Below are 72,089 nucleotides of genomic sequence, written 5' to 3'. Positions count from 1 at the left end.
TAAAAAAGAGTGAAATAATGCCATTTGCAGCAACATGGATGTGCCTAGAGATTATCATACTAAGGGAAGTAAGTGAGAAAGACAAATACCATATGATATCACTTATATGTAGAATCTAAATTATGGCACAAATAAACCTATCTACAAAACAGACTCACAGACATAGAGAACAGACTTGTGGTTGCCAAGGGGGAGAGGGGTGGGGGAGGGAAATACTGGGAGTTTGGGATTAGCACATGAAAATTTATATAGGATAGATAAACAACAAGGTCCTACTGTATAGCACAGGGAACTATATTCAATATCCTGTGATAAACCATAATGGAAAAGAATATTAAAAGAAGAATGCCTATAGGTGTATAACTGAGTCACTTTGCTGTAAAGCAGAGATTGACACAACACTGTAAATCAACTATATTTCAATTAAATTTTTTAAAAATCCATTGCTGAGCTAGTAGGAAAGTAGCAACTCTGCAGAGAACTCCAAATGAAGTGAACTCAGATATCCTGTGAACTAATAATGTGCTAAAGCCAGTTTTTGCCCTGAAGGTTTCTGCTAACTCTTAAAGAATGTGAGCCTCTGCTTTGAAGACTTCTTTGTGCTACTTCTTTAAGTGTAAAAGTTAAAGTTCAGGGCATGCTTAAGGTGAGGGTCTCTGAAAGGAAAATCAAAATGGAGTCAGTATTGCTAAGAGTGTCTCTAAAATGGAACCAGGAAGCCATTAAGGAAGTGGACTTATGCACTGCTCATCTCAGTTTGGATGGAATCTGACATTTTGACCTGATGAAGTCATCCAGAGCACCTGCCAGAAACTCAAGATACTTATTGGACCCTTACACTAATATAACTTGTAATAGTTTACCTATTTATCAGACCCCTACTCTAAAACAGCTCCTGAGTTCTTAAGGACAAATATTTTCTAGCTTGCATCAGAGTCAATCACAGTTCTTGTCAGGCAACTTTTAACAACGCTGTTGCTTTTTATCTTTTTTTTTTTTTTTTTTTTTGACTATGCGGGTTTGTGGGATTTCCGTTTCCCGACCAGGGTTCTATCACATGCCCCCTGCAGTGGAAGCTCAGAGCCCTAACCACTGGACCACCAGGGAATTCCCATGGCTTTTTATCTTTTTAAGCTTCTCTTTCTCTTCCTTGGAGCAGTAATTCAGGGTTACCTGAATTTGTGTCTCTCAAATTGCAATTCTTCTTTATTTTAAAATATTTATTTATTTATTTGGTTGCTCTGGGTCTTAGTTGTGGCACATGGGCTCCTTAGCTGTGACATGTGAACTCTTAGTTGTGGCATGCATCTGGGCAGATCTAGTTCCCCGCGCAGAGATTGAACCTGGGACCCCTGCATTGGGAGCACAATGTCTTAACTACTGCACCACCTGGGAAGTCCTTCAAATTGCAATTCTTTTTTTTGTTTGTTTGGTTTTATTCTGGGGATTTTTTTTTTATTCAACAGAAAGTCACAAAAATTATAATCATCCTCATCAGTTCACTCAGTCCCATGTAATTCATTTTTTTTCATCTTGATCTTTTGTTAGCACTTTTATGAATTCATCAGTTTTCCATTAGAGTTCTGAAAATGGTTACTCATTCAGTTCAGCAGTATAGTCAGTTACCAGAAATCTGTACTTGTCAGAGTCTTTTCCATGCAAATTGCAATTCTTAAGACCCCAAATAACTCTTTTTTTTAAAGATTTTTTTGATGTGGACCATTTTTAAAGTCTTTATTGAATTTGTTACAATATTGTTTATGTTTTAGTTTTTTTGGCCACAAGGCATGTGGGATCTTAGCTCTCTGACCAGGGATCAAACCCACACCCCTTGCATTGGTAGGCAAAGTCTTCACCACTGGACTGCCAGGGAAGTCACTAAACTCTTCTTATTTTTGTTGACAGGACCCAGTCATAAACCTTCTGAGTAAAGCTGGAGGCTCAGAGATCTATATTTGAAGTGTAAATGTGAATAAAAAAATAAATCTCATTATGCAGAAGAGATCAGCAAAGAGAGTTGCCTGTTTGAAACTTGGTGGAGATGAAAAATAGCATTCAAAGATTCATAACACAAGCTAGCCAATATGAGTTTTGCAATTTGAATTCATGCTACCTGTGTGTGACTCAAAAAACCTCCAGTGTGGAATTTAATTTAAAATGGTCCTAGTCTGGTAGCTCCCCCAGGTAGAAGTAACTCATCTTCGAGGGAATTCAGCTCTAATCTAGATATCAAAATATTCACAGATAGGGACTTCCCTGGTGGTGCAGTGGATAAGACTCCGTGCTCCCAATGCAGGGAGGCTGGGTTTGATATCTGGTCAGGGAACTAGATCTCACATGCATGCCGCAACTAAGAGTTCACATGTCACAACTAAGGAGCCGGCTAGTCACAACTAAGGAGCCCACCTGCTGCAACTAAGAGCCAGTGCAACCAAATAAATAAATATTTTTAAAAATTCACAGATAATATTCTGAAGACTAGAACAGTTTAAAAGAAATCAGGCACCATTAATGAGAAATAATAGAAGCAATGAACAGCAGGCATTCACCTATAAAATTCCAGCTTTGGGGATTTTAAGGCAGAATGTAAAATAACTTTATTTAATGTGTTTTTAAAAAATGAGGGAAGCTTGAATATATGAGGAGGAAACAAATCGATTTGCATAATAACCTCTAGAAATAATTGATATGAAAATCTCAAAATTGGTTTAAACCACAATCACATGCAATTAAAAAGAGAATTAACATTCTTGAGGATAGATTTGAAGTAATTATCCAGAATAACTTCAGAGACAAGGATATGGAAAATATGAAAGAAATGAAGAGATTTGGAGGAGAGAATAAGAAAGTCTGATCTACATTTAGAAGGAGTTTCTGAAGAAGATAATAAATAGGGAAAGGGCAATATCCAAAGAGATAATGCAGAAAAAAATTAATTATTAAAAAGTATTTTCAGGTCCAGGAAGCCCAACAAAGCCAAACAAATCCCAAGCAAAATAATCTACATCTAGATACATCATAATGAAATGCACAACCCCAGGGAAAAAGAAAAGGTAGTAAAAAGTAACAAGAAAAAAATCAGATCACCTACAAAGAAAAGGTAAATTAGATGGTTGGCTGGCTCTCAATTGCAACAGTGAAGACAGGAAAATATATTCAAAGTGGTGAGAGAAAATATTAGTCAATTAAACTTCCATACCCATCAAAACTATCTTCAAAACAAAGAGGGTAAAATAAAGTTATTTTCAGACAAGCAATAATAGAGAGATTTTACCATCAAAGCCACCCTCTAAAGGAAGTTCTAAAGATATAACTCAAGTAGAAAGAAAATAAATTCTTTTTTTTTTTTTTTTTTTCTGCGGTACGCGGGCCTCTCACTGTTGTGGCCTCTCCCGCTGCGGAGCACAGGCTCCGGACGCGCAGGCTCAGCGGCCATGGCCCATGGGCCCAGCCGCTCCGCGGCATGTGGAATCCTCCCAGACCAGGGCACGAGCCTGCATCCCCCGCATCGGCAGGCGGACTCTCAACCACTGTGCCACCAGGGAAGCCCAAGAAAATAAATTCTTGATGGAAGATCTGGCCACATAATTTTGGTGTCTCAGTGAAGGATTCTGAAAATGCAGAGCTCCTTGTTAAAAAATTAAGGATTTCAAGATGGTAACAGCAGAACATGAAATCAAGCATGGGGCCCTTCTGAGCAGTGGGCCCTATGTGACTGCACATGTCACAGACCCATAAATATGATGCTAATCAATAAGTCTGTGAAACAATAATAAATTTATCTACTTGTGAGGGAGAAAAAGCAAGCTAGAATTAAATTACTAGACAATATCATAAAAATTGGAGGAGTTATTAGAGTACTCTAATTTTCTTGTATTGTTTGGGAAGAGGATAAAAACTGATTAATTTTAAACTTTGTTAACTTTGCATGTTAGAATAGCTAGGACAACCATAAAAGAATAAGTGTAGAGTATATAACTTCCAAATAAGTAAAGGAGAAAAAACATAGCCAATCCAAAAGAAGGCAAGAAAGAGGAAAAAAAAGTGTCTCATGACACTTTGAGACAAGTTGAAACCACATAATAATTTGGTCTGAATAAATCCAAATATTCTGGTAATCACTCTATATGTAAATAGACTAAATTCCAATGAAATGACAAAGATTGTCAGATTGAAAGACAAAACAAAATCCAGCTATATGTTATTTCAAGAGATGTATAAACGTCATTATTATGCAGACATATTGAAAAGCAAAAAATGGAAAAAAAATGCCAGGCCAATACTAACCAAAAGGAAGCTGGAGAGACTATATTAGTATCAGCAAAAACTGACTTTAATATAAAAAGTTATTACTATAGATAAAGAGTACCATGTCATAATGATAAAATATTTAACTCACTAGAGATATATAACAATTTAAAATTACTACGTACCTGGTAACAAAAATTAAAAACATCCAAAGTAAAGATTGGCAAATCTACAAGGAGAAACTGATAAAGCTCCCATTATAGAGGGATTGTTTAACGCACTGGTTCAAATTTTAGTATACATACATCAGAAACCATGGAAGCCTTGTTAGAACACAGATTGCTGGGCCCACCTCTAGAGCTCCTGATTCAGTAGGCTGAGGGTAAAGTTTGAGAATTTCCACTTCTAAAAAGTTATCAAGTGCTACTGATGTTTCTGGTTTAGGAACCACATTTTGAAAGTCACTGGTTTAACAAATGTTTCAATAATTGATAGATCAAACAGACAAAAAATCAGTAGGAGATGCAATATTTGAAGAGCACCATTAATGTTTGGTCTAATAGACATTAGAATATTAGAGAATACACATTATTTTAAACACACGTGAAATATTTATGAAAACTGACTATGTAGTAGGTCTTAAAGCTAGTCTTGGCAAATTTCAAAGTTTTGGTAACCTATAGGCTACATAATCATTAATTAAGCAATTAAATTAAGACTCAATTACAGAAAAATAACTTAAAAATAGCTTATTATGCTTGGAAATCAAGGAATGTTTTAACTCATAGAAGAAATAGAAGAAATCATAATGGAAGCTGGAAAACACTTAGAATTGAACGATAGCAAAAATATCATCAACTTGTGAGATTCAGCTCAAAATTAATGGGCTTAGCATACAACTTAAGAAGTCAGGGATATAGAAGAATAAACCCAAAAAATGTAGAAGGAAAAAACAATATAGATTGGAACAAAAGTTAATGAAATAGAAAATAAATATAAAACAGGGAGGCTTTAAAAACATTTCCCTGAGGAAGGAACCCCTGAGCTGAGTTTTGAAGTATAAGAAGGCACTAGCTAGCCTAAGCAGATATCGAGGGTTATTCTAGACAAAGGGAAAGCATGTGCAAAGGCATAGCCATGCAAAACGGCATGGCATGTTTCATGAACTTCAAGTAACCTGGTATGGCTAAAGGAATGGGTGCTGAGAATCAGTGCAGGAGAGTGAAGAAAGAAAAAGGTTGTGAGAGGGGAATTGAGATTAATACATTAAAATTTGTAGAAGATATGTATGAAGAGATTTAAAAAACTTTCTGGAGGGGGGTACCTGAATGCTCTATGGTTTAACCTCTTTGTTGAGCTCTAACATGATTATCAAGGCACTTATGGGGCTGTTCCTACTAGAAGGGCAAGACTCGCTTTGTGGGCAGGGGAACACTAAGTTAAATAAACAAGACAATTTTAGCTAATTTCTGAATTAGTTTGCTTGGTTTGCCATAACAAGGTACCACACTAGGTGGCTTAAATAACAGAAATTTATTTTTTCACAGTTCTGGAGGCTGGAAGTACAAATTCAAGGTGTCAGCAGGGTTGGTTTCTTCTGAAGCCTTCTCCTTGGCTTGCAGATGGTCATCTTCTCCCTGTATCCTCACCTTTTCTTCCTTCTTAAAAGGTCACCAGTCATATTGGATTAGGGCCTACCCTAATTACTTTGTTTTATTATCTTTGAAAGATCTTATCTCCAAATATAGTCACATTCTGAGGTACTAAGCATTAGGACTTCCACCATATGAATTTTGGTGGGACACAATTCAGCCCCAAACACTCTCCACTCTGCCCACCCCCAAATTCATGTCCTCACATGCAAAATATATTTGCCCTATCCCACCAGCTTCAAAAGTCTTAACCCATTCCAGCATCAACTCTAAGTCCAAAAATCTCATCTAGATATTATCTTAATAATGTATGGGTGAGATTTGGGGTATGACTCATCCTGAGGCAAAATTCCTCTCTAGTTGTGAACCTGTAAAACTGAACAAGTGTAGAGAGGGTGGGAGGGAGACGCAAGAGGGAGGAGATATGGGGATGTATGTATATGTATAGCTGATTCACTTTGTTTTACAGCAGAAGCTAACACACCATTGCAAAGCAATTATACTCCAATAAAGATGTTAAAAAAAAAAACCAAACTGAACAAGTGGTGGGCAGGCATAGGACAGACATTCTCCATTCCAAAAGGAATAAACTGGAGAGAAAAAAGGCATCACAAGTAAGTCCCAGCAAATCAAAAACTAGCAGGGGAAAATTTCATTATACTTTAAGGCTTGAGAATAATCCTCTTTGGCTTGATGCTTTGTTCTTTAGGCCAGCCAGGGTGGCCCTGCCTTCCTGGTTTACCAGGGTGATGGCCCTGCCTTCTTGGTCCTGTTTGACTTTAACATATAAATTTGGAGGGAACACAATTCAGCCCATAAAAAATTTCTATGGTAAAAATATAATCAATCAATTTGATAGAGAGAGACTGGGAGACAATGGATTAATTTATGTCAGGGAAGTCTTGTCTGAATATGTGACATTGGACCTGAGACTATGCTGAGATTATGCTCCAATAATCTGGAGGCAGATTTTTCCAGGCAGAGGAAATAAGACAGGCTTGGAATTTGAGAAATAGAAAGAAGAGTACCATGTGCAAGTTGAAGAGACAGGCAGGAGTATTGTAAACCAGAGTGAGGAGGCTAAACTTTATTCTAAATATAACAGGCAGCATTGGAGGCTTGTAAGCAGGAGAGTGGCCTTATTTCATAGGCATTTTGGCATTAACTGTACAGAAGCAAGAATAGAATATGTAAGAAGATATGGGAGTCTACTGCAGTGGTCTAGACTAGAGATTTTAGTGGTTTGGCCTTCAGTGGTGGACATAGAGAAAATTTAGTGAATTTAAGATATATTTTGGAAATGGAAAAAGACTGGCTATTGGATTGAATGGGGAGGATAAGAGAAAAGGAGGATTCTTAGCTTGAGAACTGATTGAGGTTCTCTATACTGGGATGGGAGTGAATGGGAAAAGAGTAGGAAATGGGGAAACAAAGAGTTTTGTTTGGGCCACTTTTGAGATGCCTTTAAGATTTCCTCATGGAAATGTCAAGTAAGCAGTTAGATATATGAATCTGGAGCTCTGGGGACACCAGTATTGGAGTTAAAAATTTGGGAGTTGTCAGCCTATGGATGGTATTTAAAACCATGTAACTAAACAATAAGGTATAGTTATGGTTAATTACATACTTTAAATTTCTTCAGATGATTTTTTGGTTCCCTTATTTAAAAAAATTTTTTTTTGGTTCAACCCCACGTCTGTTTCCTTTTCACCGATGCTTAACTAATTATTTCAGAGGTTGGACTATCTCAGGAAAAAAGATTCAGACAATAGTAGTGGCAATAGTATATATTTAGTAGACCCTACAAACAAGATCTTTTACTTAAAAATTTTTTTTTTAATATTTTGGCCTTGCTGTGCGGCCTGTGGGATCTTAGTTCCCTGACCAGGGATCGAACCTGGGCCCCCTGCATTGGAAGCATGGAATTTTAACCACTGGACCACCAGTGAAGTCCCAAGATCTTTTAAAATAAGGGTTTTCTCCCAGCTTTACAGAGATATAATTAACAAAGAAGTTTGTATGAGTAAAGCATACAATGCGATGATTTGATATATGTATATATTGTGAAACGACTGCCACATTAAGGTTAGTTAACACATCCATCACCTCACATAGTTACCATTTTTTGTGGGTGGTGAGAACATTTAAGATCTACTCTCTTAGCAGATTTTAAGTTTACAATAAAGTATTGGTAACTTGTCACCTTGCTGTACATTATATCCCCAGAACTTATTCATCTTATAACTGAAAGTTTGTACTCTTTGACCAACATCTCCCCATTTCCCCCAGCACCTGGTAACAACCATTCTACTCTGTTTCTATGAGTTAGTTCAACTTTTTTAGATTCCACATAGTGGAATTATTTTAAGACCATGCAAAGTTTGTCTTTCTCTGTCTGACTTACTTCAGTTATCATAATGCCCTTGAATTTCATTCATGTTGTTGCAAATGGCAGTATTTCTTTTTATGGCTGAATAATATTCCATTGTATTAAAATAAGGCTTTTAAAATATGGGCTTTGAGATGAACTTAAATACAGATTACACTTGGAAAGTTCCCATTTACTTTTCATAAAAATGACTTCAGGAATTAGGGGGATCAAGATGGCATAGTAGGAGGTCATGGAGCTCACCTCCCCCCTACAAACACAGCAAAAATACATCTACATGTGTAACAATTCTCATGGAAAACTAACTGGAAAAACTGACAGAACTCCTATACAACAAAAGCTGCAGGAAAGATTGCCACATAATTGGATAGGATGAAAAAAAGGCATCAGGTTGGACCTAAGCCCCTGGGAGGGATCTGTAAGGAAGAGAAGGTCCACACAGGGGGACCCTCATTCTGGGAAGTGAGCAGGTCAACCCACAATCTGAGCATCCCAGTCCTAGGGTCTTGCCTGCAAGGCCTCTTGCCTGCTGGGAAATCTGCTGAGACAGACAGAAGGGCTGGAGAAGCCTGGTTTTTATTTGTGAGGAGTGCACACATGCTGGCTTGTTAACAATCAGGGCAGAAAGAGCATTGCATTGGCAGCTGCTGCTTCGCTGCACTTATCAATTCCAAGGCACAACACTCTGGCCCTGCTCACTCCACACCACAGCCTGGCAAAAGATCTGGGCAAAGATTTTGTCTAGCTATGTGGAGACATATTAGGGCACCTGAGGTGTGATCCAGGTGAACCTTGGAGCCCATTGTCAGCATGTGCACAAGGTGGGGAGGGGCTGCCCTGAACATCTTCAGTGTATGCACAGGGCAGTACCACAAGAGGGCACAGTGGCTAAGCTCTGCATCTTGGGCAGACAAGCCATGGGCAGGAGTACTCAATGGTTTGTTTTCCAGTGAGGGCACTTAGGCCCTGCCCACTCCATACCACAGCTTACAATAGATCTGGAGCAGACAAGTCCTGGGAGAAGTCTGCCGCAGAGGCAGCCCAGATCTCGGGGCAGCAGAGCCACCTTAATTCCTGCAGTCTCAATGCCCTGAACCCCTGTGCCCTGTGTAGTCACAATGCTACTCCAAACCACAGCCTTGCACTAGATCTGGGATGAACACAAGAGAAAAAGAGATGCAACATTGGGCTGCTTCTGAGTGGAACCACAGATGCTACACAGGTGGCACATAGGTCCTCTGTGATCATATGGGCTTCACTTCCTTCAGCAATCACATCCTTTGTGGCAGGCCTTGCACTCAAGGGCAATGGAGCCTGATAGAACCTGAGCCTCAGGGCTTCTATTCCAAAAACTGGGGAGCAGAACTTGCCCCTGACAGGGCTGTGATAGCAACAGAGCACAGAGGAAGCCCTGCCTCATTCCTGCACAAGGTTTAAATCCCCTAACACCAACCACACCCATTCTGCACGGCATCCATAACAAAACCAGCCCTCACACAAAAAATACTGGACACACACAGTCTACATAGGGATGGCCCCACATAAAAACACCCCTTCAAGACCAGAGTAGATAACTGGTTCTCTTAAATTCAGAGACAGAAAAAGTTAAGTAAAATGAAAAGGCAGAGGAACTACTCCCAATTAAAAGAATAAGAGAAATCTCCTGAAAAAACAATGAATGAAACAGACCTCACCAGTCTACTAGACCCTGAGTTCAAAAATGAGGTAATAAAAATTCTAAATGAATTTAAAAGATTTTCAATGGAAATGCAGATCACTTTAACAAGGAATTAGAAACCAAAAAAATGAACCAATCAAAAACAGACAATTCAATTGTCATGATAAAAACCAATAGAGAAGCAATAAGTAGCAGACTAAATGACACTGGAGAACTAACAAGTGATCTGGAAGACAGAATAATGGAAATCACCCAATCCAAACAGTACACAGAAAGACAAATTAAAAAAAAAAAAAAGAAGAAAGTAACATACAAGATCTATGGGATAATATAAAGCACTCCAACCTACGCATAATAGGGGTTTCAGAAGGAAAAGAGAGAGAGAAGGGGATTGAAAATGTATTTGAAGAAATTATAGCTGAAAACTTCCCAAACTTAAAGAAGAAGGAAACAGATATCTAGGTATAGGAAGCACAGAGGGCCCCAAAACAGATGTACCTAAACAGACTCACACTAAGACATATCATGATTAAAATGTCAAAAGTTAAAGATAGAGAGGATTATAAAGGCAGCAAGAGAAAAACAAAGAGTCAGTTAAAAGGGAATCCCCATAAGGCTATCAGCTGATTCCTCTGCAGGAACTTTATAGGCCAGGAGGGAGTGGCATTATATATTTAAAGTCCTGAAAGAGAAAAACCTGCAACCTACGGTACTCTACCCAGCAAGATTATCATTTAGAATAGAAGGAGAAAGAAATAATTTCTCAGAGAAGCAAAAACTAAAAGAATTCAGCAATACTTAACCTACCCCAAAAGAAATATTGAAGGGTCTTCTCTAAATAGAAAAGAAGCAAGAGTCTACGGGAAAGGGGAAATCACAATAGGAAAGGCAAACATATAAAAGGTTGAAAATCACTTAAATAAGCCAGAACATAGATTAAAAAACAACTTTAAAAATTGTAAAATGACTTTTAACTACATTTAATAGTAAAAACATAAGCATGAAGGTTTAAAATAGGACATCAAAGTCACAAAATGTGGGAGAAAGGAGGATAAAAATGTAGATCATTTAGACTGTGTTTTAACTTGAATGACTATCAGTTTAAAGAAAATAGATATAGTTATGGGTCAACATACTTGAACTCCATGGTAAGCACAAATAGAAAACATACAATACATTCACAAAAAACAAAAAGGAAAGAACTCAAGCATACTACAAAAGAAAATCATCAAACCACAAAAGGAAAAACAAGGAGAACAACAAAAGAGAACTACAAAGACAACTGGAAAACAAGGATTAAAATGGCAATAAGTACATACCTATCAATAATTACTTTAAATGTCAATGGACTAAATGCTCCAATCAAAAGACACAGAGTGGCAGATTAGATAATAAAACAAGAAACTATGATATGCTGACTACAAGAGACTCACTTCAGGGTGAAAGACACAAACTAAAAGTAAGGGGATGGAAAAAGATATTTCATGCAAATGGAAATGGCAAGAGAGTGAGGGTAGCAATAAACATATCAGACAAAATAGACTTTAAAACCAAGGCCATAAAAAAGACAAAGAAGAGCATTATCTAACGATAAAGAGATCAATACAAGAAGAGGATATTACACTCATTAACATATATGCACCCAATATAGGAGCACCTAACTATACAAAGCAAATACTAACAGACATACAGGAAGAAATTGACCATAATACAATAATAGTAAGAGACATTAACACCTTACTGACATCAATGGAGAGATCATAAGGCAACAGAGATCCTAAATGGCACAATTGACCAGTTGGACTTAATTTATATCTACAAGATCCTACATCCAAAAAAAAACAAAAACAAAAATGAAAACAAAACCAAAATACAGATTCTTTTCAAGTATGCATGGAACCTTCTCTAGGATAGAGCACATACTAGGTCACAAAACAAATCTCAACAAATTTAAAAGGATAGAAATTATTTCAAGAATTTTCTCTGAACATAACTGTATGAAACTAGAAATTAACACAGAAAGAAAACTGGGAATAGAATAAACACATGGATAGTGAACAACATGCTACTACAAATGGGTCAATGACGAAATCAAAGAAGAAATCAGAAAATACCTTGAGACAAATGAAAATGAAAACACAACCTTATAAAATTTATGGGAGGCAACAAAAGCAATTCTAAGAGAGAAGTTCATAGTGATACAGGCCTTCCTGAAGAAACAAGGAAAATCTCAAATAAACAACCTAACTTACCACCTAAAAGAATTAGAAAAAGAAAAAACAAAAACCCAAAAGCCCATAGTCATCAGAAAGAAGGAAATAATAAAGATCAGAGAGAAAATAAATAAAATAGAAATTAAAAAGCAATAGAAAATATCAGTAAAAACAAGAACTGGTTATTTGAAAAGGTAAATGAAATCAACAAACCTCTAGCTAAGCTCACCAAGAAGAAAAGAGAGATGACCCCCCAAAAAAATAAAAACAAAATAAGAAATGAAAGAGGAGAAATAATAACTGATGCCACAGAAATACAAAAAATAATGAGGGAATACTATGAACAGTTATATGCCAACAAATAGGACTACCTACAAGAAATAGACAAATTTCTAGAAACATACGGCCTGCCAAAATTGAGTCAAGAAGAAACAGATAGTTTGAACAGACTGATCACTAGCAGTGAAATAGAGTCTGTAATAAAAAACTCCCTGCAAACAAAAGCCCAGGACGGGACAGCTTCACTGGGGAATTGTACCAAACGTAAAAAGAAAAACTTATACCTATCCTTCTTCAACAATTCCAAAAAATGGAAGAGGAGGGAACGCTCCCAAATTCATTCTGTGAAACCACTATCACCTTGATACCAAAACCACACAAAGACACTACAAAAAAATATAAATTACAGGTCAATATCCTTGATGAATACAGAATCCTTAACAAAATAGTAGCAAATCAAATCCAAAAATACTTAAAAAGATCATACACCATGATCAATTTGGATTCACTCCAGGGATGCAAGAATGGTTTGGCATAAGCAAATCAATCAATGTGATACACCACATTAGCAAAAGGAAAGACATAAACCACAAGATTATCTCAATAGATGCAAAAAAAAAAAAAAAGCATTGGGCAAAATTCAACATCCATTCATGATAAAAACTCTCACCAAAATGGGCATAGAGGGAACGTATCTCAACATAATAAAAGCCATTTATGGCAAACGCACAGCCAACATAATCCTCAATGGTGAAAAGCTGAAAGCCTTCCTGCTAAATTCAGGAACAAGACAAGGATGCCCAACTAACTACCTCTATTCAACATAGTATTAGAAGTCCTAGCCACAGCAGCCAGACAAGAAAAACAAATAAATAGTATACAGATTGGAAGGGAAGAGGTATAAATGTCACTATTTGAAGATGACATGATACTTCATATAGAGAACCCTAAAGTCTCCACACAAAAACTGTTAGAACTAATAAATAAATTCAGCAAGATAGTGGGATACTAGATTAATATACAGAACTCTGCTGCAATTCTTTACAACTAATAACAAAATATCAGAAAGAGAAAGTAAAAGAAAATAATCCTTTTTAGAATTGTGTCCAAAAACAAAAACAAAACAAAACAAAACCAAGGAATAAACTTAACCAAGGAGATGAAAGACCTATACACTGAAAACTATAAAACATTGATCATGGAAATTGAAGATGATTCAGAGGAATGGAAAGATATCCCATGCTCTTGGATTGGAAGAATTTACATTGTTAAAATGGCTATACTACTCAAAGCAATCTGCATATTTAATGCAATCCCTATCAAAATACCCAGGACAATTTTCACAGAACTGGAACAAATAATCCTAAAATTTATATGGAATCACAAAAGGGCCAGAATTGCCAAAGCAATCCTGAGGAAAAACAACAAAGTTGGAGGCATAACAGGTTCAGACTTCAGACTATATTACAAAGCTCCAGTAATCAAAACAGCATGATGTTGGGACTTCTCTGGTGGCACAGTGGTTAAAAATCCACCTGCTAATGCAGGGGACATGGGTTCAAGCCCTGGTCCAGGAAGGTTCCACATGCCATAGAGCAACTGAGCCCGCATGCCACAACTACTGGAGCCAGTGTGCCTAGAACTGTGCTCTGCAACAAGAGAAGCCACTACAATGAGAAGTCTGCACACCTTAATGAAGAGTAGCCCCCGCTCACATCAACTAGAGAAAGCCCACGCACAGCAATGAAGACCCAACACAGCCAAAAAAATAAATATATAAATAAATTAATTAATTTTTTTAAAAAACAGCATGGTATTGGCACAAAAATAGACATATAGATCAATAGAACAGAATATAGAGCCCAGAAATAAACCCATGCATCTGTGGTCAATTAATCTATGACAAAGGAGGCAAGAATATACAATAGAGAAAAGATAGCCTCTCCAACAAGTGGTGTTGGGAAGCTGGACAGCTACATGTAAATCAATGAAATTAGAACTCTCCCTCACACCATATACAAAAATAAACTCAAAATGGTTTAAAGACTTAAATATAAGACATGACACCATAAAACTTCTGGAAGAGAACATAGGCAAAACTTTCTCTGACATAATTGTAGCAATATTTTCTTAGATCAGTCTCCTAAGGCAAAACAAATAAAAGCAAAAATAAATGGGACCTAATCAAACTTAAAAGCTTTTCATAGCAAAGGAAATCAACAAGACAAAACAACCTACAGAATGGGAGAAAATATTTGCAAATGATGCGAATGATAAGGGGTTAATATCCAAAAATATGCAAACAGCTCATACATAACTCAATATCAAAAAACCCCAAACAACCCAATTAAAAAATGAGCAGGAGACCTAAATAGAAAAATTTCCAAAGACATACAGATGGCCAACAGGGACATGAAAAGATGCTCATTGTCACTAATTATTAGAGAAATGCAAATCAAAACCACAATGAGGTATCACCTCACACTGGTTAGAATGTCTATCATCACTAAGTCTACAAATAATAAATGCTGGAGAAGATTTGGAGAAAAGGGAATACTCCTACACTGTTGGTGGGAGTGTAAATTGGTGCAGCCACTATGGAAAACAATATGGAGTGTCCTTAAAAAACTAAAAATAGAGCTACCATATGATCCAGCAATTCCACTCCTGGGTATATATCTGGAAAAAATGAAAAGTCTAACTCAAAAAGATACATGCACCCCAATGTTCATAGCAGCACTATTTACAATAGCCAAGACATGGAAACAACCCAAGTGCCCATCAACAGTTGATTACTTTAAGAAGATGTGGTACACACACACACACACACACACACACACACACACACACACACTGGAATATTACTCAGCTGTAAAAAAGAATGAAATATTGCCATGTGCAGCAACATGGATGGATGGACTGATATACTCAGTGAAGTAAGCCAAACAGAGAAATACAAATACTACAAGATAACAGTTATATGTGGAATCTAAAAAATAATACAAATGAATCTAGGGAATTCCCTGGCGGTCCAGTGGTTAGGACTCCATGCTCCCACTGCAGGGGGCACAGGTTTGATCCCTAGTTGGGGAACTAAGATCCTGCAAGCCTCGTGGTGCAGCCAAAAAAGAAAAAAAAAAAAAAAAAAGAATCTGTATACAAAACAGAAACAGACTCATAGACATAGAAAACAAACTTATGGTTACCAAAGGGGAGATGGAGGGAGAGAAAGACAAATGAGGAGTACAGGATTAACAGATACAAACTACTATACATAAAATAGATAAGCATCAAGGATTTATTGTAGAGCACAGGGAACGATATTTGATATCTTGTTATAACCTGTATTGGAATATAATCTGAAAAAATATATAACCGAGTTGCTTTGCTGTACACCTGAAACTAACACAATATTGTAAATCCACTATATTTCAAATTTTTATAAATGACTTCAGTTTATCTTAAACATTGGTTCCAGTTTAAGGGAGTCTTAAATATTGATATCTGCTTTAGAATTTTTCTTCTTTTTGATCCTTTTCAATAAAAATGTTGAAGTTCATTACTATTATGGTATTTTTAGTATTCAAATATGCCTCTCAGGGACTTCCCTGGTGGTCCAGTGGCTAAGGATCTGCCTTCCAACGCAGGGATGCCGGTTCGATCCCTGGTTGGGGAACTAAGATCCCACATGCCACAGGGCAACCAATCCCGCGCACTGTAGAGCCCCCGCACCACAAGTAGAGAGAAGCCCGCACACTGCAACAAAAAGCCCATGTGCCACAACAAAAGATCCCGCATGGAATCTCTCCTGGTGGCGCAGTGGTTAAGAGTTCGCCTGCCAATGCTTTTTGAGAAGCATTTTCTGTTTAGAAAATACATATAACTTTGCGCATAACTTTAGAATCCACATTAGTGGTCGACTACGTTTCCTGGCCCCATTTTCCTGTGGGGGTAATATGTTGAGCCAAACATGACTTACTGAAAAATATCTAAATTGAATACTTTTCAAATTGCAAAAGTAGTATATGCCCATAGTAAAAACACAAAACAAAGATGTATAAAACAATTCTCCCTTATTCCCCTCCTCAACTCCCCCCCATTCCCACCACCCTCACAACTTAAACCTGTATCAATATCCTGGTGTGGGGCTTCCCTGGTGGCGCAGCGGTTGAGAGTCCGCCTGCCGAGGCAGGGGACACGGGTTTGTGCCCCGCTCCGGGAAGATCCTACATGCCGCGGAGCGGCTGGGCCCGTGAGCCATGGCCACTGAGCCTGCGCGTCCGGAGCCTGTGCTCCGCAACGGGAGAGGCCACAACAGTGAGAGGTCCGTGTACCGCAAAAAAAAAAAAAAAAAAAAAAAAAAAAAGCCTGGTGTGTATTCTTTCACACCCTTCTTTTGCTCATATAAACACAATTGAGCATAAAGATATGCATATAGATGTATATGTTTATATAAAGATATTAAGTTACTTGGTGTTTTTTACTAAAAAGGAATCATATTATACAATTATTCTGCAACTCTGCAACTTACTTTTTTCACTTGACAGTACCTCATGACCACTTACAAGTTAGTGTATATACTACATCTGCAATTGTTTCTTATGGTTGTTGCAACAAGTCACCACCAATTTAGTAGCTTAAAACAACACAAGTCTATTCTCCTACAGTTCTGGAAGCCAGAAGTCCGAAATCAGTTTTACTGGGCTACAGTTAAGGCTTAAGTCGGCAGGGCTACTTCCTTCTCAAGGCTCTAAACTTCTACTGGCTGACTTTATTCCTTGGCTTGTGGAGACCGCTCCATCTTCAAAGCTATCCCTCCAAGCTCTGCTTCCATTATCGTATCACCTTCTCTCTTCTTAAACAATTAAAAAAAAAATCATTTCATTTAAATTTTGGAGTTTCTGTAGTTGCTAAACTTGGGGTTCCTAAAGCTACATTTCATTTTTCAAAATCTATTTTCTTTCTTAGAATCTTCTCACAGCCTGCTCCCCACTCCTGCCGCCCGGACCTTGCCCGGGAAGGAGGTGGTCAGGAAAAAAACGGTCTCAACACCTTTCCTTTTGTCTTCCTGATCTCCTTTCCGGAAGTAGCAGTCTACCAGACCCACCAACGTCCTTTTTGTCAGTGAGTCAGGAACTTTTGGACCCCAGTTCCTAGTCCCTCCTTGGCCCGCAGAAGCATCGGAAGGCGTGACCCAGGCCCAGGACACCCTAGCTGAGCGCCAGGGGTTGACACTCTTCTCTAGCACCTCAGAGACAATTCTGAATATTGAAAGACAAACCAAACACACCCGTAAGGAAGGAGACACACCACAAGGACCAAGAAGACATGTTTCCGGCATCCCTTTACGGATAGGAAACATAGGATTTTACCTATGTTTTGCGAAAACAAGAAACACAGAACTAAGGCGTCTTCAGTTCTATTAGATGGGAAATATCTTTTATAAGTTAGTCAGAGGGAGGGAGACTAGGTCAAGAGAGGGGTCAGCCAGACCTTCCCAGTTAGCAAAGGTCAGGCAGTAGCTAAATCACTGCTTCTTAAGTTAGTACACGCTGGCATAACCTCGATTCACCTCATTTGCTGATTTTAAATAAGGGACCATAAGAACTTGAAATGCATATTGGGTGTCAACCAACAGTGAAGCTCGACTGCCAAGGTGGAAAAAAAAAAGCGCCCTTTCTCCTCCTGCTCCTGGCCCCCCGAGGTGCCAGGTTGCAATCTGCAAATGTATTGTCTGGCCCTAGGGGCTTGACAGTTAATGATTTGCCGCAGAAGGAGCCCGCCGGCCGCGGTGCGAGAAGGACGCGAGCGAACCCGGCAGCGCGGACTCACTGGCCGAGCCGAGCCGCCACCGGCAGCACAGGCACCGCCTCCCGTCTTCCGGGACCCGGCACGTCTAGGGGTTCCGGGCGCCGGAGACCGCGGGGCTCCCATGGAGGCCACCTCGCCGGCGGGATCCGCCCGCCCGCAGCCGCACGCGCAGGGAGCAGCGGGCGAGTCCGCCAGCCTGCTGCTCTGGATCAAGGGCAAACTCTTCACCTGGTGAGTGGAGGCCGCGCACGGCGACCGGCTGGGCGGCCGGCGCTGCTGGGAGCTCCCGGGTTCGCAAGTGGCGGCGGCAAGCACTGGGGTGCTGGTTCAGGCGGCTGAACATGTGCTGCAGGGATGTAGCTGTTTACTGGCTTTATGAAGCTCTTGGCGTCCCTCCCTTGACTCCCTCTTAGAAATCGTGGGGATGTATTTCAGAGGATTTGAGGGGAAATTCACTGTCTTGGCATTGTTAGGTCAATCCCCAGTGGCCTCCCAGCGGGGAGGGGACGAAGTCCCCAGGGATGCTGTGAAGGAGGGGTGCCCAGTCTCGGGCTTGGTAGGTGGGTGAGCTCCTCTTCCTGCCGCCGGTGCCCACATTCCCTGCTGCGGAGCCCGGCAGAGTGGGCGGGTGATCCCTCACTAACAGTTGAGTTCACCCAAGTGAGAAGTCTGTGTTGAGTTTTGTGGTGCCGCCCCGAGGAAATCCAGAGCCTGCCTCTTTCCCGGGCTGAGCGAGGCGACGTAGCCACCTTCGGGTCTGAGGTCCAGGGAAGCCTGCTTCTCTTGTCACTGTGTTACGTGGAAAATAGAGAGAAATGTGCTCAAGGGATCGGCAGAGACTCTGGGACAGGGAAAGCATTTCTGTGGTTACTGGACGACTCGCATCCTGGAAATACAGATAACTCAGGATCTGAATAATGAAAGCGAACGTTCACTGAGCATTCACTATGTCACGTACTGTGCTTAGCGATTTATATGGATACTATCATTTAATCCATACCATTTTATGAGATGGCACTGTTGTTATCCCTGCTTTGCTGATGGAGAAACAAAGAAGGCTAAGCAATTTCCCCAAGGCCATGCGATGACCTGTAAGGGGTGGCGCCTGCCAGCCCCAGTCTAAACTGGGCTTAACTACTCCTGGACGCTGGCACCCTTTTTTTTTTTTTTTTTAAGGTTAACAAAGTGAATTTTCCTTTAAAGGTTGTGAAAACTGTCTTAAAAAGTCATACTATATTCAAAACTAGATCAATAATGGTGTATGTATTTTTTCATGTAAATAAGTTTTAAATAGCTGTGTGTGTTTAAAGGGCCAAAAATCACCTTGTATTATCCAGCTATATACAGTATGTCTGATAAATTTAGCCATAAGTTCTCAGCTGGGAGGCAGTGTAGTGTAATGTCTAAGGGTACAGATTCTGGACTCAAATCCTGTTTTTGTGCCACTTACCAGCTAGGTGACCTTGGGCAAGTCACTTAACTTCTCTGTGCCCCACTTTTCTTACTTGTAGAATGGGGATAATAACAGTACCTACCTTGTTGGGTTATTGTGGAGATTAAGTGGCTGATTACGCAGGAGTGGCAGACAGCCTTGTTCATGGTACTATGCATGGGTTAGTTTACACCCACCATCAGTCCTCCATTCCTGGGTGATAGGAAGATGTGGTGTTGCTTCAGGAGATGAGAAGCAACCCTGATGAGGAGACAGACAATATGGTGGAATAGTTGAGCAAGACATAACAAGGATTAGCAATAATTGTTTTTTTCCTAATGCTCTAATATTTTCAAAATCTGGTATGTTTTACCAGGAACATCTGATAGCTTCCTAGATAGAAGATTTCTTCTGTCTCTGAACAGACTTTCTTTGTGCCTCCCTTATGGATTTTTACTTTCTTCCCTGTGTGATAGCTATTTATGTGTATCTTGCATTCCTGATGGACGAAGTCCTTAACAGCAGAAATCAAGTCTTTTAAATTTTTGTATTTCCCACAACCCCATAAATGAATGAATGAGGGATGACTAAGGTTCTTGAGGCTTCCTTTCCATTCTGCCATACTCTCTACAGTCTTCCCTTTATTGATCTTTATTCTGAGGGTCTTGGGCTGGAGCTTTTTTTTTTTTTTTTGGTTGGCTGAGCTCTTTTGTTCATTAAGATTTTCAGTCCTACCTCTGGCAACCATCCAAACATGAATTCTTGTTTGCAGTTTCTCCTTGTCTAACCCAGCAATCAGAAAAATGCAGTTTACCTGATATCCAGGACTTCTTATATTCAGTATTTTAAACTCTCAGTATTAAAACTCATCCCCTAAATTTGAGTTTAGCTCCATGAATCCCTAACCGTTATGGGATGGAGAGAGGTTGGTAAGTAGATGTGTTATCACTATATGGATAGGATATAAAGGAATAGTTTGTGACCACACAACTGGTTTCTACTTGTTTTACCAAAAGGGGGCAATAATACCTCTTTTGGCAACTGGGTACTAAATAACAGAGGAAAAGTTTAGGACCTTGAGCTGGTTCTGTTTTCATTATGAGAGGGATATATTCTAGGTAACACCAACTCCTGATATGCCTGCCTCAGTAGTAGACAGATAACTTTTTCTCTATGATTAAGAATATCAGGTCACTCGTTCAATAAAAATTTATTGAGGACCCACTACATGCCAGGCATTCATGATAATGAGCACTCTATGTTTCCAAGTAGATTCTGCTTGTAATTTCAGCTTTTGTCACTTATTGCTATCAACTCAAATGACAAATACTACGATAGGAGGATATGGATTTCCAGGAATACCTGAGGATATTTATTTAATCGTATGGATACTATCTAGCAGATTATATCCTAATGTATACTCTAATTCAAATATGAAAAAATGCATGTTTATTATAATGACTATCAAATTTATATCTCTAGCAAAAATTGTTAATTATTATTTCACATATTTGTCCTTTTCCCATCAAATAGATGGTAAGCTTTTTGAGGGCATAGGTTTTATCCCATTCTTTTCGTAGTACAGTGCAGGACATGTATTCATTCATTCAGTCTTTCATTCGATAAACCTTGAGCATCTATGATGTTCTAGGTTCTAGACTAGTCTCTGTGCTATTAAGATGAATAGGATATAGTTCCTGTTCCCAGAGAACTCATGATCAAATTATGGTAAGAAGTTATGATAAAAACATCATAAAAAAAAGAAGTTATGATAAGTACTGTAGAGGTGAGCACAAAGTACAGATGGCACAAAGTAGGCCAGAGATCATGTCCACCAGCATGAGGGAGCTCGACAGAGAAGGTGATCGGGAATTTGACGCATGAATGAGTTTTCCAGGTGGACTAGGTGAGGAAGGACAGTCCAGGCTTAGAGATGCCAAAGAGTATTTTGCTCAAGGAACTGCAAATAGCTTGGTTTGAGGGGGGCACAGTCTTGAGGAGGAATGAACAACAGTATTTGGTCAGTCTACACGTGTACTCCTTGTTACTGTCTAGTAAAGGGCCTGGCCCTTTGGTTCTTCTTTTCTGTTTGGTTTCCTCATTTCAAAGGTTAAGGCGCAGAAATTTGGAGGGAGTCATTTAGTGGTGTTTAACTGTACAGCCTTCATCTATTCACTCAACAAACATCTATTGAGCACTCACTGTGTGCACAACACAATCCTAAGCCGGTATGTAGCCCTCCTGAAAGGTACTGTAAATTGAAGAACTTTCTGTGGCCTTTGCAAGTGAGGGATTAGGGAGCTCTAGATCCTACCAGTCTCCAAAATATCTTCTCCCTTCCCCTTTAAATTTGCAAAATTAATTAATATCTGCCTCTTCTACTAGACTTCAGGAGGTAAGGAATCCAATCTAGTTTTGGTCACAATTGTATTCTCTGCCAAGTGTAGCGCTTACCTTGCAAATACATACACAATGAATACCAGATGTGACTATATGAATCCTTAATTCAAAATAGGAATTTTATAATAGATCACATCTCTTAAAAAATTTTTTTTTCTATTCAGCACTATATGTTTATGACCCAGTCATGTTTTGTTCCTCTACTCCATCGTTTTTCAATCTCAGCCTTATTGACATTTTGGGTCAAATAATTCTTTGCTCTGGGGGCTGGCCTGTACATCGTGGGATGTAGCAGTATCCCTGGCCTCTACCCTCTAGATGCTAGTATAGCACTCTCTCCACCTCCTTACCTCTGAGTTGTGATAATCAAAAATCTTTCCAGACATTGTCAGATGTTTCTTGGGGGACAAAATGACCCTGGTTGAGAATCACTGATCTAGCCTGTTGTTTCTAACTATCTGTGGTTCCATGGTCCTTCAGTGATGGACACTCAGATAGTTTCCAACTCCCAGCCACAAACAACACTGATGAGCATTCTCATACATGTGCCCTTGTGTACTGGGGAAGAGTCAATGGCCAGGCCTGGCCAAGTCCCTCCAGGTGGCTTTAGGTAGAAGGGAGGGGATGAATCCCAGAATGGAGAATCCTTGGGCATTACAAAACCACTGTTGATTGCTTTTGTTTGGCACCCCTCCATCAGGCTGTTCTGTGACCATGGCTTTATCACCAGCTGCTCTGGAAGAAGGAGGAGGCAGTCTTTCTAGGTTGTAACCCATTAGCCCTAGGAGCTTGGAGGGAGGTGGGTGGAGGAATGGCTCCTGGCTAGAAAGCCTGAACCTTTTTAACTTCTCAACACTGCAGGAAGTTTTTAAAGGGATAGGCAGTAATGCAATGTAGGGGAGAGGTAAGGGTTGACATTAAAAGCCTTCCACTTGACCTCTGGCTGTTCTGTGCCCCGGGTATAGTCCTGTCCCTCCCCCAGACCAGTTCTAGGAATAACCTTTGGGTTATTCCTGCTTATCTCTGCTCCTTTCTTCAGGTTGATTTGGAGGAATATGAGATGGCTGCCAGTGCTTATTTCCCATCTTGACAGCATTTCCAGAATATTTCTGGAGTCCACCTTCCCCTCCAATCCTTATTATCACTACTTCAGTTTAGGCCTTTATCATTACTTGGACTTTTGTCGTAGCTTCCATCCATGCCTCCACCTACCCTAAATCATCTTATTTCACAGGAACCACAGTAATGTCAAATAAAATTAAAGGGTACCAATAGCTGCCATCAAATGAGAATTTACCACCTATCAAGGTATCCTACTAACATTTCATCAGTCCTTATATAAAAAGTTTTTTTAGTCCCTTTATAGCATAGAAGTAACTTGCCTGAGGGCACATGGTTAGTGAGAGGCAGAGTTGAAATAGTTTCATTTGATTCCAAACCAGACTGTTTTACAGTACTGTCTCAGAAATCTCACTGCATCATGTTCAGGCCGAAACCTTTTGGCTTCCTCCCATCACCTGCATCAGTGGTTTGCAAATTGAGGGAGCTCTTGGGGTTCCCTGGAGACTCCTCTGGGTCCATTATGGGGGCAAGTTAGGAAACAGACGCTGGTGGCTCCTGGGCTGGCCTCTGGCCCCCACCAGTCTGTTGCTTAGCCTGGTTTATAGTTGGGCTTCTGTGCAAGATGTTTGAAGAAAGGGTTCTGCAGCTAAAACAAGACTGAGAGCCACTGGTTACTGGATGGAGCTCAAGCTGTGGCTGTTGCTACTGCTTCTGGCTGTTGTTCCCCTCCTCCCTCCTTCATTTTCTTCTTTACCTGAACACAATTATTATATTTTTAGTGGTTTTTATTATGGTAAAATATATATAACATAAAATTTACCATTTTAAGCATTTTAAGTGACATTAAGTATATTCAAAATGTTGTGCAACCATCACCGCTCTCCATTTCCAGAATTTGTTTATTATTCCAAACAGAAACTCTGAACCTGTGTAAACACTAACTCTGCATCCCCCTCTCCCCTCAGCCCCTGGTAACCACCATTCTACTTTCTGTCTCTACAAATTTGACTATTCTAGATCTCTTATATAAGTGGAATCATGCAATATTTGTCCTTTTGTGAGAACTCAAGGTTCTTGACGTGAACTGTAAGGCCCCCTATCACTGGCCCACTTCCCTCTCCAAGTTTATCTCCCAGAACATCCATCTCTCATGTGGCGGCCCAGCAATAACGGCATGCCTCTGAGTCCCTTGCTGTCTGCATCTTTACACCTGTACCTCCCTTCTTGAATGCCTTCCTATCTGACCTCATGGCTGCTTAAAGACTCTTTGTAGACAGAATCAAGTCAGGCAGTCTTCTTCCCTGGCTCCTTGCTGCACTCTGTTGGATGCCCTTCCTCTATGCCCTTCAGTTACCTGTTTCCTAACTCGTTACATTTACCATATTATGACAAAAAAGGTAATTTTCACTAGCCATAGCTGTGGAAGAAGCAAACTGGCTCTCAAGGTAACTGCTTGTGTATATAAGTTTTGGTAAGTTTGTTAAAAAGTTATAAAGCTTCCTTATATTATTATTTACTGAGGAACATCAGAGAAAATGAATCATTTCATGCAGGTGAATTTTACAGAAAACTTATGACCCACTCTTTTAAAGTATTAAAATTTACTTTTAAACCCAATTAAAATGACACTGTTTATGTAATGGATTACTCACTTCTGTTAATTAATTTATTCATAATTTTGGGCAGCAGTTCTTCAACATTTAATTGGTTTGTATCAAACAACTTTCTAGGGTAGGCCAACCCATTGAATTACTTAGTGGGTCCATTTGCAACTAATCCTGGAGATTTTACCAAGGGAAAAAAACCCATTATTTAGAAGTCTTCATGGTATATTTAAAACAGATATATGAGACTACTTGCCTTCTAATAAACAAAGTGCATTCAACATATCACCTTTTCTTCATGATTCAGGATCATCATTATGATGATTTTCTTTTTTTTGCGGAACGCGGGCCTCTCACTGTTGTGGCCTCTCCCGTTGCGGAGCACAGGCTCCGGACACGCAGGCTCAGCGGCCATGGCTCACGGGCCTAGCCGCTCTGCAGCATGTGGGATCTTCCCAAACCGGGGCATGAACCTGTGTCCCCTGCATCGGCAGGCGGACTTGCAACCACTGCGCCACCAGGGAAGCCCCATTATGATGATTATGATGATTAAAATTATTATTCTGAGTGGTTGTAATATAATCAGAGGTTAATTTTTTGTCTTATTTTTTTCTGACTTCTTTCTGACAGTTTTCACACATGATTTTTTTCTGTATTACTGAGCATATCTCTGAAAGTCTGCATTCTTACTAAATTATGACTTCTAACCTGTTAATGCTGTAGAAACCAGGTAACCCAGTTTCTTAGAATTGCTCGTAGTGAAAGTATAAATAGGCCCTGTATAAAGATTTAAATGGTTTTTATTTTAATAAATTATAAAAACTTTAAGTCCACAAATTTTGGGACATTTTTTTGGATGGTTACAGGAGTCTATGTTAATTAAAGTCATCAGATAAGTAATATGTCACAAAAACTTGGTTATTTATGCTAATGATGCAGAGAAAGATTCCATGAGAAACCACCTTTGAGTCCCAAACTTCTTTCTAGTCATTTCTTGGAAACCAGAGTATTTAAGGAACGTTTTAACTCAGTTTTTTCAGTCCAACAAATCCTACTGAGAGCTTGAGGCTAGTATTATTGAGAGCTTGAAGCTTAGAGCTTCCCGGAGCAGTACTGAACAAAAGAGTTTAGGAGAATATTTCTTAAGCTTTTCACTGTGGTATCAAGCCAGAGATAAAAAAAATAATAAAAGCTAATCTTTGTTGAGTAAAGTTTACTTAGTATACCTAGAGCAACTTCACTATTCCAGCACCTCATGTGAATTAACTCATGTAATCCTTACAATAATACTCTGCAGTAAGTATTATACTATCATTGCCAGCCTACTGAACACATTTGGAAGCTGAGGCACTGAGAGGTTAAATCGTATTCCCTAACAGGATTAGTCACACAGTAGTAAGGAAAGCAACCAGGTTTCATCTCCTCCATCAAGTCAGTCTGGCCACAGAGCCTGTGCTACTAACCAGTGTGGTGACCCTGCCTCCTATGAGCTGGGCAATAAACAGAAAAAAAAGGACTTGGAAAATTTACCCCCTAGGGTTTTTGCTCTGGGTTATTTGTATCGCCTTGGGGTGCCAGAGAGTATATAAAGTCACACGATAAATATAATGCTCTTTCTGGGGCATCATTTAATTTATTTTTTAGATTTCAGTTGCACAGAAGTGGATTAATCATAATCCCTGGCTCATGACACCCTTTCGTTGTTGGCCCATGAATAAGTTAATTTTTTTGTGTGCAGTAAGTTCCTGTATACCTACAACCAGCCTTAAAGGTAATTTTAATCTACCTATTAGTCATCTCCTCCTTCATATCCCTTCTTCCCCAACCAAAGATAATCACCATCCTGAATCCTCCTTTCACCATTTCCTTGCTCTCATTTTGATATAGTTTGGTACCTCTATGTATTTCTATATATAATCTGTTGGGATTTTTTTACCCATTGCTAACTTTCATCCATATTGTTACCTTATGCTGCAACACACTCCCTTTTGCTTCATATAATGTTCTTTCCTGTGAGTATACCACACTTTATTTACTCATTCTGTTGATGGGCATTTGGGCTTTTTTCTGTTTTTTGCAATAGTGAACAGTGAGCATTCTTCTACATGGCTCCTATTGATCACTTGTAAGAGCTTCTTTTATACACACACATGCACATATACATACATCTAGGAGGGGAATTACTGGATTATAGGGTATGTGATTGTTCAACTTTATAAAATAATGCCAAACTTTTTCCAAAGTGGTTGTATCAATTTACACTCCCACTAGCTGAGTATGAGAGGTCCTGTGAAACAAATAACCTTTCTAACACTTGATATTATCAGACTTTAAAATTTTTGACAGTCAGATGAATGTAAAAGAGTATCTCTTAATTTGCATATCCCTGATCACTAATGAAACTGGGTCTCCGTGTATGTTTATTGGCCTTATTTGTTTCCACTTTTGAGAAATACTCATATTACCTGTGAAATACCCATATTTTGCTATTACTTTTATATTAAATAGTGTCTCTATACACAATGCAATTTATATAGATTTTAAAGATACCACCAGAGAGTTGAAAACATTGGGGCTTGTATCAGGTTCTCCACTAATGCTCATTTACTTCTCCTTGCCTGATAGTGGGGGTTCAGTTGAAAAGGCTGAGAGTAGTTGAGAGTTGGGAGGTGTAAATTAGGAGCAAATGAGTCAGTTTAAGGAGGGGAATGAGTTTTTCTGGTTTGAGGCCTGTGGAGTGTTGAAAGACTCACATGACTCACAGGAAATCTCCCTTACACCTCCATTTGCCTCCCAGGCCCAGTCCTCAGGAACTTTCTAATTCAGGTTTAGACTCCTGTTTTCTTTTGGTGCCTGGCTGGTGTTTAAATAGTGTATTAGTTTGATTGTTAGCAGAGAAATCCAGCTCACCACTGTTGTAGGTAAAATAGAGGGTTTATGACTTCACAGAGTTCAAGGAGGGTAAAAGTGCCAAACCACAGAGAGCAGAGAAGCAGCTGGAGGCAGGAACCCAAACCACAGTGGGATTCTCTGCCTGTCTCTTTATTTGTGCTTTGCTTTCACTGTTGATTTCATTCTTCTAACTGCAGACCAGATGATTATCTTCATTTGAGAATTACATTTTACAGTTTAAACCACACAAAACAGAAAAAAACCCCAAACCCTCAAGTTTTGAAGTCTGTATTTTTGTTTGATAATCCACAAGGGATGTACATTTAGATTTTCCAATGGTTAAAAAAAAAAAAAAAACTTCTTCAAACTTCCTATTCAGCCTCAGCCTCAATGGGCAGGCAGTATTAGCAATTAAAAATTTTATGGGTCGTGGCTTCTTGGCTGCCCATTGAGAACAGGGTTAGTCTGTTTTCTTCCATGTATTTGCCAGACTGGGCTGGGTAGAGAGAGGGCTGTACATCTGTCACAGGGTCATAAACTCTAGTCATCTAGACTCTTGAAACAGCAGCACACTCATTACCCAATACTAATCCCATCCTTCTGAATCTACCCTTGCCCCATCCCTGAGCCCAAATTGTCAGCCCTCCTGGAGCTCCTGTTCCTAGCCTTTGGAGGGTGTTCACATTGGTGCCCCTCTTAGAATTCTCACACAGGAGACTGGGGAGAGGGAGAATCCTGGAGGTAGAGGCCATATCCTCTACATGTTGCCCACAGTTTAGTGCTGCCCCCTCCCCTCTTGTAGGCTGTAGGACTCAAGTTTCTCTGACCTGTGTCCAAAGAGAATAGGTGAGTTGAATATGTGTTTCAGACTTTCTTATTTCAGCCAATCAAAAATTGGAGGACAGAGGGAGGATATCATAAATAGATTTTATGTCATCTTATTTTCATTAGAACACCCCTTATTAAAATAATTAATTGTAGAACATATAATCAAATGAGTGTGTTAATGCCCATTGTTAGAGATGCAAGGTAATTTGTATCAGTTGGTCTCCCTGTATGGTATTATAATCCTCAATATTGTATATTTTATTTTTGTTCTTATCAGGGAGGCAGTGTGTAGCATGAGAAAATACAAACTGAACAGCTAAAACTCAGTTTCTCACCTATTCAATTGTACTTGTAATCCCTTTCTTACAAAAGTTTTTGTGAGATTTAAATGAAACAACATATATAAGCACTTAGTATGGCACCTGACACACAGTTATTTTTATTAAGCCACCTCACTTTTGTTAGGATAATAATAAAGGATTTTTGAGTTCATAATAAATGCAAGTAGTATCCCAACTGTCCTCAGTTTCAGTTACACATGGTCAACTGAGGTCTGAAAATATTAAATGGAAATTCCAGAAATAGACAATTCATAAGTTCTAAATTTCGTGCTGCTCTGAGTAGCATGATGAAATCCTGTGCCGTCTGCTCCATCCCACCTGGGACTTGAATCATCCCTTTGTCCTGCGTGTCCTGCCCATTAGTCACTTGTAGCATCTTGGTTATCAGATTGACTGTTTTTGTGTTCAAGTCACCATTACTTTACTTAAAAATGACCCCCAAATGAAAGAGTAGTGATGTTGGCAATTTGGATATACCACAGAGAAGCCATAAAGTGTTTTCTTTAATTGAAAAGGTGAAAGTTCTCTACTTAATAAGGAAAAAAATTGTCATCTGAGGTTGCTAAGATATATGGTAAGAACAAATCTTCTAGATGTGAAGTTGTGAAGAAGGAAAAAGAAATGTGTGCTAGTGTTGCTGCAGCACCTTAAACTGCAAAAGCTACAGCCGCAGTGTGTAATAAATGCTCAGTTAAGATGGAAAAGGCATTAAAGGCATTAAATTTGTACCATAAGATATTCTGAGAAGGATCACATTCACATAACTTTTATAACAGTATATTGTTGTGATTGCTCTATTCTATTAGTTACTGTTGTTAACTTCATTTATAAATTAAACTTTATCGTAGGTATGTAGGTATAGGAAAAAACACAGCATATATAGGGTTTAGTACTATCCACGTTTTTGGGCTTCCACTGGGGTTCTTGGAATGTATCCCTCATGGATAAAGGGGAGGGGGCTACTGTACTTCCAATATAACAATGATTATGAGCCACACTGCTTGGGTTGCTCTCCAGGTTCTACCACTTACTAGCTGTGTGATATTGGGCAAGTTGCTTAATGTCTTGTGCCTCAGTTTCTTTATCTATAAAGAGCTATAAAAGTAGTACCTACCTGGGACTTCCCTGGTGGTCCAGTGGTTAAGACTCCATGCTTCCACTGCAGGGGGCACGGGTTGGATCCCTGGTTGGGCAACTAAGATCCCACATGCTGCATGGTGTGGACAGAAAAAAAAAAAATAGTACCTACCTTTAGGATTATTGGGAGGATTAAATGCATTAGGATTATGAAATTGTGAAATTGTTAGAACAGTGCTTTGTACATAATGTGCACTCAACAAGTGTCAGATATTGTTATTACTACTGTAAACAATAACAGTGGTAACAGTAATAATAGTAATGTTAACAATAGTAACAACAACAATAATAACAGTACTAGATATTGTGTGGATATGTATATAAGGGGGAGGCACAAAAATATCCGTGACAGTTTCTGCATTTATAATCTAGTAAAACAAATACAACAGGCATATAAAACACTACAGACAGGATGTAGAAAATGGGAAGGAAGGTTACAATGCAAATGCCGTAGGAGTTGAGAGGACATGATTCTGGAACTGGGCACCCTTCTTACTATCTTTCTTCCCACAATTATTTGATTTTCTTAGCATAGAGGAATGGAAAGAACACAGGCTTTAGAATCCTGTTTGGATTTTAATCTAGTGTTACTATCTGTTTGTCATATCAACTTGGTTAAAAAACTTTGAACTTTTGCAAAATTTTGCCTACATTTTAGGTTTGTATGAAAATCCAGCAAGATAATATATGTAAAAGCTCAATACAGTGACTGACACTTGTCTCCCTTTTATTGTATAGACAGTGAGTATTAATGTTTCCCTTGTATTCTTGACTACCTAGGAATCATGCAGGACATAATATGTAAGGAAATCACTGGATTTCCAATTTTTACTTTTGTTGGTTTGAATAAATCTAGTTTGGTAGATTCTGTCTTGATGGCATGGTTTCATTTTTTTCCCAGCAAATGATGAAAGTGTTTTAATCCAGGATGGCTCCTGATCAACTTTGTCTGAAGTTACTTAATAGGCTTTTTACTTGATGTGATTATCTTGTTACTAAGGCCATTCATTGAGATTAATGTAAATAGTTAAATAATATTATGATTCAAGTATGATTTTAAGTGTCATATGCAACTAAGTTGACTTGGTGTATTAGTTTTCTAGTGCTGTCATAACAAATTACTACAAATTTAGTAACTGAAGACAACACAGATTTATTATCTTACAGTTCCTTAGGGCAGAAATCTGACACAGGTCTCACTGGGCTAAACGCAAGGTGTCAGCAGGGTTTTGTTCTTTTCTGGAGGCTCTAGGGAGAGTGGATTTCTTTTCCTTTTTCAGTTTCTAGAGGATACCTGCATTCCTTGGCCTTTGGCCCCTTCCCCATCTTCAAAGCCAGCCACTTTGCATCTCTCTGACTTTTCTTCTGTAGTCATACCTTCCTCAACCACAGATGGGAAAGATTCTTCCTTTTAAGGACTCATCTCAATGTACTTAACCATAATCACATCTGCAAAGTCCCTTTTGCCATGTAAAAGGAAAAAAACTTCTGACAACAAATGTCAGGGTGGGGGTGCGTGGTTTTCTCACATCAACCGATTCTTCAACTCTCCAGACACAAATTGGGTGTCCTACAATTTAGTTTGACACTATTTGGAGCTAGTGCAGATGACGCAGGTTAAAGACTCAGTCCCAAAAGATTGCCCCCGTCCCCCAACCTCCCATTTTAGACACCACTCACAAGTCCCAGGTTGTCACCTTGTACTTCTGACCAACCAGCTATAAATCAGAGGTTCCCATAACCTCCTTCTCGGGTTTGATAATTTGCTAGAGTGGTTCACAGGACTCAAGAAAAGTTTACTTGTTAGATTACCAGTTTATTATAAAAAGATACAACTCAGGAACAGTAAGATAGAAGAAATGCATAGGGCAAGCTATGGAGGAGGGGGCATGGAGCTTCCATGCCCTCTCCAGGTACATCACCCTCCCAGCACCCCAATGTGTTCACCGACCTGGAAGATCTCTGAAAACCTTGGTTAGGGATTTTATGAATGCTTCGTTATGTCGGCACGAGTGATTAACTCATTGATCATTAGTGATTAACTCAGCCTCCAGCCACTCTCCCCTCCCTGGGGGTGGAGCTGAAAGTTCCAGCCCTCTAATCACTGGCTGGTTCCCTTGGCAGCCAGTCCTCCATCCTTAGGGGCTTTCTTAAAGTCATATTATTAACATAAACTCTGGTGTGGTTGAAGAGGGCCTGTTATGAATAACAAAAGATGATTCTTTCACCTTTATCACTCTGCAGCTATTTCAGGAATTGGGGACAAACAAACAAACAAAAAAAGGTGCTTTTCACTCTTATCATTTAGAAAATTACAAGGGTTTTAAGATCTGGCCAGAAAACAAGACTAAAATATGTATTTCTTATATCATAATATCACACTATGTAAGGTGAACTATTCACAGGTTCCAGGGTACTAGGACATGGACAGTTTTGGGGAGACATCATTCTGCCTACTACATTTGGTGATAGAGTCTAAAATTAGTTCCAATAAAAAAAAAAACAGCTTTAGAGCACAAATACCACCTGGATGCTGGTAAAAATGTAAGCAATAATTCATAAAATGTCAAGGAAACCTTTTTTAAACCTTTTCTCAGCTCATCTAACCCACACCTTCTGCACATGGTCAGTGTTTGAAATAACCAACCAAGAATTGGTACTCTTTTCAGGTTGTACCACAGGTTTGAAAGAGATTTGGTAGCTGCTAATTTCTTTGGATGAGCTGCATCTCTAGGCTCCAGGCATGCTGGAGAATTCACAATACCATTCTCTCTGCTGAGACCCTATAAGCGGATAGGGTAGGGGGTCCCTGGAGAAAGAGAACCAGGCATGGCTTTCTTGACATTAGAGAAAGACCTAAGCCATTTTGTGATCTAAGCCTGGACACAATGCCCTTGAACAGGTCTCAGTAATTAGTGATCTTAAGGGAACAAAAAAACAAATGAGTTCTTAGGCAAGAGAAGTAACAGTAGCAAAGAATAAATCAGTTATAAAGGCTCTCAGTTCTGTTTCAATGGTAAAGATAGCCTGAAGCACATTCTTGGGCTGTTTTACAGAATTGAGCCCCCCAACCCCACCCCCTGCCTAGTGCAGCTGGAACCTAAGGAATGATGATGTTGAGCTTTTCTGACCCACGAGATTTCGGTCAACTAAAGCTTGGACTCTGTCAACCTTTGTCCCAATTCTATGCTGAATTCTTCTCTGCTCAAGCCCCTTCATGAATATGCATATACCCTCAGCTTCAGACTTCCCCAATTTTGCTGTTGGGGAGACACTGCTTTGGGAAAGATACCTATTGTTCTTACTTGCTGCAAGTAATAAATCCTTCCTTCTCCCACTCTTTGGCTTGGCAGTGTCTTTTAGCTCAAAACCCACTAAGAAGTGAACCCAGTTTTCGGGTAACAGAACAGCAGTTCCTATTCCCTTTCTGTTAACCTGAGCAACTTGACTTCATTCTTTGTGTCAGATGAAATATTACTTCATGAGGAAAGCCTTGCATGAAATCTCAAATTAGGTTAGGTCCCATCCCAATTGTTTCTTTACTGTTTTTCTTCACTGCTGTGTTGTGAATTTCATGAAGGCAGGCTCTCTATTATTTTTCTATATTCCCAGAGCCTGACATACTGTCAGGAAGTAAAAAAATATTTGCTGAATTGAAAAGGATACCATTAAGAAGATGGTAATAAAGGTCACCATGGGTTATTGCAATTGCCTGCCTTGTGGACTATTTCCACTAAGCAGTTTCTAGGTAGGAGTGGTGTACTACTGCAAAGGCTACCCCTCTTCTGAAAAAAGACACAGTTATTAACTTGATTTGATCATCCCTGAGATCATCTCCCTTGAACAAGCTGCAGCTTTCTACTCCACAGGTGCAGTTACCTTCAAATACCTCAAATGCTTTTCTCTCTCCACACTTCTCTATTTATGTGAGGATGAGTGTGTGTGTGTGTTTCTGCTTAACTCTGATTTTCTAGAGGGCTTGATATTGGTAGCCTTCTCTTTTATTGGCTGTGGGATGATACTGTGATGATGAAAGTTGCCAGGTATTGCAGAAGGTTATATACTTCAGTAGTGTGCATAGTATTTATTAAATTGCTTGGTGTGTGTTAGGATATATTTGTATACAAAATTCCAAGTAAAATGTAAAATAATCATAATTCTATGATAACTGATTTAATTCTATGCAAACCCAGTCTGCAGTTATTATGGAATATTTTATCTATTATAAAAATATGGGGAAATATAATATTGAAGACATATTCAATGATCACATAAGAAGTCAGGCATTTATATAGAGAGATGGCACCAACCTGTATTTTTGCAGCCTCATCCATTGTCATCAAACATTTGGTTATAGGAAAAAAAGAAGAGATTAATCCTCTACTTTGAAGTTATTTTAACAGAATCATGTAGGAGGGAACATGGTGGGCTAGCAGAAGCACTCTACTTAGTGTTGGGGTTTTGTATTTTGTACCTAATTCTGCCACTTTTGAACAACGTCGGTTAAGTGACCCATTTCACCTCTCTCAGTCTTGGTTTCTTCGTCTGTAACTCCACAGCACTGTCAAATGGATCAAAAATCAAAGAGAGTAGAGAGAAGTTTTTGTAAATTGTGAGGCACTATAAAAAACATAAAGTTAGGTATTCTGATGGGGTCCATTTATGTGAATGTAATAAATAAATAATATTTGATGATGACGGATGCCCCATTGGCGAGTCCAGGGAGCTTTAAGTCAGCAGTTTGGAAACCTTGAATTGTCAGCTGAGAATCGCAGGTAATAAGGAGGTTGGGGGAGAAGCAAAGGTGAGCTGTGAATCAACATTAGCACAAGGCTTCAAAATGAGGAGTCAAAAAAGTCTTCTAATGTTATGTTCTCTTCTGGTCCCTTCACTTTACAGGTTTTCATAGAAAGAAAGGATTTTTTTTTTTTTTTTTTTTTTTTGCGGTACGTGGGCCTCTCATTGTTGTAGCCTCTCCCGTTGCGGAGCACAGGCTCCGGGCGCGCAGGCTCAGCGGCTCCGCGGCATGTGGGACGCTCGCAGACCGGGGCACGAACCCGTGTCCCCTGCATGGGCAGACGGACTCTCAACCACTGCACCACCAGGGAAGCCCCTCTCTCCTGGCATTTTTTACCTTTACAGCAATTCAGCCTGCCCGTATTGATTCACATACTGGATAAACAAAGATGAATAGGACATTGTTTCTGCCTTTTAGTAGCCTACAACCTACCTGGGGAGCTAAACACATACTAAGTAGTGTATAATGTGAGACATTTTATTAGATCAGCAATCTTTAGGGTTTTCCTCCATTATAAACCCCTTTTCATTACTTCTCTGCCAGGAATTAATGTATATTGAAACTCCTGTAAATTGCATTTGTTAAGTAATAATGAATTTATTTTTCCTTCTCTCTCTTTTAACTAATCAGACACTAAAACTTCTGATAAGCAAGAGAAAATGAGTGTTACCATGCTTAGTTGGTAACTGAAAGTAAGTAAATGTGATGTTTGGGTTTATCATGGGTAAATGTGGGGGTTCTGTTAGGCTTAAAAAATATGGAAACGTTTAAATAAAAATAGAGACTATTACCTGCTGTGATGTACTCATCACCCAATAATTATCAACTCATTTCATTTGCACTGCTCCACTTCACCCCTTCTGGATTATACTAAAGTAGATCTCAAGCATCATATAATATCATGCATAAATATTTCAGTATTGATCTCTGCAAGATAAGGGCTTAAGAAACATAATCATAGTACCATTATTCCCCCTAAAAATTAACAATAGTTCCTTACTATCATATATCTTGTCCATGTTCAGATTTCCCCAATTATAGCTTAATTTTAAAAATAGTGTTTTTAAACCAAGATGCACATAAGGCCCATGCATTTCAACGGGTTGTTATATCTACATCTTTTTCTTCTATACGTTTCCTCTTCCTCTTGGCTCTTTTTTGTTGTTGTTGTCTTTTTCTTTTCTTGGCTCTTTTTTTTTCTTGAAGTTTATTTTTGAAGAAACAGTTCATTTGTCATGGAGAGTTTTCCACACTCTCAGTTTTGCTGATTGTATCTTTCTGGTGGATGTACAGTATTTCCTTCTCAGAATACTGTTTTTAAATGCAGAAAATAAAATATATAGGATTATAGTGGAAACACATTACATCTGTTTAGGTATTAAACTATTAAAACATATTATGATGTTAATATATGTGCTTCTTTTCTTTAAAAAAAAACACGTTAAATAACAAGATCTCACAATGGGTCTTTACCATGATTTTGGAGTAGTGATGATATTTTGAAATTTCAGCAATAGTTGTCATATGATATGAAAATATCTGTGAATTCTTTGGCAGCAAAGTCATAGGTACTGCTAATACTTCTACAGTTTGTTACCCACGTTCACAATCGAAGGGAACGTATTGTGATGTATTTTTTTCCCATCCAAGTTCATGTATTTCCCAGAATATTTTCATGGACCTGATCAGTGGACCCCTGTTAAAAACCCTGTGGTCCTACATTTTTGGCAAGACTATTTCATAGATATTGTGTATTATCTTCAGGAGATGCATAACATTTGCTTGTCTTTATTGTTGTTGTTGTTATATTAGGAGCTATCAAGTTTTATTGCCTAGATTATTATTTTATTAGGGGTTGTAAAATGATATTCTATTTCTGTCATTCCATTTTTATTTATTATATAAGTATTTCTACAAACTCCCTGTCATTAACTCATTACCCTGAGGTATAATTTGTATAGGAAGGGAGGGATTGCCCTTTGAGTTAATTCTAACTTTTAATAAAGTTCAGAACCATAGGGTTTTTAATATAACCTCTTCAGTCTTACATCTTCATCTCCTTTTTCCTGTACCCAAAATCAATACATTAATATCATTTCTTGTTTGCTTTATTCCACAGTATGCAACACTACCTCTAAAAAGTTTAAGATATTTTACAGTTCTTATTGTTTCTATGGTATATTCTATTAGGAATGTACTGTCAAATTAGTGTGTTTTAAAGTCGCTTGAAATAATTCCTTTCTATTTGGTTTTGCCACCAACTTAAGACATCCTTAAGTTCATTTAAAATTTTGTTTTTAATTTTATATGTAGCTTTTAAAAAAATTTAATTTTTGTTTTATAATTATGTAAAATACATGGCTCCTAAGACAAATCTATAAAACAAGGCATATTCAGACATAATGTACCTCTTACTTTCTCTCTCTCCTGACCTATAGGTAACTGTAAAAAGTTACCTGTTTTCATTTAAAAATACTAACAAATATAGGTAAATGTTTGCATTCCATACCCATTTTCCTCCTCATTTGGTTCTTTTTTTAGTATCTCCTGGCCGTCATTTTATAGAGTGTATAGAGATATTTACTTTGCTTTTTATAGCTGCACGGTATTCCTTTGTGTTTATTAAGCTAGTCCCCTGAGACAGGAAGGCGGCAGGGCACAACCTTTAAAAGAATGACAGCCATTGAGGACACGACGTAAACCGTTTAGAACGAACTGGGTCCAAGATGGTGGGTGATTGACTTCCACTAGACCTTGAACCTCAGTATATGTTCATTGCAATACATCAGCAAGCTAAATGACACACCCACAGGCGCCATGACAGTTACGAGGCCGACCATAAAAGGTAAAAAAGTGGGCAGTGGCCCAATTCATGGAAATCCCCACCTCTTCCCCAAAATAGTTGGAATAATCCTCCCACTCATTAGCCTATGAAATTATCCACCCCTATAAAAACTGACAACTGCATACCCTAGTGCCTGTCATCTTCTGAGGTGGTCCACACTCTGTCTATGGAGGGTGTATCTCCCTGAATAAACCTTCTGTCACTTTACTATGGCTCACTCTTGAATTCTTTCCTGTGTGAAGCTAAGAACCCACACTTGGCAGCCGTCCCAGGGACTCGCCTGAGACCAGGGACATGACCATCCTCTTGTGCTCACTTTCTTTCCTGCAACAATATTTTTAGACATACAGGTTTTTTTCTTTAGATTTTCACTATTATAAATAGTGCTGCAGTGAATAGTCTGTATATATTTACTGAACATCTACAATGAGTAAGGCATAATCCAACGGGGGAAAAAGAAAATTACCTTTCCCTACTTGCCTTCCTTTTGAGGTAATAATATATACTACTGCTCTTTCTATTCTTTGAAATTTGGCTTGCTTGGCCACTTTGAGTTTTAAATATGCCTTTATTACATCAGAATGTGTGTTCTTCAAAACTGCTAGCTACTTATGCTTATTAGCATTAGATGATACACTAATGGCTAAATTTTTGAATCATAGAAATGTAGATAAGGAAAGAATATAACAGGTCATCTAGGCTGCTACTCACTATATAAAGAAAAACTATCATATTTTAGCTTCCTTCCAGTCTAATTTAAAATACTCTACTAATAGACACTGGATAATCTATGTGCTAAATGTGATGATTTATTCTTTCCAGATTTGTAATAGGATTTTATTTTTTTTATGTTGGGGGGTAGGAGTTTATTAATTAATTAATTTATTTTTGCTGTGTTGGGTCTTCGTTTCTGTGCGAGGGCTATCTCCAGTTGTGGCAAGCGGGGGCCACTCTTCATCGTGGTGCGCCGGCCTCTCACTATCGCGGCCTCTCTTGTTGAGTAGCACAGGCTCCAGACTCGCAGGCTCAGTAGTTGTGGCTCATGGGCCTAGTTGCTCCGCGGCATGTGGGATCCTCCCAGACCAGGGCTTGAACCCATGTCCCCTGCATTAGCAGGCAGATTCTCAACCACTGTGCCACCAGGGAAGCCCCTGTAATAGGATTTTTATAGAAGTGCTCAAGTTATTATTCTATCCCGGGTATTTACAGATGGCGGTATGATAGATTTAAAAATCTCCCCAAGGAGACGGCTCCATAGATGTCTTTTAGCTTTGATACTAAATCTTGCCTTTAGATGATAATGTACAACCTAGCAGCACGGATTTGAGACATAAAGTGAACAAAAATGTGTGATTTGCATTCAAACAATGCATTGTATCAGTCATTTGACACTTTTTTTTTTCTTCAAATAATTCAGTGGTTTATCATCTTCATTGTGTATTAGATGCATCTAGGGGACTTTTAAAGTAGACTGATATTTGGATGCCACCTCCTAAGAATGTGATTCAACTCGTTTGGGCTGATGTCTTAGTTCTGGTGTTGTTTTAAAGCTCCCAATGATTTTTAAATGTACCCCCAGGTGAAGGACTATCAATCTAACCTGACATTCCAAATGAAGAAGAGCTGAATAAATGAATCAGTCCTGTCATTGTGTCTTGTGTATATTTTATGTAAAGCTAGTGTTTGAATTAGGCAAAAATCCTTCATTCCTGAATCTTCCTGGAAATTGTTCACCTTTCTGGTCTATGATCAAGTGTCTCATTCTTTGTGAACGTTTTCCAGGCAGTCTTGACTTTTCCTTACCCTGGCCACGCATACAACTCTGTTTTGACACTTTCCCATTTTATTGTGGTTCTGTGTTGTGAGGTCTGTTTCCTCGACTAGACAGAAAGCTCCTTAGCACGTTCAACAATGGCAAATATCCTTGAAGCACTTATTCTGTGCCAGGCACTGTGTTACTCATGGAGAATATAATGTCCCTGTCCTCCTGGAGCTTAGTCCTGGAGGAAGAAGAACCACAAGCAGCATGGTAGGTGCTAGGATAGAGGGATATGGTATTTTTTCAGGGCACACAGCAAGAGCCTGCTGACCTGTTCTGGAGAGAAGTGGGCCTGGGACCATGAAATACATGGGCCTTCTAAATTCCCTGTGCTTATTAGCACATATTAGGCACCCAAGAAACTTTAGTAAGTACATGACTGAAGAGTTTACTGACTGATTAAATGAATAAAAGAAGTTATAGTTTCATTGGAAAGCATGTGCATGAGTATGTGTTTTGAAATGGAAGGGATGTTAAAATACGTACTTTAGCTTTTCTGGAAGAAAGAACGGGGGAAATAAAATGCCTTAAAGTCTTTTCTTCTTTTATTCCTTAAATTCATACAATATATCCAGATAGTAATGTGGTCAGAAGTGATGTTATTTAGTTTATTTTCTACGTGTTTTCCCACCCCTACCCCTGATGATCCATGACTTGTTTGCCCTGCTTTCTGGTGTCCCGGCTCCCACAGCATGAAGCTGCCTTGGAAAATATGTCTTGGAGTTGGATCATATCCTGCCATTGAAGTTCACTTCAGTGGAGGTTCCGTTTGAAAAACAGTGGCAGGATATGTCCTATGGTTAGATGCATGTTGCTTCTGTCAGCTTCCCTTAGAGAGTAACAGGTTTTATTAAGGTGTAGAGAGAGTCCCTTTGTTTAATTCAGAATTCATATGCATTAGGACCTTGTGAAATCCAAATGCTTAAATAGGAAGCCATAAGTAACAAAAATTGTTTTGAGGCCTATGGTATCTCTACAAGTCTGAGTGGTTTTCTCTTCTTTCGCCCTTGTTCAGCCTCCACCCCCTTCAGTTTCTCTTTCTTTCTGTCTTTCTAACTTGCTCTCATTCTTGCTCTCTTCCTCTTCCATTATAGATGAGGTCATTATGATTTGGAGCCAAGAGAAGTGCATTCCTGTAACTTTAAATCTCCATACTCAATTTATGACTTTTTTTTTTAGAAGATGGTTATACTTTATAGTTGGAGGACAGCTTGCTTAATTGTGCTATTTTTTAATGTAAATGTGAGCTTATTAGAGGAATTTTCTCAATTTGTGAACAGGGCTTACTGCTTCCACATTTCTTATTCTCACATATTTCACATTTATTATTGCTTTTGAGCCCATTATGTTCTGCAAAGAATGTTCTGAATTTTATAAAGTTATCAGCCCCTTGATTAGCTTTTTAGTGTCCTGTACTTTGGACATCCAATGCCCTCCTGACATACGGAGAAACAGTGTTAATACTGGTAGCAGGGAAATTAGGCTAGACCCTTTGTTTCCTGACTGCAAGGTGAGGTGCAGGGATCCTTTGAAGAAGGTGTTTCCTAATATAAGCTCTGTTATAAAATCTTGGAGAAGTGAAGGAGGATAAAGAGATGAATGTAGGGAAAGGTGAGTGAGGACAAAGAGGTACAGGAGGTAAGAAGATATCAGCCGTGAGAGATGACCTCACTTACTATCCTAAGACCATGTTGTATAGCGGGCACAGCAGATGTTCAGTGGTCAGACAATTTGTGCACAGACTCTGCTCCTGAGATGATCTTAGGGAAGACACACCCCTCTTCTGGGCCACAGTTTCCTCAACTTAAAAAAGTGGGCATTAGCAACAAAATCTAGCAATTCTGAGACTTTGTTCCATGGAAGAGAGGAGGAGAAGTTTAAAGAAATGAGGTCATTAAACAATGAAATACCAGAAAATTGGAACCATTTCCTTGGCCAGGTACCCTTCCACACATGATTCCAGAGGGAAGTATGTGGTTGGGGACAATGACACAAAGTGAATGCACTTTTTCACTCTTTGGCTTTGGCCTATACTTCTGTAGGTTCCCAGTACACTATACAGGACCCAGTGGTGAATTTCTTATGCCTAGGATAGGGCAGCATAACATCCAGAATTGATGCAAACTATGCTTCCTTCAGGAAGAAATGAGCATAAGAGAAAGAGGTAGCAACCCACAGATCCAGTTTGCCTCATCAGCCTGTGACAGGTAGAACATCCCTAGAAAGAACACTGCTCTGGGGCTTCTCTGGTGGTGCAGTGGTTAAGAATCCACCTGCCAGTGCAGGGGACACGGGCTGGAGCCCTGGTTGGGGAAGATCCCACATGCCGCGGGGCAACTAAGCCCGTGCGCCACAACTACTGAGCCTGTGCTCTAGAGCCTGCAAACCACAACTACTGAAGCCTGCATGCCTAGAGTCCATGCTCCACAACAAGAGAAGCCACGGCAATGAGAAGCTCGCGCACTGCAATGAAGACGCAACGCAGCCAAAAATAAATACATATATAAATAAATTTTTAAAACAAGAATACTACTCTGTGGGAGCAAGTCCTTAACCTCTTGCTCACCTGGGTGAAAATTTCCTTCAGTAGCCTAATAAAATGTCTTTGGGTCTGGCCATTTCCTGATATAATTTCTGCCTGTTGAAGGGTGAAGTTGCTTCATTTTCTTCCTTTTGAAAGTAACAGAGTAAACTGGAGTGATATAACCCTTTGAAGAGCATTTTAGCAAAACAAGTAAAGTTGAAGACATGCCCTAAAACCAATGATTCTACTCTTAAATATATCTCCAGAGCAAATGATTTCTTTAAACTTCATGACACAAATAGAAACTTCATGACACAAATAGAAACTCATGACACAAATAGAAACTCATGACACAAATAAAAACTCATTATAGTTGTAGAGTACTCTGAGTTCACTGCTTCCAGCAGATGTCTAGATGGTACCCATCAGGCCATCCTGAGTGTGGAGGAGATTATATGTTAGCACATAGTTTGCTAAAACCCAGAAAAAGTCTTAGATATGTATGTCAGGGGACACACATATGAATGTTTGTAGAGGCATTGTTTATAAGTGCAAAAATAAATTGGAATACAACCTAATAATAAGGGAATGGATAAATAAAGTGTGATATAATCACATAGTGGAGTACTATACAGTAGTGGAAAGGAATGAACTAGAACTAACATCAATATAGAGGACTCTCTTGAACAATGTTTATCAAAAAAGCAAGTTGCAAAAGTATACATTTAGTATGATGCTGTTTATATAAAAAATTAAAACAGACAAAACAATTGTATACATTGCATAAGGATACTTCTGTAAATATGAAAATATATGGAAATGCATTGAATGTTAAATACCAAGTTCTAGAAAGTACTTATCTCAGGAGGGCTAAGAGATTGGGGAGAACACAAGGGGGATATGTTGATTTTGGCAATATTTGTGGAGAGAGAGAGTAGAGCAGGAAGAGCAGTTAGGAGAAATTTGCTGCAGTTCAAACTGTAGAGTGCTTCCTCCTTGAAATGCCACTTACTCTTGCTTCCAGAGTGTTTTTCCTTGTTTTCTCCCTGCGTCTCTCTGGCCATGCCCCTTCATCCCCATCTCTAATTCCTCTTCCTCCTCTGCCCCTTAAATGTTGCTGTTTCCCAGATTGATTTTTTAAAATAATTTTATATATTTATTTTTAAATTTATTGGCTGCATTGGGTCTTCGTTGCTGCACGTGGGCTTTCTCTAGTTGTGGTGAGCGGGGGCTACTCATCATTGCGGTGGGGCTTCTCACTGCAGTGGCTTCTCTTGTTGTGGAGCACGGGCTCTAGGCACATGGGCTTCAGTAGTTGTGGCACACGAGCTCAGTAGTTGCTCTGCAGCATGTGGGATCTTCCCGGACCAGGACTTGAACCAGTGTCCCCTGCATTGGCAGGAGGATTCTTAACCACTGAGCCACCAGGGAAGTCCCCCAGGAAGTTTCTTTTTTACCCTCTTTTCTTTTCAATTTTTAGGTATATGTTTTAGTGACCTCATTTATATCCCAACTTCGATTACCACTTTTATGATCATGATTCCCAAATTTATTTCTCCAATCCAGTCCTTTTTCCCAGCTCCAAACTGTCTACTGGACATTTCTTCTTGACTGTCTCATAATTAAACAAAATCCAGCATGTCCAAAATGGAGTTAATCTCTTTTCCAAATGTGCCTTTTCCTTTTGTCTTTGGGATCTTGATTAATTACATTGTTATCTACACAGGTGTCTGATCCAGAAAACTGGGTATTATATTAGGTAGATCTGTCTCTGTCAATTTTCCTCTTTAATTGGCTTCCATGGCAGGAATTAAGGGTTAGGTTTTGGTGTTCTGTGTTATGACATAATGTGCTATGACATATTTAGGGACCCAGGAATGCTCAATTCCTACCTTGCTAATCTCTTTACTCTCTCCTATTCAGAAGATTTCAATGAGCTTACCACCAGCAAAATAAAATACCAACTTTAGAACCTATTTTAGATCTCTTCTTGATCTCGATTCTATTGACTTTTCCATCATCTGCTGCTCTTGTTTTTCTCTTACACTCTGGGTTATAGCTACACCAACCCACTTGAAATCCCTGAATGTGCCATATTGTTTTAGAACTCTGTGCCTTTGTACCTGCTATTCCTTCTGCTTGAGATACCTTTCCTTACTGTGCCTGTCTAGTGAACCCCTGAGGTTCTTGTAAGTAGCCCATTTTTGTACTTGTCTGTCTGTGCCCTAATTACTAGTTTATATGCCTACTTATCCCCAATGGTCTCTGAGCCTCTGAGGCACAGAGAGTGCCTATCCAGTTTTGTATCTTCATGGCCTGGCACATTGTAGATGCTCTATAAGTATATATTTAGGGTTGACTTACCCAGCAAATTTCCCCTTTTTCTTTTTGCCTGTGTTAGGATTGTTTGAGATTAGTTGCAAATTACTGAAGCAAATATTCCAAAGAAAAAATACATTGTAAACTCTTAGAACAGATATTCTCTGTCTTCTGCAATTTGGGTATTTTCTATTTTGCTTAGGGCAACTCTGGAAGGAAGTATTTATGTAGAGAACATTTAAATAAAAGTTGCAGTATTCTCAATCCTGGTCCCTGAACCTTCCAGGAACTATATGTCTTCATCATCTCTTTTAATTTCTTTTAAGTTTCTTTCAAGTTTTCACCCATATTGCCTTCTGCTCATCTCCCAAACTTGTTTAAGTTTCCCTGCTTCTTTAACAAGATAATAATTAAACAAACAAACAAACAAGCAAAAACCCTGTCCTCAACACTGCTGCTAATAAGCAGAATACTTCAAACTCTTTCCCCATCGCTGTTCTCCTTTTCATCATTAAAAAGAAAAAAAGAGCTATTTATGTTTGGTGCATTAATTTGCTCATATTCTACTCACTCAGCCCACTAGAATCTGACTTTAGTCATTACCACTAACAAAATGCTTTCCTTCCAAGCCATCTAGCAGCATCCAGCTTGCCAGTCCAACTGTGTCTATTTAGCCATGATGACATCTTTTCTCTCTGCAGTTTTTGACACTGTAGTATTGATGAGCTCATCCTTCTTGAAATGTTTTTCTACTCTTAGTTTCTGTATCATGGCACTCATAATTTCTTGTCTTTCTCTGACTATTGAACTTCATTGGATAAGTGTGGAAGTGTCTTATATTTGAGGTAACCATATATTTGGGCATATGTGGTAATTTCTTTATCCATTTACATTCACTTGACAAATATTTATTTATTAAGTGACAACAAAGTGCCAGCACTGGATATGTTGTGGAGAGTAAAACAGATATGGTCTTTCTGAAGTCCAGAGTTTCAACCTTGTATTTGTTATCTGTTGCTACTGTGTAACAAATTACCTCAAATTTAGTGGCTTAAAACAATACACATCTGTTATCATAGTTTTTATGGATTAGGCATCTGGGCATGGCTTAGCTCTGCCCTCTGCTTCAGGGTCTCTCATAAGGCTGCAGTCATCGTGTCAGCCAGGGCTAGAGTCTCATCTGAAGTCATGACTGGGGAGGGAATCTGCTTCCAAGCTCATGTTGATTTTGGCAAGATTTATTTCCTTGGAGACTGTTGGACTCAGGGTCTCAGTTCCTTGCTGGTTGTTGACCAGAGGCCACCCTTAGTTCCTTTCCATGTGGGCCTGTCTATATATTGCAGATTGTTTGATCCGAGCCAGCAAGGAAGAGAATCAATAGAGTTGGGTAGCAAGATGGAAGTTATAACCTCAGGTAGTGTATCCATGGAAGTGGTATCCTGGTTTTTTTTTTTTTTAATTGAAGTATAGTTGATGTACAATATTATATAAGTTACAGGTGTACAATATAGTGATTCACAATTTTTAAAGATTATACTCTATTTATAGTTATTATAAAGTATTGGCTATATTCCCTGTGTTGTATAGTATGGTATCCCATTAATTTTCTTGTATTCTATTGGTTAGAATCAAGTAAAAGATCCAACCCATGTTAAAGTGGAAGAGATTACACAGAGTAAAACTACCCAGAAACAGAGATTCACTGGTGGCCATCTTAGAGTCTGCCTGTCACAAACCTCTTAATGTTTTTCTCTTAGACCTTCCAGCCACCTCAATTTCTAGTGTTCTCAAATTAAGCTCAGTACTCTCCCCTTGCCCAAACCTGCTTCTCATCCTGTATTCTGTGTCTTGGTCAGCAGCCTTATATCTATCCAGTCATCTAGTCCAGAAACCCAGAGATCATTTTCAATACCTCCTCCTGAGATTTAATGGATCACTAGGCTCTGTGAGTCTTTCACATCATTCTCTACTTAACATTCACATTTATGTGGCTTTAGTTCAGTCATGGATCATTATATTAACCTTCTAACCTTCAGTAGTCCTTCTCATAGTAACCAGAGTTACCTTTTTTTTTTTTTTTTTTTTTTTTTGCGGTACACGGGCCTCTCACTTTTGTGGCCTCTCCCGTTGTGGAGCACAGGCTCCGGATGCGCAGGCTCAGCGGCCATGGCTCACGGGCCCAGCCGCTCCGCGGCATGTGGGATCCTACTGGACCGGGGCATGAACCCATGTCCCCTGCATCGGCAGGCGGACTCCCAACCACTGCGCCACCAGGGAAGCCCCAGAGCTACCTTTTTACAGTCTGGCCTCTACTTACTTTTCCAGGCTTCTTGCCCTCCACTCTTTGCAATTGACCTTATGCCTTAGGCATAGGCCACTCGATATTTCCTGAACCGACCATTGCATGTTTGTGCCTCTACATTTGGTCCTACAGTTACTTCTTCCTGGGTTCCCTTCTCCCTACTTCTTCCTCTAGATATCTCTTATATACATACTTCCAAACCTAACTGAAAAATCACTTCTTCCATAAAACTTTTCTCAGTTTTCTCCCTGCCTGCTAACTCCCTCACTCAGAATTAACCAATAGTACCTGTGTGCTCTCTCAGCCCCTTAATCACACCACTGTTACTGTTGTAACAGTGTACACTGTTGTTGTGTAGTTTGCTTTCTGCAGTTTCGTAGTTGGCTGTTAAGGTACTTCTCTTTTAAAATGCCAAAGGGTAGGGTCTAGATCTTATTCTTCTCTGGATCCAAAGTGCCAGCCTCTGGAACAGTGATTCACAATCTTGGCTGCATTTGGAATTACTTGGGGACCTTTGAACTCCACCGAGGTCTGGACCCACCCCCCGAGGCGACGATATGATTGGTCTCAGGTGCAGCCCGGGATATTAGCATTTTTAAAAGCTCCATGATTCTAACATGTAGGTAACATTGAAAGCCTCTGCTTCTAGTTGAAGGAACCAAGTCTCTGGGAGAATGAGAGGATGAGAAAATGTTAAACAATGAATAGGAAGACTTTAAAACTAGAGTTAAAGTTGAGCTTTAAAAAATCATACACACAGGGCTTCCCTGGTGGCGCAGTGGTTGAGAGTCCGCCTGCCGATGCAGGGGACACGGGTTCGTGCCCCGGTCCGGGAAGATTCCACATACCGCGGAGTGGCTAGGCCCGTGAGCCATGGCCGCTGAGCCTGCGCGTCCGGAGCCTGTGCTTCGCAACGGGAGAGGCCACAACAGTGAGAGCCCCGTGTACTGCAAAAAAAAAAAAAAAATCATACACACATAATTCAAATAAAATATGACATAGCAAAGTAATCAAAATGATCTCTAAATAAATCATCAGTGAACTGGGGGAATATGTATTTTTGTGGTAATGAGGGGAAAATTAGAAATGTAAAAGAGAATAAAACTGTAGTCTCTCAAAATCCAACGCTTTAATTTTTGTGCATATGAAGTAAGCGATAAAATGAAATAAAGAACCACCTGGAATTATTAGCATTTTCCTTTTGGTTTAGCCCTAAAGTGTGTGTGTGTGTGTGTGTGTGTGTGTGTGTGTGTGTGTGTGTGTGTGTGTGTGTGTGAAAGATATAACTTACTTGCCAGTTCCTCTGATTTCCTCCTTTGTTTTCTAGGAATATTTTGAAAACAATTGCCCTGGGTCAGATGTTGTCCTTGTGTATATGTGGGACAGCCATCACCAGCCAGTATTTGGCAGAAAGATACAAAGTGAATACCCCCATGCTTCAGAGCTTTATCAACTATTGCTTGCTGTTTCTAATTTATACAGTGATGCTGGCATTTCAATCAGGTATGTCAAATGTTGGAATTACCTTTTCAACAAATTATCTTCATAAAAATTTTTGGCTCTTGACATTCAAAAAATAAAATATGGGGCTAAATCAAGAACAGGAAACTACTGCTGTTTTTATTAAAGTTATTAGAAAAGTATGACACCTTTGAATTCTATGAAATTGGTGACTAGAGATGTGTGTAATTCTCTGAAATTGTTGATTAAAATAAGTAGCACCAAACTGTAACGTAGGAGTTGTCTAAAAAAAAAAGTGTAGGGCTTCCCTGGTGGCGCAGTGGTTGAGAGTCCGCCTGCCGATGCAGGGGACACGGGTTCGTGCCCCGGTCCGGGAAGATCCCACATAACGCGGAGCGGCTGGGCCCGTGAGCCATGGCCGCTGAGCCTGCGCGTCCGGAGCCTGTGCTCCGCAACGGGAGAGGCCACAACAGTGAGAGGTCTGCGTACCGCAAAAAAAAAAAAAAAAAAGTGTAAATGCCATTACAAATTAGGTCTTCTATTTTTCCCCCCATGGTTGATAAATTTAAAAGACAGTATTAGAAACACTTAAAAAGTCAAGAACCTCACTGTCCAAAATATGTATTTCCAGCTAAGTGGAGAATGCTAAATGGACCACCAATTGCATGTATTGATAGATCAAGTCTATGTTGTGAGAGAAACAAAACAAGGAATTGGCAAGGAATTAACATCTTATCACTGGCTGGTTAAGTTGTTTTAGAATCATTGTAGAATTATCATTTCTAGCTAACTATTTATAAATGGGAAAAACTAGGCTAACATTATTGCGCCAGGTATCATTTTAATTGCTTAACTCATTGAAGCCTCCTAACAAATCAAGTGAGTATTATTATTATCTCCACTTTATAGATGAGTAATCTGAGGCATGTAGTACTTAGATAACTTGCTGTAAATCATGCAGGTGGAGGCAGATTTCAACCTAGGCAGCCTGCCCCAGAGCCCATGCACTCACCACCATGCTGTATTAGGGGCTTCTTGTCATGATAAGAGCCATCCTTCCCACAAAAGAAGAACATGGTACTATAAAATTAATTAAATAAGATTGAATTCAAGAGTGTAAAGACAATGGGTAACCCAGACTGATAGGTAGGGTGCAATACTCCCATTTTCATCACATTTAAGGCAAATAATAAAATCACCAGTGTGCTATTTGCTAATCGTCTTTTAATATGAACCTTAATACATAATGGTATTTCTATGTGTCAGGATAAATAACTTATTTTGAAAGAAAATGGAAACCAGCTGTGGGAAGGGGTAAAGAGATATCTTAAGGGGAAATCTTCAAATTTGGCAAGAACTTTAGGAGTTGGAAATAGAACTGGTACATGGTTAATAGCCCCAGACTTTTCTCCTCTATGTAAGCATTGGCCTTTAGGAAGTCAGTGTGATTCATAAGTATATCAGTGTAGTCCTTCTAAGGGATGGTTATTAGGTGCGTTCCATGCCATCTTATCTTGGGGAAGACAAACTGTGTTTTCAGGATGTTCCTGCTGATTGGGATTTCATGATAATTATTTGGCTACGAGTCTCACTACCTTTATTTCCTTGCAGGTTATCTTACCCATAAAGCCTTCTTGTATATGTGCCAACTCTATATCTCCTTGTGATGCTAGATTCTACAAAGAAATGAATCACAGTTAACTTGAATAAATAGAATTTAGGGGATAAAAGGTGTTTCTTCAGTGGGGCCACTAAATCTTTTTTCCATACTTACCACTGGCTTAATTTTCTCTTGAAAGCACATCTTTTCCGAAAGAATGACCACATGCAGAGTTTTCTTTGAAGAAGCTCATGAACAGAGGTTAAATAACCAATGAATTCATAAGCAAACATTTCATTTCCTAGGGATCTGGATGTTATATTTCTGTTGCAGTAGGAAAGGGAATTTAACCACTTTTTTCTTATTTCCTTTCTCTTTGGTGTTTTCATTGAACACTTGGTCTATGATGACACCTTAGCTTGGGCCTCATACTAGAAAAAAATCTGACTGCTGAGCTGTTGCAGGAGTTTGGGTTATGAGTAATGGAAATTAGGAGGGTCCACATTCAAAATACATAGTAAACCCTTGCTTTGACTCTTTATCTCTAAATTAACATGCAAGGAATCATTTTAAGTACATGTACTAATCTAGATTTCTTTCAACCAGGTAGTGATAACCTTTTAAACATCTTGAAAAAGAAATGGTGGAAGTACATCCTGCTTGGACTAGCAGATGTAGAAGCTAATTACCTGATTGTCAGAGCATACCAGTACACAACTCTAACCAGTGTCCAGGTAAGGAGTCCTCTTACCAGTTTGGGTTTTATAGCTTTAAGAGAAGAATCTGAGCTCATATGTGCTCACCTAATTTTATTAAGAACCTGTTCATTTGAAGAAAACCTAAACACAGGTGGATGCTATCTGTTTTCCAGTGGAGCATATATGCTAATGAGTAAGGCTTCCTGGAATTACTGAAAATGTGTACAAGTTAATCAGTTCCCAAACTGCTAATGCTACAGCAGAATAGAACAGTTGCTATGAAAATAAACATAAATATTTAGTTGGCAATGGATGCTGTGATGTTGGCAAGAGTTCTGTTTTATGTGTTGCTTAAACATGGCATATAAAGTGGATATTACCATTGTGCTACAGAAAAGTTGGAGGTTTGCAAGTAAAGTGGATATTCAAGACAAAGGAACAATTAGAAGGAACCTATTAGACATCTTGGTTAGAGATGGTAGCCAAAAGTAAAACTTATATCTCTATTCCTTTTCTAGGTTTATTCTCACTGGATTGAAAGAAAAATGTTTCTACATAGCAGTACTTTTCAACCTGGTGGAGCTGAGGAAGATTGTTTAAGTTGTCTTAATGTTAGGGAGTTTACTGGTGGCCTAGTGGTTAGGATTATGGGCTTTCGCTGCTGTAGCCTGGTTCCATCCCTGGTTGAGGAACTGAGATCCCACAAGCCGTGTCATGCAGCCAAAAAAAAAGAAAAGAGTTGTCTTAATGTTGGCAAACTGTGTGATGTATCATAACACTGACTCCCCATTGCTAACAACAAAATATCTTATAAATGGAGATGAAAGTAAGATAGATTCCAATACCAGGTTTTTGCGGTACGCGGGCCTCTCATTGCTGTGGCCTCTCCCCCTGCGGAGCACAGGCTCCGGACATGCAGGCTCAGCGGCCATGGCTCACGGGTCCAGCCGCTCTGCGGCATGTGGGATCCTCCTGGACCGGGGCACGAACCCATGTCCCCTGCATCGGCAGGCGAACTCTCCACCACTGTGCCACCAGGGAAACTCCTGAATTTAAGACTTTTGATGCATCACTTTTTTTTTGTTTTGGCTGCACAGCATGACTTGCGGTACCTTAGTTCCCCGACCAGGGAGAGATTGAACCTGCACCCTCAGCAGTGTAAGCACGGAGTCTTAACCACTGGACTACCAAGGAATTCCTGATGCATCACTTTTTTATATAAAACAGATATGGTCTTATCTTCAAATATTAGGAACATGGAAAAATTTAGCTGTCCAGTTTTCCCAGCACCACTTATTGAAGAGGCTGTCTTTTCTCCATTGTATATTCTTGCCTCCTTTATCAAAGATAAGGTGACCATATGTGCGTTGGTTAATCTCTAGGCTTTCTATCCTGTTCTATTGATCTATATTTCTGGTTTTGTGCCAGTACCATACTGTCTTGATTACTGTAGCTTTGTAGTATAGTCTGAAGTCCAGGAGCCTGATTCCTCCAGATCTGTTTTTCGTTCTCAAGATTGCTTTGGCTATTTCGGGTCTTTTGTATTTCCATACAAATTGTGAAATTTTTTGTTCTAGTTCTATGAAAAATGCCAGTGGTAGTTTGATAGGGATTGCATTGAATCTGTAGATTGCTTTGGGTAGTAGAGTCATTTTCACAATGTTGATTCTTCTAATCCAAGAACATGGTATATCTCTCCATCTATTTGTATCATCTTTAATTTCTTTCATCAGTGTCTTATAATTTTCTGCATACAGCTCTTTTGTCTCCTTAGGTAGGTTTATTCCTAGATATTTTATTCTTTTTGTTGCAATGGTAAATGGGAGTGTTTTCTTAATTTCACTTTCAGATTTTTCATCATTAGTGTATAAGAATGCCAGAGATTACTGTGCATTAATTTTGTATCCTGCTACTTTACCAAATTCATTGATTAGCTCTAGTAGTTTTCAGGTAGCATCTTTAGGATTCTCTGTGTATAGTATCCTGTCGTCTGCAAACAGTGACAGCTTCACTTCTTCTTTTCCGATTTGGATTCCTTTTATTTCTTTTTCTTCTCTGATTGCTGTGGCTAAAACTTCCAAAACTATGTTGAATAAGAGTGGTGAGAGTGGGCAACCTTGTCTTGTTCCTGATCTTAGTGGAAATGCTTTCAGTTTTTCACCATTGAGGACGATGTTGGCTGTGGGTTTGTCATATATGGCCTTTATTATGTTGAGGAAAGTTCCCTCTATGCCTACTTTCTGCAGGGTTTTTATCATAAATGGGTGTTGAATTTTGTCGAAAGCTTTCTCTGCATCTATTGAGATGATATAGTTTTTCTCCTTCAATTTGTTAATATGGTGTATCACGTTGATTGATTTGCGTATATTGAAGAATCCTTGCATTCCTGGAATAAACCCCACTTGATCATGGTGTATGATCCTTTTAGTGTGCTGTTGGATTCTGTTTGCTAGTATTTTGTTGAGGATTTTTGCATCTATGTTCATCAGTGATATTGGCCTGTAGTTTTCTTTCTTTGTGACATCCTTGTCTGGTTTTGGTATCAGGGTGATGGTGGCCTCGTAGAATGAGTTTGAGAGTGTTCCTCCCTCTGCTATATTTTGGAAGAGTTTGAGAAGGATAGGTGTTAGCTCTTCTCTAAATGTTTGATAGAATTTGCCTGTGAAGCCATCTGGTCCTGGGCTTTTGTTTGTTGGAAGATTTTTAATCACAGTTTCAATTTCAGTGCTTGTGATTGGTCTGTTCATATTTTCTATTTCTTCCTGGTTCAGTTTCGGCAGGTTGTGCATTTCTATGAATTTGTCCATTTCTTCCAGGTTGTCCATTTTATTGGCATAGAGTTGCTTGTAGTAATCTCTCATGATCCTTTGTATTTCTGCGGTGTCATTTGTTACTTCTCCTTTTTCATTTCCAATTCTATTGATTTGAGTCTTCTCCCTTTTTTTCTTGATGAGTCTGGCTAATGGTTTATCAATTTTGTTTAACTTCTCAAAGAACCAGCTTTTAGTTTTATTGATCTTTGCTATTGTTTCCTTCATTTCTTTTTCATTTATTTCTGATCTGATCTTTATGATTTCTTTCCTTCTTCTAACTTTGGGGATTTTTTGTTCTTCTTTCTCTAATTCCTTTAGGTGCAAGGTTAGGTTGTTTATTTGAGATGTTTCCTGTTTCTTAAGGTAGGATTGTATTGCTATAAACTTCCCTCTTAGAACTGCTTTTGCTGCATCCCATAGGTTTTGGGTCGTTGTGTTTTCATTGTCATTTGTTTCTAGGTATTTTTCGATTTCTTCTTTGATTTCTTCAGTGATCACTTCGTTATTAAGTAGTGTATTGTTTAGCCTCCATGTGTTTGTATTTTTTACAGATCTTTTCCTGTAATTGATATCTAGTCTCATAGTGTTGTGGTTGGAAAAGATACTTGATACGATTTCGATTTTCCTAAATTTACCAAGGCAAGATTTGTGACCCAAGATATAATCTATCCTGGAGAATGTTCCATGAGCACTTGAGAAAAAGGTGTATTCTGTTGTTTTTGGATGGAATGTCCTATAAATATTAATTAAGTCCATCTTGTTTAATGTATCATTTATAGCTTGTGTTTCCGTATTTATTTTCATTTTGGATGATCTGTCGATTGGTGAAAGTGGGGTGTTAAAGTCCCCTACTATGATTCTGTTACTGTCGATTTCCCCTTTTATGGCTGCTAGTGTTTGCCTTATGTATTGAGGTGCTCCTATATTGGGTGCATAAATATTTACAATTGTTATATCTTCTTCTTGGATCGATCCCTTGATCATTATGTAGTGTTCTTCTTTGTCTCTTCTAATAGTCCCTATTTTAAAGTCTATTTTGTCTGATATGAGAATCGCTACTCCAGCTTTCTTTTGGTTTCCATTTGCATGGATATCTTTTTCCATCCCCTCACTTTCAGTCTGTATGTGTCCCTAGGTCTGAAGTGGGTCTCTTGTAGACAGCATATATAAGGGTCTTGTTTTTGTATCCATTCAGCCAGTCTGTGTCTTTTGGTGGGAGCATTTAATCCATTTACATTTAAGGTAATTACCAATATGTATGTTCCTATTCCCATTTTCTTAATTCTTTTGGGTTGATTGTTGTAGGTCTTTTCGTTCTCTTGTGTTTCTTGCCTATAGAAGTTCCTTTAGCAGTTGTTGTAAAGCTGGTTTGGTGGTGCTGAACTCTCTCAGCTTTTGCTTGTCTGTAAAGGTTTTAATTTCTCCATCAAATCTGAATGAGATCCTTGCTGGGTAGAGTAATCTTGGTTGTAGCTTTTTCTCCTTTATCACTTTAAATATGTCCTGCCACTCCCTTCTGGCTCACAGAGTTTCTGCTGAAATATCAGCTGTTAACCTTATGGGGATTCCCTTGTGTGTTATTTGTTGCTTTTCTCTTGCTGCTTTTAATATGTTTTCTTTGTATTTAATTTTTGATAGTTTGATTAATATGTGTCTTGGCATGTTCTTCCTTGGATTTATCCTGTATGGGACTCTCTGTGCTTCCTGGACTTGATTATTTCCTTTCCCATATTAGGGAAATTTTCAACTATAATCTCTTCAAATATTTTCTCAGTCCCTTTCTTTTACTCTTCTTCTTCTGGGACCCCTATAATTCGAATGTTGGTTCATTTAATGTTGTCCCAGAGGTCTCTGAGACTGTCTGCAGTTCTTTTCATTCTTTTTTCTTTATTCTGCTCTGCAGTAGTTATTTCCACTATTTTATCTTCCAGGTCACTTATCCGTTCTGCCTCAGTTATTCTGCTATTGATCCCTTCTAGAGTATTTTTAATTTCATTTATTGTGTTGTTCATCATTGCTTGTTTCCTCTTTAGTTCTTCTAGGCCCTTGTTAAATGTTTCTTGCATTTTCTCTAGTCTATTTCCAAGATTTTAGGATCATCTTTACTATCATTATTCTGAATTCTTTTTCAGGTGGACTGCCTATTTCCTCTTCATTTGTTAGGTCTGGTGGGTTTTTACCTTGCTCCATCATCTGCTGTGTGTTTTTCTGTCTTTTCATTTTGCTTATCTTACTGTGTTTGGGGTCTCCTTTTTGCAGGCTGCAGGTTCGTAGTTCCCGTTGTTTTTGGTGTCTGTCCCCAGTGGCTAAGTTTGGTTCAGTGGGTTGTGTAGGTTTCCTGGTGGAGGGGACCAGTGCCTGTGTTCTGGTGGATGAGGTTGGATCTTGTCTTTCTGGTGGGCAGGTCCACGTCTGGTGGTGTATTTTGGGGTGTCTGTGGCCTTATTATGATTTTAGGCAGCCTCTCTGCTAATGGATGGGGCTGTGTTCCTGTCTTGCTAGTTGTTTGGCATAGGGTGTCCAGCACTGTAGCTTGCTGGTCATTGAGTGAAGCTGGGTGTTGGTGTTGAGATGGAGATCTCTGGGAGATTTTCGCTGTTTGATATTACGTGGAGCTGGGAGATCTCTTGTGGACCAGTGTCCTGAACTTGGCTCTCCCACCTCAGAGGCACAGCCCTGATGCCTGGCTGGAGCACCAAGAGCCTGTCCTCCACACAGCTCAGAATAAAAGGGAGAAAAAATAGAAAGAAAGAAAGAAAGAGGATAAAAGAAAGTAAGATAAAATAAAATAAAGTTACTAAAATAAAAAATTATTAAGAAAAAAAAATTTTAAGTAAAAAAAAAAAGAGAAAAGAAAAAAAACAAAAACGGATGGACAGAACCCTAGGACAAATGGTGAAAGCAAAGCTATACAGACAAAATCTCACACAGAAGCATACACATACACACTCACCAAAAGAGGAAAAGGGGAAAAAATAATATATCTTGCTCCCAAAGTCCACCTCCTCAATTTGGGATGATTCGTTGTCTATTCAGGTATTCCACAGATGCAGGGTTCATCAAGTTGATTGTGGAGCTTTAATCCGCTGCTTCTGAGGCTGCTGGGTGAAATTTCCCTTTCTCTTCTTTGTTCGCACAGCTCCCGGGGTTCAGCTTTGGTTTTGGCCCCTCCTCTGCATGTAGGTCGCCTCAGGGCATCTGTTTTTTCACTTAGACAGGACGGGGTTAAAGGAGCCGCTGATTTGGGGGCTCTGGCTCACTCAGGCCGGGCAGAGGGAGGGGTACAGATGCGGGGCGAGCCTGCGGCAGCACAGGCCAGCATAACGTTGCACCAATCTGAGGCGCGCCGTGTGTTCTCCCGGGGAAGTTGTCCCTGGATCACGGGACCCTGGCAGTGGCGGGCTACACAGTCTACCCGGAAGGGAGGTGTGGATAGTGACCTGTGCTCGCACACAGGCTTCTTGGTGGCGGCAGCAGCAGCCTTAGCTTCTTATGCCCGACTCTGGGGTCCGCGCTGATAGACGCGGCTCGCACCCATCTCTGGAGCTCCTTTAAGCAGCCCTCTTAATCCCCTCTCCTTGCGCACCAGGAAACAAAGAGGGAAGAAAAAGTCTCTTGCCTCTCCGGCAGCTCCAGACTTTTTCCCGGACTCCCTCCTGGCTAGCTGTGGCGCAGTAGTCTCCTTCAGGCTGTGTTCACGCCGACAACCCCAGTCCTCTCCCTGCTATCCAACCGAAGCCCAAGCCTCAGCTCCCAGCCCCCGCCCGCCCCGGTGGGTGAGCAGACAAGCCTCTCAGGCTGGTGAGTGTTGGTCGGCACCGATCCTCTGTGCGGTAGTCTCTGCGCTTTGCCCTCTGCAACCCTGTTGCTGCACTCTCCTCCGTGGCTCTGAAGCTTCCCCCTCCGCCACCCGCAGTCTCCACCCACGAAGGGGCTTCTAGTGCGTGGAAACCTTTCCTCCATCACAGCTCCCTCCCTCTGGTGCAGGTCCCGTCCCTATTCTTTTGTCTCTGTTTTTACTTTTTTCTTTTGCCCTACCCAGGTACGTGGGGAGTTTCTTGCCTTTTGGGAGGTCTGAGGTTTTCTGCCAGCCTTCAGTCAGTGTGCTATAGGAGCAGTTCCACGTGTAGATGTATTTCTGATGTATCTGTGGGGAGGAAGGTGATCTCTGCGTCTTACTCTTCCGCCATCTTCTCAAATTTCCAGAATGCCTTTTAATATTGTGCTAAGCATTTTCCTCAGCAAATCTCTTGGGTTTCGACTGGCATGGGTTAAAAAGCCAAGATAGGAAATATTTGTTAAGACAGACATAATAGGAGGCACGTGAAAAACCCAGAATTTCACAAAAATTAAAACCAGGAGTTACCTAGAAGATGCAGTTCATCACAAATAGTATTAAGTGTACTTTTAGCAATGAATAATGAGTATAAGTATATAGAAAATGGCATTTTTCTAGTCACATCTATCCTCATAATCTCACACACCGTTTAATTACTTGATTACAATTTGCAGAAACTTTGATCTCTGACTAATGACAATTAGAAGTTATGAATTGGTACAAGGTCTAAACACAGCTAAACAAAACACAGCTGGGTTATTGTGACTAAAGGTCATGCCTTAAACTAATCTCAAACAATTTCTTTCGTCTTAGCCTCTTAGAAAAACCTAAGCATTTGGTTGTCAAAAGTTATGCATTTATGGTCCTAGCAAGCCCTATTATAAAAAGCACATCTAACAACTAGAGGTGCTTGCAGCAGTAGAAAGTGCCTCTCATTGGAATTCTTCAAGCGGATTCTCTCCTTGAGTAAATCTCTGGCCTGGTTAATCTGAAAGGGTGGAAGTTATTTACTGATTGATTGATCACCATGCGTGACATGTGGGATCTTAGTTCCCTGACCAGGGATCGAACCTGTGTCCCCTGCAGTGGAAGCTTGGAGTCCTAACAACTGGACCACCAGGGAATTCCCCTTGAAAATGTGGAAGTTTAGATTGGATGGTCTTTGAAACTCCTTCTTAAGGATTCCTTCAAAGATTCTGTAATTGCAAATAGTAATGTAGTAGTTCTTGATGTGGCCATTGACATTGCTGGCCTAGGTTTCTACTCATGTCTCTTCTCACTTCACTGCCACATCTACACATTCCGTACCCACAGGCGGCTTCTCTCTCTTATGTTGCTCTATTCTTTCTAGAATGAATCCTTTTTAAAGCCCCTTCTCTAAGGCCTAATTCGATTTCACTTTCTCCTCTATACTCCACTGTATCTCTAATAAAGTCTAATTCATGTTTATATCCATGCCTTCTCCTCATTCCAGGTTCTTACTTAGTTCCTTGCTTACTGTGACTGTACAATAATTTTTAAAGATTAAATTAAATAGGGAGGCTCTTAGAGCTACAAGCATCAAACAGAAGACATCTGTCACCAAGAACACATTTTGAAAAGATCCAATGTAGATAAATGACTGAATGTGATAGATATCAGATTAGAAGTCATGGAATTTTAGAGTGGGAAGGTACCTGTGAGATCATTTAGTCTGACCTCTTGATTTCAGATTTTGACTCAAAGGGTGACTAGCTAGAGATCACACAGCTGGTCAATGGTAGGTCTGGGGCCTGAGGCCTTGGGAGCTCTTACCAAATGTAGGTGCCTCCCTTATATGGCTACTCATTGCCCACCCAAAATTGTTTAAAATAGAGCAGATTTAAGTTTGACTTTAAGACACAATTTGAGGATAGGGAGTCTCCTGTAATAGTTTTTAGAGTGACTTTTTCCACTTTTTTTGTTTAAGGAATGTAGTTTAGACTTTGTTACTTCATTATGGCTGGATTCTGTTGGTGTCTTCCAGGACAAGCTATTATCATTTGCATCGTTTAATGGTTTGTTGTTCAGGCAGGCTCAATAAAGCACTTAAGAGATTGGAGTTCTAAAAAAAAAAAAAAAAGAGAGAGAGAGATTGGAGCTCTGCAGCTGGAATAAATAACACAAGGCAAGGTGCCCATTCCTATACTTAACATTGCAGTGAAAGGCAATCAGTAAACAACTGTGGACAGGATCAAACGGGCTGTTGGAGATTTAGGGGCCTGCCTTCTCCAAGACTAAACAGATACAGAGCAAATCAGGGACACGTTTAAAAAAAGAACAGGATGAGCAATCAAAAAACATCATCAGGAACATTATTAGTAAAAGGAATATATTTTATCCTTGAATGCACTTTACCAAATTTGTGACTTTAAGAATCCAGTGAATGGAATCTCTTTTTCTTTTATCTTACAAAGATTTTGGATTTACTATAATTTTGGCACTCTTAATCCCCCTGCCTTTCAGACTGGCAATATCAAGGGTGTAGCAAGTATTTTCTGGATGCAGGACCAACAGGTGATGGAGGAGTATATGATGAAGATGAGCAAGAGTATTTGCTGTGAGCAAGCATCTGTCTTATATGGTGGGGTTGGACACTTTGTCAAGGAGATGGTGTCTGTTTGCTCTCTCATAATAACCTGTACTTTTTTGTAGCTCTTAGCCCAATTGCATTTATATATTGGTTGTGTGATTCTTCTGTGTCTGTCTAGCCTTCTGTATACTCCTCTTTGTGTCTCTCTTGTTCTCCTCTATATTTCAGCTCCTCTCACAGTGTCTCCCACATATCATATACTTAAATATTTGTTGACTGACTGAATGGGCACATGTCTACTGGACTTAAAGATAAACACAGGTGGGAGTGTAGAGGTAAACTGCATAGGCTGTTGGGCAGAATTCCTGGGTTCATCAACTGGCTCCAACACTTTTATTTATTTATGGCTGTGTTGGGTCTTTGTTGCTACACGCGGGCTTTCTCTAGTTGCAGTGAGTGGGGGCTACTCTTCGTTGCGGTGCATGTGCTTCTCATTGCGGTTGCTTCTCTTGTTGCAGAGCACGGGCTCTAGGCACGCGGGCTCAGTAGTTGTGGTGGACAGGCTTAGTTGCTCCACGGCATTGGGATCTTCCCGGACCAGGGCTCAAACCCGTGTCCCCTGTATTGGCAGGCGGATTCTTAACCACTGTGCCACCAGGAAAGTCCTCCACCACTTTTAACTATGTGAATTTGGGCAACTCATTTAACCTTTCTGTGCCTTTGTTTTCCTCCTGTGTAAAACGGAGATTGCAGTTATAATGTCATAGAATTGTTGTGAGGATTAAATGAGTTAATCCAGGTAAGGCATTTAGTACAGGGCTGGCAATAATAAATGCTCAATAAACACTGACTCCTGTTATTACTTAATCATCTTGTAGCTAATGAGAGATGTTTTAAGCCATCTGTTTCTCCTTCCATGCAGCTTTTGGATTGCTTTGGGATTCCTGTGTTGATGGCTCTCTCGTGGTTTATTCTTTATGCAAGATACAGAGTGATCCACTTCGTCGCTGTGGCTGTCTGTCTGTTGGGCGTAGGAACTATGGTTGGTGCAGACATAGTAGCAGGGAGGGAAGACAATTCAGGTGAGACTGTGTTACTTGTTTCTGGTTTAGTCACAGAAAAAATTTTGCTTATGTCCTCACTTTTATTGTGCAAAGATAAAGTAAAAGGCAGAGAACGTGTCCTGATTAACTATCTTTAAAATTTTACTTTTAGATTTGCTTGCTTCTGGTACTATAACCATTTCCACAAAGCAGTCTTTATGTTTCTACCTGCCCTGAGCCCTTGCTGTGTTTTGTCACACTAAATGGTTTGTTTTGTGTCATGAGAGAGAAGTTTCTTTATATATTTGCAATAATCTTTTTTTGGCCCATACATTTGGATTAGTTACTGGAAATTCTACTGTAGATTCTTGGGTTTTGTTTTCATCAAAAACGAGACTTTGTGTTCACTGAATGACCTCTTTTTTCAGTTACTCTGTGGATGAGAACATTTTGATATTCTTTATGTCAAGGTTCAGATAGTTGATACTGTAAAATCTAAATAAGGTCTATGATTTCACTCAATATACAAGTGACTTCAGTGTCTCCTTTGATTGAGAAAATTACCTTGCTTACCTAGCTTCCTTCCCTATAGTTTTCAATGAATTCCCATCAATAATTTCCATTAATTTCTCATGTCATAGAATCATTTTCTGAGGCCTTACATTATGGTATACACCACCATCTTCCAATCTGTTAGTCTCCTGAGGATCCAAAATAAGAAAAATGAAAGCAGAATTGTGCCAGAAAGTGAGACGAGCAGGAGTCTTTAAACTTCTAAAAATCAGGGTTTCTTCTTCTGTAAAATCTTACTTAAATAAATATGAGCCAGATAATTTCCTGGAAGCAAGCTGGAGTTTTCCCTAGTGACAAATGTATTCCTTTTTGTGGCTTATCTCCTTATAGGTAGTGATGTACTGATTGGTGACATCTTGGTCCTTCTTGGGGCTTCCCTCTATGCTGTTTCTAATGTGTGTGAAGAATACATCGTGAAGAAGCTGAGCAGACAGGAGTTTTTAGGAATGGTGGGCTTGTTTGGAACAATTATCAGTGGCATACAGCTGTAAGATTCTAAACTTATCCTTAAAAACAATATAAGCAAATATGTCATAGATGATTACTTTCCAGCTACTAATATTCATTGTTTATTTGGCCCAAATTCAAATTTGAAATCAGTAACTTGCTAAATATCTATTAGAAGATTTTTGAAACATCAAGAATTATGCCTCATTTTCTTATACATGTGTGATGCTTGATTCCTGCTTATAATGTGGTAGACTTTATATTACCAGTGAAGACTCTTTTTCAATTATTCCTAGAAAATAACTTCCTGTTCAAAGGGAATACATAGTGTAATGTTTTCCTCCTATAGTTGACTACTGTAGAGTGCTTCTAAAGGAGTCAAACATGTGTTTATGGACTCCTCTGGGTTTTATTCTTTGTCATTTTAATTAAAGATAGTTATTTTTATACTCTAAGAAAAATTCAAAAGTCAACATAATGAATCACCTTGGTGAAGTACTTAAAGCTTGAAGCAATTTAATTGCTTATAAAATAGTAAAAATTAGTATAAAGATCTCTCTGTGACCTCTTGTTTTAATCACAGATTGATTGTGGAATATAAGGATATTGCCAGCATTCACTGGGACTGGAAAATTGGTATGTACATACATAATAATCCTTGTTAGTCTTTCCCCTGACACACATCAAGAAATAAATACTTCATTTTAGTAATACTATTAAACATTTTTATATAAAATCACAGAGTAATTTAGTACACAGAGAACTATAGTGGTTTACATTGAGTTTTCTCTGAGAACTTGTAAACAAACCCCCCCATAAAAGTTAATCCTTAATCTTTACCTTCAGGAATAGCCTTTCTTTACTAGGAATTCTGAACAAGACTGACCTTTGGTCACACTAACTTTCAACTAGATCTGTATCTCGAGTCCTCAGACTTCTTGTAAAGGTTGTCTGCTTGATGTAATTTGTGAAGTATTAACCTGAATAATCTGATGGTGTGTAATCACCACCACGTTCCATTGCTACTCTCATCTGATAGGAAAGATTTGAACCTTATTTAATGATGCGTGGAAAGAAATTAAGTACTACATGAAGTGTCATTGAAATTCATTTACCATGCTTGGATGATTTCATTCAAGTAAATAACTTAGATTGCCTGTGTGTGTGTGTGTGTGTGTGTGTCTGTGTGTTGAGTGAGGTTGGAGAAGTGGTTGTGAAGCAGAGATAACTGCTATAAGTAGTTGCTGACCCACATGACTAGCTCTTATGAGATGAACAAAAGATAATGGGCCTAACGACTATCTTTGATACCCTAAAAATACTTTATTTTGATTCAACCACACAAATCATGTCCAACCATGATGCCTTTTATCATTGGCATCTCTCTGCCCTGGGCAGGTGGATAACATGGGGTGATAAGAGCTGTTGACTTACACCATAAGCAAGATTCTATGGCCTCGATCATTTAACACTCTGTTGAATTTTTTAAGTTCTTCATCATATCTTGTTGTTATTTTTTCTGAGAGCTTTGTATGTCTCATTTGCAATACTTGCTGTTAACAAGGGGCTTTGTGGATAGTATGTTAAAGGATCAGGGAATTTTATATATCAGTCAAGCTTTAAAAGCACAGCACCTTTAACTTTTGGTTTCTTCCTATAACATTAGATATTCCATTTTTTTCACAGCCCTGCTGTTTGTAGCATTTGCCCTATGTATGTTTTGCCTGTACAGCTTCATGCCACTGGTGATTAAAGTCACTAGTGCCACTTCTGTCAACCTGGGCATCCTGACAGCTGACCTCTACAGTCTTTTCTTTGGACTCTTTCTGTTTGGCTATAAGGTGAGCAAATAGATCTTGTTCAAATCAGAACACTTTTTTGGTTTAAAAGAAGTAATGGGTTTCTTTAAGATTTTAGATCCCAAAATGAAACCTTCTCACCTTCTTGGCAAGAATTTCTTCGGACACTCTCACTCCAAGCAAATAGCATGTTAGTGTTATTATAAGAGTCTTGCTTTGAGAACTACTGCCTTAGAAATCCATCTTTCCAGGACTTCCCTGGTGGCGCAGTGGTTAAGAATCCGCCTGCCAATGCGGGGGACACGGGTTTGAGCCCCGGTCCAGGAAGATCTCATATGCCGCGGAGCAACTAAGCCCATGTGCCACAACTACTGAGCCCGTGAGCCACAACTACTGAAGCCCGTGCACCTAGAGCCCGTGCTCCGCAACAAGAGAAGCCACTGCAATGAGAAGCCTGCGCGCCACAATGAAGAGTAACCCCCGCTTGCTGCACCTAGAGAAAGCCCGCGTGCAGCAACGAAAACCCAAAACAGCCAAAAATAAATAAATAAATAAATTTATTTATTTATTTATTTTTCTTTTTTGCGGTATGTACGCGGGCCTCTCACCGCTGTGGCCTCTCCCGCTGCGGAGCACAGGCTCCGGACGCGCAGGCCCAGCGGCCATGGCCCACGGGCCCAGCCGCTCCGTGGCATGTGGGATACTCCCAGACTGGGGCACGAACCCGTGTCCCCTGCATCGGCAGGCGGACTCCCAACCACTGTGCCACCAGGGAAGCCCAATAAATTTATTTTTTAAAAAAAGAAAGAAATCCATCTTTCCATAGTATAAAGCTTGTTGACTTGGCTGCTATTACAGTCATTTGAACAAATAGTTAGAATGTCGGCTGTTGCTTGATAATTTTGGTTTTAGCTGGGGATAGCGACTATATTTCTTTATCCGTGTAAAATTTTGTATCTGGGTGGAAATTGCTTGGCACTGATTTACACTGTTCCCAGGAATTGGCCAGGAACTCACGATGCCTAGTTCAGTGTGTTCTCAGAAATTTCTGCTTAAGAAGCATAAACCATTTTTGCTTTTACATGTCACAGGAACCAGCTGTTATCTTCACAAACTTGCTGGTTAAGGTATTCCTGAACTAAGACTGAAGAAGTATTTATAGCTTTTTGGTGGCATCATTAAAAAGTAACAAATGTCAAAGTGAATCAGGGAAGTGATCCTGACAGCCCTAGATTTTTTTTTTCTATGATAGCAATCATTAAGGGGTACAAAGTGGGCCTTAAAAGTGAGTTAAAAAAAAAAAAAGTGAGTTAGCTGTTCTGTGGTGCTGTTCTTGCATTTCACATGGCCACCACTAGGGGACCATGGTGTTTTTATTCTGCAGTTCAAGGCCAGTTGATGGCTACCCATACCCAGAGAAAGCTTGAGAGCTCTGCAGTATAACATGTGGCCCCGCTTACCTGTGCTTTTTTTTTTTTTTAACTAAACATATTGAGGTAGCTTTAGTAGTTTAACTTTTACTTTTCCCTCATTAGTAAAATAATGTCCAAGGAGGAAGTAAGGTTAAAGAAATAAAAGCTTCAAAGTGAAAGTACACTTGTCGCTACCTATTATAAGCTGCCTTAATGTACATATTTGCTTTTTAACTGTATTAACTTTAATGAGAAAAAGCCTTCTTGTGTTGTCATTTTTTTGGCCACATGACTTACACTATTATTCTCAAAAGTGGAACATGCAAACTATAAGTTCCTTGCAGTTCTTTTGCTTTATGTTTCTTTGTCCCTGCATGTCTAGCAGCTCACTCATAACTCATATCAGATTTTATTCTTTTTGGTCAAAGGCTGTTTCAAGACTTGTAGAGCAAAGAGGAGGTCTGCTGTTATCTTCAGAGTAAATTACAGAGGTGGGAAATCATTCAGAGCATAAAGACGATATCTAGGATCTTAGAAGAAATTTTTAAAGACAGCATCATAAGTTCAATATGTCACTAATTAAAAAAAATTATAGTATCTAAAATAACTTCGGCTCTGATATTTTAAAACACAGTTGAAAAAGACATTAAACAATTTCTGTATTCATTGGTGTCAGACTCTGCCTCCTCTGGATTGATCTTGAGTAAATACTCACTGAACAGTTTAGCCACAAGAAATTTCCTGTATAGATCCAGACACAAAGGGTAAAATTTTAAAAACAGCCTCTGATTCAGGAGACTTATTATCTCACTCCCTCAGAGTCTCTCTCTTCTAATAAAGGTGCCTCCATTTAATCATGTGCCTTCTTAAGAGGAACAAGATACTTTTTTCTTATAAACATTTAAAACCACCAAACCAAACAGGACATGTTTTGAATAAGTTACTTAGGTTTTCCCACAGGTAACAGTGAACATTCTATTGGAGAGCATGATTGACCTTCATGATACTGACTTTAAAAGTTTAGGGTACTCTAAATAGCTTTAACTCCCTTTAATCTTTTCTGAATCATTTTTCCCCCAAAAAAACATTTATTCAATACCAGCTATGTGCTGGGTGCTGTGCTGAGATTGGATCCAAGAATGAAACCTGTGGAGGAAATTAGTTTGGCTGCTGCTCCGGTTGACATTATCACTGGCTTTGCATCATCACTGAATCCAGTGGAGGCCTTCCAGCTTTGGGGAGGGCTGTAGGTATTCCATTCCTTAAAAAGTTCTAACGGTTTAAGGTTAAGAACTAATTGAGCATCTATGAAACATTAACATGTTGAAGCCAATGGTGACCCATAGAAGCCCACACCTGGAGATGACTATAATCTACTTAATACTCATTTCAAAACCCATTTCATTTTTTCCTTCTACCTTTGGGAGTATGTCTTTTTTTAAAAAAATTAATTTATTTTATTCATTTATTTTTGGCTGCATTGGATCTTCGTTGCTGCGTGCAGGCTGTTCTCTAGTTGCGGCCAGTGGGGGCTACTCTTCATTGCGGTGTGTGGGCTTCTCATTGCAGTGGCTTCTCATTGCAGTGGCTTCTCTTGTTGCGAAGCACAGACTCTAGGAGCGTGGGCTTCAGTAGTTGTAGTATGCGAGCTCAGTAGTTGTGGCTCACGGGCTCTACAGTGCAGGCTCAGTAGTTGTGGCACACGGGTGTAGTTGCTCTGTGGCATGTGGGATCCTCCTGGACCAGGGCTCGAACCCATGTCCCCTGCCTTGGCAGGCGGATTCCCAACCACTGCACCACCAGGGAAGCCTGGGAGTGTGTCTTACTTTTTCTTCTCTCTCATCTTCTTTCTCTTCTCCTTCTCCAAACCATTCTGTTTTCTTATTGTTTCACACCAGTGTTGTAAGCTGTGCCTAGGGTCTGAAACTGGGTCTCTCATGGTACCATGCTAAATTTTTAGTCTCTCCACTAAGTAAGTGGGACTAGTTGTGAGGTGGGATGCAGCTGGGTTATCACAGAGAAAGGCAAAAGTCCATTTCCTAAAGATCCAAGAATCCAGTTGGCTGACGTGGTGGGTGATATGGGCAGAGCTCACACATTCACCAGTACACACACACAGAACGGTTTTGGTCATTAGCATCTCCTTGGGCAACTTTCAGAAAAAAAAATTATGAGAAGGTAACCCTCAAAGCTCTGTTGACAAAAGGCAGCAGTAAAGATGTGTATGTGAGAGAGCACTGTCCACATAGCCTATTATTTCCTCCTAGTTTTCAGGACTCTACATCCTGTCTTTCACCGTCATCATGGTGGGGTTCATTCTGTACTGCTCCACTCCAACACGCACTGCAGAGCCGTTTGAAAGCAGCATGCCACCAGTTACCAGCATTGGAATCGACAACCTGGGACTGAAGCTTGAGGAGAACCTCCAGGAGGCCCACTCTGCAGTCTTGTAGCTGGAGAAGAAGGCACACACGTACACCTGGGGTTTCCTGGGAAGCTGGAAGCTGTCACCTGGATAAAGCAGAGCCTACTGCCTTGGGATACTTGGAAAATTATCAGACTCAGAGTGAATACTCTGTAGCGTTGGGTTGGATCCAGTGGTTAGATTTTACAAAGGAATACAAAATAATGTATCAAAAGTAGAAATTCCAAAATAGGGCAGAAGCCAAGGCCAGAATTGTGTTTCTGTGTGTTTGAGGGCCAATACCTATTAGTGTCAGGGAGACAAGGAGTGGGGCCCACACTGGGGTCTTAGAGGTACAAGTAGGAAAGCAGGATTGGATAGATACCTGGGTGTGAGCCAGCCTCAGGACACAGCCTGAAAGCAGGCTGTCCAGGCTGGGCTAGGTAGTCAGGAGGAGGGGCAGCCCAGGTTGGTTTTGGAGTAGGTTTCCTCATTTAGAGGCATCTGAGTTTTGTCCTGCTGAGGCAGTTATTGTCCTTGTACAAGCCTCGTGGCCTTTAGGCCACTAGATGAGGTCTGGTGACTGATTGCACATGTTGGGAACATGGGTGGGCAGTACTTGAGAAATCCTGAGATACAACTGTGAGTACCATAGAAGCCGTAGAGTACAGTAAACCTAGGAACCTTCTCCCAATTGTTATTATGCTACTTCTTAGCAAATAATGTGCCATGAGATTTTTATGATACTTCTTCAATACAGAGTGTTAATATGTAGCATCATTATGATATCAACTACTAGTATGCCACTTTACAAAAACTCTGTATGTAAACTTTTTTAGGTAAAAATATAATAAAGAAATTGAGGGTAAGTGTTCATATTATTAAAAGATTTTGATTTCATGGAAATATATTTACTGTGTAGTTTTTTTGATTACCTAATTCCCCTTGTGGATTTTAAATGACTTAATATATTCAAGCTTTCCTCATATCCAACTTTTCAGAATCATGTCTTCTTAAGGCGAAGCAAACCTATCTATTTGGGGCTCTGCCAGAATGGAGGGGAAATCAGAGTAAGCTCCCAGATCATTTTCTGGAATAAACATTTAAAAATGTTTAATGGGTTTTTAAAAAAACCTTTTTGAGTGAAATAACCTTTCATTTCCTGCAGCCAATTAAAACTGATATTTGGTTTTCACTCCTTACCATTAACAACTGTCAGTGAGTGGAAAAAGATTATGTTAAAATGTTTGGCCTTTTGGGGAAGACTTCCAGTTTGATTAATACACTGATTATTTCTTAAAATATCTTGCTTAATAATAAACCGGTATATATAGGGATAGTGGTGAAGTAGAGAATCTCAGGTGACAATATCCCACATGTCTGTCGAGGCTAAGCTCAAATGTCATCTCTACTATGAAGCCTTTTTTAGGCCATCTGGGCTGGGTCCCCCACCTCCTCTAGGTTCCCAGGGCCCTTGCTTGTTCACATCTTCCTCGTAGCACTTATTGAATTGAGGTGTTGCTGTTTACCTGCCTCTCACCACGGGTTGAGCTCTTCCAGGTCAACAGCCTTTTATCATCTTTCTAGTCCTTTGGTCATCTTACTTCTTGAGTGATTATTAAATGAACTTTGTCTTTGGTCTCAGTTCGGAACATTTAAGGGGAGATTGATCTAAAGTAAGGCCTTTTATGCAGATACATGTCTGTAGGGAGTAAGTTATCCTACCCTACTCTCTTTCTACCCATCACCCTTAATCCTGGTGTTTCCCCTTGCTTGCTCCCTTTGGAAAGGGGCAGAGGAGTTCCAATCTGGGCATCCCAAATTAAAACTCAGACTAGTGTTCCAAAGAAGCAATTCTATGAATGACATTCAGCAACTGAGTAATAGTACTGCAAGGCTGTGCAAGGTTTAAGGAAGTTGTGAAGACTGTCAGTTTAACCAGCCTGCATAATACCACTTTCATGGAAGATGTGTCTTCAAAAATCTGGCTTACACACGAGCTTTTTATTTATTTATTTATTTATGGCTGCATTAGGTCTTTGTTGCTGCGCGCGGGCTTTCCTCTAGTTGCAGCGAGCGGGGGCCACTCTTCTTTGCGGTGCGCAGGCTTCTCACTGCGGTGGCTTCTTTTGTTGAGGAGCGTGGGCTCTAGGTGCGTGGGCTTCAGTAGTTGTGATGCACGGGCTCAGTAGTTGTGGCTCGCGGGCTCTAGAGCGCAGGCTCAGTAGTTGTGGCGCACAGGCTTAGTTGCTCCGTGGAATGTGGGTTCCCAGACCAGGGCTTGAACCCGTGCCCCCCTGCATTGGCAGATGGATCCTTAACAAGTGACCACCAGGGAAGCCCGACACACAAGCTTTGAAACACAACACGTTCTTAAGTTGAAAACCTCCTATAAATTCTTTCTCAGCCTATTAGAGCAATATCGATTTTTCTATATTTTTTGTAGATATTCGTGCCATTAAAAAAAATATCCTGCTGAATAATATAATAGAGTTGCTAGGTCATTCCCTAGTGTTGTATAGGGGTAATAACTTGTGCAATTGGACTGTGGTAACACTGTAAGAAGAGAGGGCTTTGCTGGCGCCATTTTCGTTATTTGCGTTTTGAATCTAGGTTCTCTTTTGTGGATGAGTAGTTAACATTTCTCACCTTTCTGATACCAATGTCTCACAGAGAATTGGTATGTAAGATCAGTATTTCCAGCAGGTGGCGCTTTAACAATTATAAAAAAGACCTGTGACATAATCTTTCATTTTGTAGTGCCTCCATAACGTTCTGTTAAATCAAAGTGTTTTGTTTTAAAAGAGGGTATTATGATGACTGTCCTCAGCAGCGATTGCCTTTGATTAACAGTTGAAGAATGCAGGTGTCAGAAAAGTTGAAATATCCTTTGCAGGTCACATAGTTTGGTGGCTAAAGTGAATACAGGATCCAGGATTCCCTTCAGTTTAGTTGGCAGCCTGAAGTTCCCACTGCTTCATGAAACTGAGTTCTGAGGGGGCCGTAGTCCCTGTGGAATGTACCTCCAGTGAGTGGAACTGGGAAGATTTTCCATAAAAACTAGCTTGATGGTGCAGTTTTCTCTGCGGCTCTGGAGCCTGCCCTTTTAAGAAGCTGTAGACATGCATCTCTGTGAGGTGTTCTGTATGCCTAGTCACGATTCTCTTTTCTGTCGTTATTATGGTAATGTACCATTTTCATCCACATTTAATCACTTAGTATCTGGATATATCCTCAGCCCTCAAAAGATACCAATAAATCAGGGAAATTCAGCAAATAGCCACTTAGCTTATTAAAAGGCAAGAGATTTATGAGGAAATTAGGTAATGCTGAACATGCAGTTCTTCAATAGTATTTTTATAAAGAGTGTTTTGAGAAGTCTGTCTATGTATATGTGGAATATCGAGAGGAGTAAAGCCTCTTTAGGATAGCAAAATTTTACCTGTAGGATTTAATGTCCCAAAGTTTCTTCCCCCAATGCTTTCTTCATACACTTTGTTCCTGGTTTAAATATTGCCCTCTTTAGCAATCTTAAGGTGCAGACACTTCTGGAGAAGAAAATTGGAAAGGGGAGAGAAATGATATGAATAAAAAACATGGGCCATTTGAACAATTATTGGCTCCAACTTACCATAACAAGCATTCAGATGGTGCCATATAATCATCACTCAATGAGCTATTCTTCACAGCCTGCCCAGTGGGGAGGCCAGACTCTATATACCAGGTGAGATGTAGAGGACTTGCAGTGCTAGTAGCCGGAGCTTGGAGTCCCACTTTCCTTGACCTCAGATGTTGCCTTCTTTCTGCTTGGTGACAGTGCTTTTCCACTTTTCCCTGAGTGTTTCACATTCTTTCAGATTCATATTCTGACTTTGGTCTTGTGGTCCCATGTGGGACCTTATCCACCTTGGTCTTCATAAAAAGTCCAGTGCAGGTACCTTTACATGATGGTACACACACAGACACACACACCACCATCACCACCATCACCAACTCCTATGTAGACCACTCCCCCCGACATCTTATTTTTCCAGAAATTGCAGTTGTTGATAAGATTGGTTGCAACAGTTTCAGGGAATCTGCCCTCACCCCTGACACACATCCAGAGGCATTTCTATAGAACTTCAGTTTCCTGGTCCAGCTGTTGGATTAAGTGTACAGGCATACCCCATTTTATTGTACTTTGCTTTATTGTGTTTTGCTGATATCACGGTTTTTTACAAATTGAAGGTTTGTGGCAACCCTGTATTGAGCAAGTATATTAGCACCATTTTTTCCAACAGCAATTGCTTACTTCATGTTTCTGTGTCACATTTTGGTAATTCTCACAATATTTCAAATTTTTTGTTATTATATATTTGTCATGGTGATCTGTGATCAGTGATCTTTGGTATTACTGTTGTAATTGTTTCAGGCGCCATGAACTGTGCCCATATAAGATAGTGAATTTAATTGATAAATGTTGTGAGTATTCTGACTATTCCACCAACCAGCCATTCTTCTGTCTCTCTCCCTCAGCCTCACTATTACCTGAGACACAATAATATTGAAATTTGGTCTATTAATAACCCTACAGTGGCCTCTAAGTGTTCAAGTGAAAGGAAGAGTCACATGTCTCTCACTTTAAATCAAAAGCTAGAAATGATTAAGCTTAGTGAGGAAGGCATGTTGAAAGCTGAAAAAACTAGGCTTCTTGAGCCAAACAGCCAAGTCGTGACTGCAGAGGAAAAGTTCTTGAAGGAAATTATGTGCTACTCCAGTGAACACATGAATGATAAAAAAGCGTAACAGCCTTATTGCTGATATGCTGAAGATTTTGATGGCCTGGATAGAAGATCAAACCAGTCACAACATTCCCCTAAACCAAAGACCAATCC

At 39.6% G+C, this 72,089-nt stretch overlaps 1 protein-coding gene across 1 annotated transcript; it reads left to right on the top strand.

The window, feature by feature from the left end:
* Positions 1 to 18,376: 18,376 nt before the first annotated feature.
* Positions 18,377 to 67,261, top strand: SLC35F2 (solute carrier family 35 member F2; the record flags this gene model as incomplete). The annotated part of the gene is made up of 8 exons (XM_079929265.1): positions 18,377 to 18,501; positions 47,901 to 48,076; positions 50,241 to 50,368; positions 60,457 to 60,616; positions 61,481 to 61,637; positions 62,181 to 62,233; positions 63,284 to 63,438; positions 67,076 to 67,261. The coding sequence occupies exons 1-8, from the start codon at positions 18,392 to 18,394 to the stop codon at positions 67,259 to 67,261; spliced, it is 1,125 nt and encodes a 374-aa protein (XP_079785391.1). The 5' UTR covers positions 18,377 to 18,391.
* Positions 67,262 to 72,089: the final 4,828 nt, after the last annotated feature.

This window comes from Stenella coeruleoalba, assembly GCF_951394435.1.
Source record: "Stenella coeruleoalba genome assembly, chromosome: 8".
Lineage (NCBI taxonomy): Eukaryota > Metazoa > Chordata > Mammalia > Artiodactyla > Delphinidae > Stenella > Stenella coeruleoalba.
Note: the sequence above shows the minus strand (reverse complement) of the source record. Positions and strands in the feature narration are given on the sequence as shown.